Here is a 72,089-nt window from a genome sequence, read left to right as displayed (position 1 = left end):
AATCGGAAATTTCTATTTTTCCTTGTTTATAGAGAAAGATGGAAACAAAAATGAAGTCTCATCGTATTTAAAGGGTGGCGAATCAGAATCTGAATGATGCAAGTCTTGTATAATTATTCTTGACGATTTTGAGGTATTCAAGATGGCCGCCAAAAATTGAAATTCCAATACATTTCCCTTTATCATGTATGGTGTAAATGTGAAAAATTTAATGATTTTATCTCATTTCGGTCGTCGGTGCTGAATCCGAATCTGGATGAAGCAGCTTTTGCATCACTTTCGTGTTTTTAGGAAGGTCTATCCAAATGATCTTCAAAACTTGAAATTCAGTAATGTAATTTCTTACAAAATGTTAATGAATTGGAAAAAGTTAATAGTGTTAACCTATTTCGAGGGTGCCGAATCCGAATCTCGTTGATGCAACTCTTGCATCGAGGTTTTTGAGACATTCAAGATTGCTGCCAAAATGGTCATTAAAAATTTTAAATATAAGTAGCACCCTTGAAATAGGGAAAAATATCATTGATTGATAAATATCAGGCGGAAGATAAAACAAGGTTAGGCCCAAAATCTGACTTTGGCACCAAGACTATTAGTAAACTTTGAGTATTGAAACTTTTCGAAATATTCAACCAAGAGTGTATACCAGATTCTAGATGTGCAAAAGCTCCCGCATGTGCAGGGAATCGAGATACCACCTCTCACCCCTAGTCCACCGCCATAGACTTGTTACAAACTGAAGATTACCAGATATTCCGCCAGAAATGTGCACCAGTTCGCTTAAATTCAATTCTAAAAACGCGGAAGCTCCCCCATGTGGGACAGGGATGCCTCCTTTCTTTTTCAGCTCACCTCCATAGACGTATAGAACATGTGGGAGGATTGAAAAGTTTCAAATACGCCACAAAAATGTATAATGTTCCCGAGTATTCAATTTCACGTTCAAAATAATATCGTGCAAAAGCTTCCTCGTTTCAGAATTGAAATCCCACGATTTGGTTCACCTTTTGGTGGAGTTTGGACAGATTTTCAGTTTTAAAAAGGGAAAAAAGTAAGGAAACCAACATTCAGGGAAAATGTGGAAGGGTAAACCGTGGTGTGCGTCACATTTTGTTCCGCTTGTGTGCCTTCACTATATACTAAAATGGAGGTGGACCGAGCGGGGTGGCAGGGGTGGGAAAGGGAGGGTATGGTACCCCACCCCACTCCTTCCCACAATAAGGAGCTGTAGTATTTTAGATATTCAACGATCTGGTGCACAGATATTGTAGCACATAATCATTGACATTTTTCAGTCCCCAGATTGTAAGCCTCCTAAAATCTATGGAATTGGACTGAGCGGGGATGGGGTGTGATGGGAGAGGGAGCCTTTGCATTTTTAGAATTGAAATTCAGCGATTAGGTGAACACTATTGGTGGAATATTTGGAAAATTATTGATCCTCCAAGTTATCGCAATTGTATAGTAATATTCAATGTACTTCAATAACCCATGTTGCATTTTTTTTAAAGTGTAAAACACACACACACACACACACACACACACACAAACACAAACAGACTTATATTGGACGTATCGATTTCATGCGAGAAATAACTTCCATCTAATGAACTGTCAATAAAGAATGGGAGAAATAACCTCGACAAGTCAAAAAATTAGAGACAAACTTACTCTTGATCTGCCTTTGCAGGTAACGTTCCTGCTAAATGCCATGCCAGAGATGTTCCTTATGAAGAAATTGATGACAATCAGAGACTATTCCAAGCACTTCTTGATCGTAGGTGTTAAACAAATTGTACTTTGTGAATGCTGTTCGATTTTTATTCTGGACAGTAGCAAAACTAAAAGAGGAATATGTCACTGAAACAATCGCTTCACAAGGGTCCGTGTTCAAATTTGCTGAATTTATATGCTTCTCCAACTGTCTAGATGATAACTTACTCCACTGAAAAGCATAATGCACACATCATTCACTTGTGTGAGCCAGTTTCGTTTCACAAGTGGCTGATAAGTACTTTAGTCGGGTTGAATTATAAATGATTGCTAATCTAGCAAGAGGTAGGGTGGCGCTTTCCTTCGTGTGCTGCCATCTCGTATATAGGGCTCGTTGACGTCTGACTGGAGTGAAGTTTTCCAGGTGTGTTTATTTCATATCTTCCATTATTAGCTAAAAAGGTGTGTATGTGTATACGTATGCGATGTGTATGTGTGTGTGTGTGTTCGCGCGCGCACACGCATGCTTGTGGGAATGTGCGTGTGCGTAGTGTGGTTTTGTATGTTGGCGTGTAAAATGTCAGGAGCAGGCCTATTGGCGCACGATCCTGACGTTTGAGGCCTACGTCTTAAAACGAGGTATTTCTATAAGAGGATTTTTTTTAAAGGGAAAATGCCTTTTAGGGTTTTGACAGCTTTTTAAAATTGGTTCCCTGATGCTTCCAGACTAGACTACTGTATATTCCAAGACTTCAGCAGTGGTAGTAATTCATCAAATTTCCCATTTCATTTCATCCAACTCAAATGACCGAGATGCAAACCATGTTTGAAACAATAGAAAAAATATAAGGAAAGTAGTGGTATTTTGAGGAGTTGACCTTGACCTTTGACCCCGACCTTTGAACCATGACCCCCAACTTCCCTAGATAATCACTGCCCATTGGAACAAGCATTATACTAAGTTCCTTGAACCATTTGCGAGATATGGAGAAAAACATGAATTTTCAACCTTTTTTTCACAAAATAACCTGTGACCTTTGACCCCGTGACCCTAAAATCCAAACAAAGTATTATCCCCGCAGGATATACCCTCATCCCAAGTTTGATGTAAAACCACCACACGGTTCTTGAGATATCGACAAAAACAAAACGGGACGGACGTACGTACGGACGTACGGACGGACGGACGGACGGACGACCCGAAAACATAATGCCTCCGGCCACTTCGTTGGCGGAGGCATGAAAATAGAAATGACGTGTACATGGATGTGCTTGAAAATGGGCATTGATAGAGAGTGCAGGTTTTCCTTATTTTTAGTCAGCATGAATTATGGCACATACAACGAAACTGATGGTAAAACACTCTTTCTTACGGCACACTTCGATTTATTTTTGATAATATTAGTTTATAAGAACACATAAAAACGTACAAAATATGTAAAAGAAAATATTGTACAATGACTTATATTTGGACTGTTGGAAAAAATCTGTACACTCTAGTAACTTGTTCGATTGAAAATTCCCCAGACTACCACTCATTATAGGCATTTCCCCTACTATACTATGATACTTTATTTTCTACATTCCAGTGACCTTCATTTCTGTCATTTTGATTGGTCATTAATTATTTAGATTGGAAGTCTTTGCTGTCGCTGGAAAGGCCCGATAAGCAAAAGGCAATAACCAATATCATTACGCCGAACAGACATCGTTCCACACAATCTATTTTGACGCTTTACCGGGGGTCAATGCTTAATAATTTTCTTCGAATCAACTCCATAACGACATACACGTTGTACTATTTTTTGGATTGCTACGCCCACTACTACTTGACGTTATTGTATTATCATTATAACAAAAGACATTAGTAACGTAGGATCCCGTTTATCTGGAAGTATTGTTGAACAATTGTTATTCTAATCATTGTAATTGATCTTGCATTGACGTTTGTCCCCGCTCGGCCAGTTTGAAGGCAGCGAAGCGAGTAAGTGTAAAGTCACGAACAATTTCATTTTCCGAGAGGTAACGTATTGGAGTATTCAGAAACGCATCATTAAATTCCTGGATATGACAATGGGGTTTACCCCTTAAGAATCCCATCTCCTTCATTTTTTTATCTATCTATTATCTTTTATTTATTTAGTATTATAATTATATATATATATATATATATATATATATATATATATATATATATATATATATCTTTCAAGAATGAGTAGTAGACAGCTCCTGTAGTGCGCAATGCGATAATTACACAATGAAATAGAAGGTATCTCACACACGCACACACACGCGGTTGTATGCACACATACACACATTCATTTAGTGAAATACCCAACATGATTATGTACACTCCTGGCCACAGACAAAAACAAAAAAGTGCACACTACACATTTAACGAACTGCACAACTTCAAATTTAAAGGTTAATAATACTCTTTACTGTATATGTTTTCATCAATGTTGATTTCTACAACACTTCTATACAATTTGACAGAACTTTATAGCAAGCTAAATGAAAAAGGCAGAAGTAGTCAATATGATAAATACATACGTGATGATGATGCCCTTGCACCACTTACATGTACTCGATTTTACATTCGAAAAAAAAAGGAAAATCATCCTTTGCGTCAACTATGAGCGTCAGCAACTGATTCTTCCAACTGCAGAAAATTTTAATGTGAAGGATATCATTTTTCTTGTGGTCACATGAATGGGGGATTTGCAAAGCTGTGTCACTAGAAATCATATACATACAGCACGACATTGGAGGCTTTACATATTATACTGTTCCTGGAAGAGATGTGAGAGTAAAATTCCATAACTCTCTTATTCCTCGTCAGACTGAGACAAAACTTTATCTGTCTTTTCTGATTTTCCTGTACATAATCATTTCAGTCAAACTGAAGCGTCATGCACTCTCAACAGAAACAAACAAACAAACAAAACTCTAGCTCAGAAAGTTATGTCATTCTGATTTTCAGTGTGCTACAAGTCCCTGATGGAGACAAAATGTCATATTTTCTCAAAATTGAAATGTTTTTGTATTATTTCTAAGCATGTCAGTTGAAGTTCAAAATTCCTTGAAGGAAAAAAAATGGCATGATGTAAATTTAAGTAAATAACTAGGGACCCATTTGCACAAATGTGATGTATAGTGTTACATGTGGGATAATCACAAAATCTCATCTATTCAATGGAACACCAGTAATATTTGATAGATATGTGGATATTGTTTTCTAAACACTGCATACATATCTGCATAAATGTAAATGTAACTGATTTCTTCTGACCAGTTCAAAGACTTATTAGTATGGTCTTTCCGAACACCAAACAAATAAACGACAGAATGTTCCACATGTAACACGACATATCTGTTTTTTAAACGTAATTTTTAAACGTCTAATCAGAGTTCTCTGCCTGATGACATGAAACTTACCTCTGATAATCTTCAGTGTTGTCACTTTATCACACTGAGTTACATGTTGCTAATTAAAAATTTCAGAATATTTCCAACCAGAAAAAAAAAATCAATTAAAAAAAAAGGTCCAGTGTTTAACAGTATTTTCTCTTCTAAAATATAATCAGTCATTTATCAATATTTTTTAAATGATTATTCTTCTTCTGATATCAATTATAACTTATCATGATAACGTTCAACGTAATCAAAGTCTCTTACACTATTTTTCAGGTCATAAAAGCTTCTGAGATGTTCCATGCATAACACACATGATATCTAGGACTTGCCCTTTAATGAAAAAGTAAACATTCGCATTCAATTGCCAACAGGTCATTTGGAAAAGTTACTGTTTTGTAATATGTTGATAGCAATGAAGTTATAGTTAGGTAATTTCTTCTGTGTGTCCCATACTTTTACATCCAAAAACACTACTGCCCACTGATACCAAGATATTGCTCATGTGGAAATTTTAAAGAGCTTCACAATTTTTAACATCTTGTCATCTGCCTCCAACAATATCTACTGTCTTCTTTTACAATACATTGTTTCTGGTTCTAACTGATGATTTGATAGAATGTCTGTCACCAAGCTTCTCATTATTTATCAGAGAGGGGCATACAATGTTACCTCATGTGTATGTAGTCCTTGAAGGACTACATGTATACTTATCCAATTCATTCTTTATACTACATCTCTATAGCTTTTCCTCAGTCGTTTTCACGACTCTCCACTTCTTTCTGTTATCCTATAGTCTAACTTCTCTTTGACTGACAGTACGTTGTACTTATTTCCTTCCTCTTTCTATATTTCCTCCTTTCTCTACAATCCAACAATCCTTTACAAGACCACTTCAGGGACTTATTTCTCAAATTTTTTCTCTCTCTTTCAGCATTATATTTCACTATCTTCTTCCACAGGAATCACTGTCAGGATTCTATTTCTTTTTCCCACAGGAGTCCTTCATAGGATCCACTCTATCTTCCTCCCCTTCTCACTTTTCATAGTTTTGATTCCATGTTCCACAGTTTGCATTGCATTATACTGAATTCCATTCTCTCTCACTTCATTTCATAATAAATCATTCAGAATTTCACACCTTCATTTCTCTCTCTTATCTCCATGATATTCCAATCTTCTTCTCCTCTCTGCTTTCTGGTTCACCTGTTTCCTCCCACCGACTTCTGAACTTATTACCTGTTTCTCACTCTTTACTTTCTTACAACTGTCCATCTCCTAACCTCCTGTCTCCACTAGGGGAACTTCAACTTCCAGCTCACTGCTGCCTCTCAGTTATCACTATTTGCTTTCCTTACACTCTCCCTATGTCACTTCCCTCCTCCATTCTCATCTTTCTAGGGTCTTCTTTCACCCAACAACAGTCTTTTCAATGACTGAATACAAATGGTGTCACTGTAAACCTCTATTCCCAAGAGCAAATTTAGTATTGCACTGTCCCAGGTGGTGATGGCATACAGGTACCTGTGATCTCCATGACAGGGAAAGCCATCCACTCCTGGAGAAAAATCATCAGCTGCTCAAGGTTTTATTATGGGTTGCCTAGTTTGCACAAACAGTTGTACTACAAATTATTTTACCCAAGTGATTACTCAAGTACAGCACAATCAACAGTTCCATTATTTGTGGATTTAGCATACAGAATATGAACTTGATGGGCTGACAAAAGCACTGACATGCACATATTACACTTGCAGTGTTAGCAGAAGACAAAATGTATGAATGTAACATACCACAAATTAATGTGAAAAGATAACCAGCAAACTGTTCTCTTTACTTGATCTCCCTGGAGAGATGAGTGTCAAAACTAGCATGACAAGCAATGGGTTACATTCTGTCACAGGATGCATTAATTCTTATGCATTCTTGATTGATGACTTGCAAAATCAAGGATCAGTACACAAACAGATCCTACAACAACTCAACATGGAAATAAGGAATGACATGCACTTCACTTGTGTGTTTGTTTATTTGAATGTTAAAGACATCACATTGCTAACTTTTTGGTCTCTGGAAGATATTTCATCTGAAAAATAGCTACTGTATTTCAATGTACCATATGATGCGAGACTGAGAGACAGGTCCAGTGGCCTACGGATCTGCAACATGAACTATCATCTTGCCAATATTTCCTCCTTTCATCATGGACACAAAGGCTGCCCCAGTGTTCTCCAGCCCTTCAACCACTGTCTCCTTTACCTACAAGGAAAGAAAAGTGACAAAGAAAAAGAAAGGGGCAATCAACATCTCACATCATTACTGTCACTCTTGTTGAGACTTCCTTTCACTGCAACTATAAAAAGACCGAGTTTTCAAATCTGCCTGTCCATCTCCTTGTCTTTTTTCCTCTTTTGAGTATTCCCCCTGCAATCTTTGTCTGCTACATGGCTTTCTTTTCTTATCACCAATATCTGCCCCTTATGAAATATGAAAGAGCATGTAATTTAAAGAAGGATTCAACATTTATTTGATGAAAATCGGTTTTCAAATGGCTGAGATATCCCAAAAAGTGATAATGATAAAAGGCGACAGGCCACGCCCTTTATTAGGATCTCTTTGTTTTACCTTGTTTCTGGATATCTCATTCATTTCAAAACCGATTTTCATCAAATACTCTTCTGATACCCCTTAGAAATGCATGCTCTTTGACATCTCATAGAGTGGTTTCTGAATATCTCGCAAAACATTAAAAGCTAAATCCTCACCTCAACCAGAACTGTACACACCCTTTAATTTTCACGAATATTGCGAAGCACAATTGGACTGCGAATTTAACAACATGCGAAAATGATGTCACCATGCGCTAGGGTAATAGCACATTTATAATAGCCTCAATGTCAATTCGCGAAAACAACATCGCCTGAAAATGTCCGTCACCTAATCATTCGCAAAAATATCTGTACGCGAAAATAATGTTCAGCTTACACAGTATATTATATGCATACAATGTATGTACTAATTTCAGAATTTCTTGAGCCATTTCCATGATATGGAGAAAAAATGAAGTTTCATTATTTTTCCTTGACCCTTGACCTCTGACCCCATGGCAGAAAACTTTCCCCGAGAATTTTTATCTGGTACAGGTATACAGTAAGTTTTAAGAAAATACCTTTGGGCATTGCATGGATATGGGGGTAATATTGAAATTTTGAGAATTTGACCTTGACCTTTGACCTTGACCAGGTGTAGACAGTAGGCAGTAAACAGGCACAACTTTCCCCATTCATACATTTATATACTAAGTTTCATTAGGATACCTCAAGTAGTTTTAAGTTATGCTGTCCACAAAATTGATTACAGATGGAAGGACGGACATGTGTACAACTTGAAAACATAATGCTTCCAGTGCAACACTTCATGGCAGCGGCATAAAAATGAGTTCTGGGGGAATTTTGCTGATAACACGAAACAAATAAGGGAAAACTCATGAACCATGTACAAGTAAACTGGAGAGCATCAAAACTTTGGACCTCTAGATAACTTTTATCACCAACTGGGTGAGTGAATGTTCTAAGTACGGCTGTGTGTTTGGTCTATTGTGTACTTTGGTAGCTCACAAGTGTTCTTGCCCTTTGAATTAGTCCGTTTTCAGGTAAATGCCGAATCTATTGGTTTTTCAATGCAAAATCAGATTGATGGACTGTGAGTGCAGCATGGGAACCTTATTAGGGAATGCAAGGTATTGATGGTCATTTTTTGATGGTGGTGCTGAAAGGGCAATAATGGATAAATTATATGAACACACCCATTATCATTATAATTTCAGAAAGTGCAGCGGTTGGGTAATAGGGTGATTGTCGCACAGGAGCCTCCGTACTGAAGCTGCCTCTGAATAACACATATTCAAGAGTACAAGAACATCACAGGCGTGGAATATTTGTTACTTTCAGAGTATGTGATGTGCTTCTGTACCTAGGTCTAGTGACTGAATGATCTTTCAAAGCGTTTTTGTTGTCTAATGGTAGTGTAATCAGCTTGTCTCTAGAGCACGGTGAATGTACTTTCAGTTTTGCCAATTGCCCTCATGTGAACTATACAGATAAAGGACCTGTTTTCATTGCAGAAAAGATAGTGGTCTTACAACTTTGTTGTAAACAAATTCTTCTATGCACTTCTAAAGATAATGATTTTATCAACATAACATGGGAAAGAAAGCATGTAAAATCACAATCATTACAATGGACCACTGGTTAACAAGAATTATCATCACAACATGAACATTTTCCTCACAATACATCTCAACACATACATGCTCAAAGGCATACATAAATAACTCTTTGTTTGGTGCAAGTAACAATATCCACAGAATCAAAATTGCTGTGAAACATTTCACTGCAATACTTTCTGCCTGTAAAGAAGATCCAAGTATAGGGAGGTTAATATTTCCTTATCCTGCCAATAGGGTGTGACAAGAGACAGACTTTAAAGAATGTTTGATTTGGATCACACTGATTTGAAGCAGCCCTAACATACTAAATCAAAGGGTGAAGGTACACATACTCAGAAAATGACATAGAAACAATTTTAAACCAAACTGAAATGAGTCTTTTAGAAGGGGTTGTTAGTGAAGATTACTCAAACTCTTGAACGTTCCATACCTTGAGTTTGCCTTCCTTGACCCAAGTCGCCAACTGGTACATGCCTTCAGGAAACTCCTTGGCATACGTCAGGACGACAAAACGTTCTCTAGCAATACCCATTTTTTTCACCCTTTCTGCAATGTCATCAGGTAGAAGGGGAGGGTATTCCTTGTCTAGGTTGTTATACATAGAGATCTGTCCACAAAGCACTATATGGGAATCTTTGTTCATCTGAAGGCAGAAGGACAATAAACATTTATTTCAACATAATACGCCAAATTTCCTATCTTCCATTTAAGGTTTGTACATTCAATTTCTCATATTACGATTACAGTCAAATGATCTAGATTGGAATATGATTACAGCAGTGGACTCCTGTTATAAAGAAGTCCTTGGGACTGGCAGTTGTCTTTCATTATTTCAAAATGTCATTATAGCTGAATAAATAAACAATAAAAGTCATAGAGTAATATAACTGTGTTGGTTACAACGTGAGTGTGCTGTAATACAGAATACATTATTGACACCTTCAATAATTAAAATAAACATTTGACAACCATTATCATGTGATTTACAATACCTGTAGTGTCACACAACCACCTGTCAACCAGTCCATGGGATTGAATCATTTGAATTGCAATTTTTTTTCTGAAATTTGTAATTTGCACTGCAAATTAATGAAAGTGTCATACCAAAAAAAAAAAAAAAATCAATGTCAGAGTAAATTACATTTCAACAAATGTATCCAAATGTTAAAAATTGTCAGCTCACAAATTTCTGTCTGCAAGAAAAGACATACAGTCAATAAATATCTACATACTATGACTTCATCATCAATGACCTCGTAAGTATGAAGTGTTATTGAAGTTGAACACTGAACTACTTTGCCCTTTATCGTATCTAACTACGTAAGAACAAGTGTCACAAAATCCTTTTAACTACCATCTATTTCTGAAATTCTACAGTCTTCATGTTTGACTATGGTCTTCATAGCAATGGAACACAGTCCGACCTCTCCTATCTGGACATGTCGGGACTGGTGCTCATCCGGATAAGGGATTTGGCCAGATGTGGGAGACTCAATGTTTCATACACCCAGCTGCCCACATGTTCCCAATGGTAGCTATATATACATGTATCAATTTTGCATGAACATGTCACATCCTCTTCAGCTGGTCTGCGTTCAGAATTCTCAGATAATTGGCTCGATGAACGGTCGCCTGTACCTCGTCCTGATCTATTGAAAAGTTTTCTGTCCATATTCTTGCGGTGATTTGGGGGTTAGTGGATGTCTGAATGCATGTTATTTAGATTAAAATTTGATGTGAATGTATGTTCCTTATGTTGGGAATAATATGTAATTCATGTGAGTTTGTGTAGGAATTTTGTTTGAGTTGGAAATCCTCCTTTTCCCCGAAAATATTAGATTGGAAGAAAAAAAAATCATGCCAGGATCGCGTCAGGATAATAGAGAGATCCGGATAAAGGGAGGCTGGATAGGAGAGGTCGGACTGTACTTCAATCACTAAATTGAATTGATTTATTCTCTATGAAACTAAGGTGAATACATTTTGTACATTACATTTTGATAATAACTGGTGGAGCTCTTGAATACCAAAAGGCTTATCATAAATGGGGCAGAACACACAAACATACAAAGCTGAAATAAAAACTAATTAGGGCTTATGTTGCAATGCAATACTTCTAATATTAATTTGAGTTAATGGAATACTTCTATAGACTTGCCTGTGCTATGACACAGTTGCTGATATCACCCCCGACGTTATCAAAGTACACATCAACCCCTGCAGGGCATGCTGTTTTCAGGGCCTCCGCCACATTTTCTGTCTTGTAATTGATTGCAGAGTCAAATCCCAGCTGCTCTGTCAGAAACTGACACTTCTCATTGGTGCCACAGATCCCTACAACCCTGCTGCACCCTTCGATCCTGGCAATCTGGGGTTAACAGTAAATATTGTTGGAAACTTTACCAAAGGCATCGAATCATCCACATTCATGGCAACACACTCTCATTTGACATTGTGTAAGACATGATAGGTGCACGAACCATTCATACGAGTTCAGCTTTTCAGGATTATGGTAGCACCAGTAAGAATTTTAAAATTGATCTATTTAACCCTTACGTTCTTCACATAAACTTTAAATGGGTTTTACTATTTTATGAGGAATTAAAAAAAAAAACACCCATCCCCATCATTTTCAAATGCAGCAATTTGACTGCTTAAAACATGCCATTGTCTTTTCGACCAATGTGGCTCATTGTTTCAATTAGTTGAAAGTTCACTTATCATGACCTCTGACCTTGAGTATCAACCTTCTACTTCTTTGCAAAAAGGGAGTATCTCATTCTTTGTTTTTCCCCTTCCTCCTAAATCACATTCCCACTAAACATTCTTTAGTACGTTGTATTATGGCTGCAAAATGACCAACGTTCAGTGACCTTTAACTGTTCAGGGATTTCCCCTAATACCATGTCAGTGCATCCACAGCTCACGTTGCACACCAGCACCTGTGCCTACAATCAACAAAATCAACTAATGAGATTTTCTTTAGTTTGCCGTTACAAAATCTGGGTCAGATGGACTGACGGAAGGACAACATGAAAACCTAATGCCTCTGGCACTCTTCTGGGTGAAGGGATTAAAATTGATTTCCAAACCTTCATAAAGACTACGCCACATATACTGGGCAGCCATTTTTAAAAGCTGCAACAGTTTTTTAATGTACAAGTACGTTTATCAATCCTTGTCAATGACTTCTAAAATTGATGTCCTAATCATGCAGTGCCTTTACCTGTCCTGCAATAGAGCCACATGCCCCAGCAGCACCACTAATGACCATCGTCTGATTGGCTCCTGGCTTCACATGACCCTTATGTCTGATTCCGAAGAGTGAGGTGAGACCAGGCATGCCAACTGCTCCCATTGCCAGAGAGAAATGCTCCCCAACAAGAGCCTTATCTACCTATAGACCACAGAAAATCAGGTCATTTCGTTAAAATGGGGCAGGCAGTTACAATTCCCATGCTATTGGGCATTGTCATCGGATTTGAGAGATACCAAAAAAAAAAAAATATATATATATATATATAATATATACTGGTGACAAAAGAAAATCACTGAGTGAACCAAAAAAGAAAGAAGAAAAACTGACAGAAAAAAATCATTTAGAGTATAAACACAGGTAAACAACACATTTGCATGCCTACTTTTTTCTACAAGACCCTGATGTCTTTGACCAGTGTGATACCAAGAATTAAAACCCTTGTAGATTGCTATTTGTTTAAATCATACCTAGTGACATAAAGCATAACACATTAAAGGAGACTGTCCCACTACACAAATAAAGGACTGGTCAAATTTGAAATATCAAGAAGCCCTTGCATACTGATATTTGTTCAATCATATTTATTTACACATGCATCACACATTAAAGCAGACTGCCCTCTCAACACCGACACATGATTAGTCAAACCTGAGATATCAGAAACTTTCTCATGAAGTGCATGTTGTACAGTAACCTTCTCATACCCTCAATGGATTAAAAAGAGTGGATGACACAGCAATTTTGACTACACTTACAACATGTATGTAAATTGATGATCAAGTGAAAAAATCATTTCTCTATTAGTTTTCCTAAAGACAGAAAGAGTAATTTTTTTTTTCTCAAAATAAATGTGATGTACTCATGAATGTAACCCTGTGATGCACTGATATGATCAAACAAGATGGAGCATATTGCAGCTGTGTGTGAATATTTTTGCATGGCGTCCTAAAAAATATCATGCAAGAATTCTCAGCATTATGCCGAGACATGACCAGCTGAAAATTAAATGCATTTACTGATGAGGCTTCCACAGATGACCTACTTTAGTTCAAAACTAAAAGAACACTGAACAGCTGAGAAATTATCAAAATACAATTTCTTGTTTTCCTGGTACTCTGTCACTCGATAGAATTAAAAAAAAAGGCAACTTTGTGATTTAAATGACAAGTTGGCTCTCTTACACAACCAGAGCAACCAATAGTATCATTGCATACAAGACAGATAAAGTGGTTTTTTTTAACATGCATCACAAGGCATGTACGTAAACCAGTATTACCTTGTACAGATAGGGACTAGGACCTATGTGACTGTACAGCTGCCACGGAAGACCAAAAGTTTGAATAATGTCGCCTGCTTGGTACTGGTCATTTTTACTTTCAATGACAATGGCAACTCCTCCTCCATCCACAGTCTCCCCAATCCTCCATGGCATCATGTACTGTGCTCTCGTCTTCTGGTTCATCCTGCTCCGCTGAAAGATTTGATTATTCAAGTGTCGATCGAGTCTCATTAGTGTTCAAAATCAACTCCATGTCAGCAATTACACAGATCACAACAGTGTACTTTGGTATAAACCTATCTTCATTCCTTTCAAATGCAAACTGTAGTTTATAGATCCTCTAGGTCTAAAACTGTCTTTATCCTTTATTTATTTATTTATCTATTTATTTATTCCATTTAATCTATACATGGTGGCCCCATCAGTAATCAAGTACTGTTTTCCAGAGGGCCCTGTAAACAAATACATACAAGATAACAATTATAGCAAATAGGATAAACATAACTCAATAAATCAGACTGGAACAGTATTTGTTGAAAATAAGAAAGTGAGGAATGACTCTAAAAATAACATTTTCAAACTTTCAAATGCAAATTGTAGTCCATACCCAGGTCAAGAACCTCTTACTGCTCGAGAATACCCAAAGTCCCACTCTTACCATCCTGCACATTCTTTGATTCCATTCAATTTATTAGACTTGAAATCATTGCTTTCACCAGCTCAATTCATTACATTAGTAATAGTATAGTCATTCATAATTATGAGAGCTTAGAAAGAGCAGCACTGAATATCACTAGAATTTCCGGAATCCATCATAAATCAGTGTTGTAGATTGCATTTATAATAGGTTGACCATATTAGCCCAACTTTGAATGATCAAAAGTTGGGAGTTGAATGAATCATGATTCCCAGATCTTGCAGGATCTTCTTACCATGTAGGGATCCACAGACAGACACAGAGTTTTAACTAGCATCTGGTCATCTGCCAGGTTGGTAGGAAAAGGACAATCTTCAGCTGCAAAGTTATCATCTTCAGGAACTCCAGTGTCCCCTATGGCACAGACATAAAGAACCTTGAATATAGGGAGAGTCTCATTCCAGCAACCATCACAACTATTAGTATTAGTATTATACAAGTCCTGCGACATCACAACATTCTAATAGTACTGTAGATTAATGTTACCACATAAAATTTACTTGTATTAGGCTATCTATCATACGGACTTTCCCGTGCGTAATAAATCATATGTTATTTCGAAAATGATTTCCTCATCTAATACAAGCATTATAAAGTAAAAAGAGTAACTCTGACAGGGAGCAAAGACAAAATATAGAACTTCTAATCAAAATGTCATTATAACCCAAACATTGATCTCAGAGATGCCAAGTTCAAAAAACTTTTATGAGTGAGATCTTTATGACTCGGCGTCTCGGCGCTAGCGCGCATGCGCAAGCGAACGAGGAGGGTGTCTCCCTCCCATGGTAGAGAGCTTTTTTAAATTATTAGCTCTTAATGATGCGATCTGGTGCATACTTAAGTGACTATTTTTTGCTAATTTTGAAAGGCAAAAGGGAAATATACCTTCAATTGCAACTATCACTCTAATCCTTCATGAGCTATGCTCCGTATTATTGGCCCAAATTGCAGACTTCACCAGATGCGTGAGAAAAATGGGTGCCATGCGTGAGATCGTGAGACAGACCCTAAATGCTTGAGTCTCACGCAGAATGCGTGAGACTTGGTAGCTCTGTGATCTTTGTGCACTGCTGTACAAATTTGGAGAAAAAATAACAAACTTGCTCTAACGTTAATCAATACTAGTATAGTGTAGATCTATACTACAACTAGCACTAGTTACCGGTACATCGAGGTAAACATGCGCTGCTGTCTATGTTAATGATATTAAGTGTTAGCTTGCAGTTGCACAAAACTCTTTATTTAATGCATGCACAGGGATGCCAAGTTCAAAAAAATTGTATGAGTGAGATTTTCATGACTCGGCATCTCGGCGAGCGAATGTGCCCACGGGCGAGGGTGTGGGAGGGGTTTTTCCCCTGTTGCCAGGTACGGTAGGGCGCTTTTTCAATTTTTAGCTCTTAATGGTGCGATCAGGTGCATACTTAAGTGACTATTTTTTACTTATTTTGAAAGACAAAACTAAAAAGGAAAATATACCTTCAATTGCAACTATAAATACTTTAATCTTTTGAGCTATGCTCCTTATTATAGGCCCAAGTTGCAGACTTTGCCCGATGCGTGAGAAAAATGGGTGCCATGCGTGAGATCGTGAGACAGACCCTAAATGCTTGAGTCTCACTCAGAATGCGTGAGACTTGGTAGCTCTGCATGCATTATTACCGATTAAATAGGCTCTATGCATGCACACGTAAAAATCAAACATTTGATTTAGAATAAATAGATTAATCAATACAGCCTTGACAGTACAGGAGTGCAGTGTTAATACGGGTGCTTCGATTATGCCAGTAAAAACGGGTTAGACTGGATCCTGGCAAAAATCACTGTACAGTGTCAGTGATTATGAGAAGGCACCTTTTCCAGAGACGAAGGCACCTTCTCCAGAGACGAGTGATCTTTTCCAGAGAAGAGTGATCTAAACTCTAGGCCTAGGACTCACGAGTATACTGGTACTGGTACTGGTACTACTTGGTAGTAGACCCTACACTGGTAAGTTTACTAGTGGTAGCGTATTAGATTCTAAATGAAAGTGGACAACAAATACCTGGACGGCATCGAAGGATTACACGTTTATTACTGGGAACCATGTTTTAAGATTCGTTTCACTCGGGTCCTGAGGATTAGGTTGCAGGAGTCAGGAGGATCCCGACCGAGTTGTTATGGAATGGGGTGCAAAGAGAAAACGTGCTGATTGGACTCTAGCCCAGGGTCAGGTATCACACCGCACCGGTCGCAAAAACCAGCAAAGCATCCCCTATCCTCTGCTCGGGCCCGCCCAGCAGGCGCGGCGGGGGAAGGGATTTGCGTGCGCCGCGCCGCTGCTCTTCGAAAAATAGGACTTTGTGTTCTTATGGTGAAAAGATTATGGAAAGCCAAACCACTACTAGTATTGTTATTTTATTTATTTATCACAGTCATGTATACTGTAATCAATGTTATGGATTAATACCGGTACATTGTACATGTCATATGTGTACATTGTACACGTTTGTACTTGCATTTCGCATTGATCATCATTGTACGGCATGGGCATAAATCCAGGGGGGGGGGGGGGGGGGGGCATGGGGATGCATCCCCCCCCCCCCCCCCCGAAATGGAGGAGGGGAGATGGCCTGTACAATCACCCCCCCCCCCCCCCCCCCCCCTCCCCAAGACTGCTCCGGTCCGTCCGGTTATGTTCGACTATCGTGGTGATGGTGACTAGGCTGGATATCGCCATCTCCATGATATCGCCGATCATCCCCTGTAGAGCCTAGCCCGCACTAAATGTCAAAATCGACCGCTGATCATAGCAACCACTAATGTCATAATACGTCGACGGCAAATGTCATAATGACTACTAATGTCATAACACGTCGACGACAAAATGTCAAAATCGGATTAACCACTACAACTTAGTATTGTCATAACACGTCGACGACAATAAATGTTAAAATTTCCATTTTTACTGCAAATGTCATAAAACGTCGACCACAAATGTCAAAATTTCAAAATCTACTGCAAATGTCATTACGCGTCACAGGGGCGGATCCAGGAATTCCGTAAAAAGAGGGGGCTTTACAAAATCAAAGGCTGGCGCGACCCCCCCCCCCCCATTTTCTTCTTTTTATCTCTCCTGTTTTAATAAAATAGAGAGGGGGCACCAGAGGGGGATGCGCACCCTCTCGATCCGCGATTGCGTCAACCACAAATGCCAAATGTCATAACACGTCGACCACAAAATAAAAATGTCAAAATTTCCAAATTTACTGCAAACGTCATAACGCGTCACAGGGGTGGATTCAGTACTTCCTTAAGAGGCGCCTTTACAAAATCAAAGGCTGGCGAGACCCTCGATCCCCCCTTGTTTTTCTTTTGTTTTAACTCCAAAGTAGAGACAGGGGAGGGGGCGCCGCGCCCCCTCTAGATTCGCAAGTGCGTCAACCACAAGTTAATGTCAAAACCCATTGCTTGCATTACAGGGGCGGATCTAGGAATTCCGTAACACCCCCCCCCCCTCATTTTTTTTCTTTTATTTCTGTTCTTTAAAAAACAATTAATAGAAGTGAGGGGGCACCAGAGGGGGATGCGCCCCCCTCTCGATCCGCGATTGCGTAAACTACAAATGCCAAAATCCATTGCTTGTCTTGCAGGGGCAGATCCAGGAATTCCTTAAAGGGGAGGCGCCTTTTCAAAATTACAAGCTGGCGCAACACCCCCCCCCCCCCTCAATTTTTTCTTTTTATTTCCGTTGTTTTAACGCAAAATAGAGAGGGGGCACAAGAGGGGAGTGCACCCCCCTCTCGATCCATGATTGCGTCAACCACAAATATCAAAACTAAACAGGGGAGGATCCAGGAATTCCGTAAAGGGTAGGCGACTTTACCAAATCAAAGGCAGCCGCAACCCCTATTTTTTCTTTTTATTTCTGTTGTTTTAACAAAATAATAAAGAAATAAAGAGGGGGGCATCAGAGGGGGATGCGCCTCTCTCTAGATCCGCGATTGCGTCAACCACAAATCTCAAAACCCATTGCTTGCATTACAGGGGCGGATCCAGGAATTCCGTGAAAGGGAGGCGCATTTACAAAATTAAAGCTGCCGCACCCCCACATTTTTTCATGTTATTTCTGTTATTTTAACAAAATTAAAAAAAATAGAAAGGGGGGCATCAGAGGGGGATGCGCCTCCCTCTCGACCCGCGATTGCGTCAACTACGAATGTCAAAACTGATTGCTTGTATTACAGGGGCGGATCCAGAAATTTCGTAAAGGGGGGTCACCTTTCCAAAATTAAAGCTTGGCGCATCCCCCTTTTTTCTTTTTATCTTTTGTTTTAACACAAAATAGAGAGGGGGCACCAGAGGGGAGTGCGCCCCTCTCGATCGATGATTGCGTCAACCACAGTGCTTGCATTACAGGGACGGACCCAGGAATTCCGTACTGAAAGGGGAGGCGACTTTACCAAATCAAAGGCTGCCGCACCCCCCATTTTCCCCTTTTTTTCTGTTGTTTTGACAAAAAAAAAATGAAAGGGGGGCACCAGAGAGGGATGCGCCCCCTTTCGATCCATTATTGCGTCAACCACAAAATAATGTCAAAAAATCATTGCTTGCATTACAGGGGTGGATCCAGGAATTCCTTAAAAGGAGGCACTTTTACAAAATCAAAGCTGCCGCCCCCCCCCACCATTTTTTTTTCATTTACATCTTTTGTTTAAACAAAAAAAAAGAATAGAGAGGGGGCACCAGAGGGGGGAGTGCGCCCCTAACGTATCCGCGACTACGTCAACCATAAAATAATATCAAACCTCATTGCTTGTCTTACAGGAACGGATCCAAGAATTCCGTAAAGGGGAGGCCCCTCACAAAAATAAAGGCTGGTGCATCCCCCCCCCCCCCCGCCACCAATTTTTTTTTCTTTATATTTTTTGTTAAAAAAAATAGAAAGGGGGCACCAGAGAGGGATGCGCCCCCTTTCGATCCGTGATTGCGTCAACCACAAATGTCAAAACTCATTGCTTGCATTACAGCGGCGGGTCCAGGAATTCCGTAAAGGGGAGGCGCCTTTTCAAAATGAAAGGCTGGCACAGCCCCCCTCCCCCTTATTTTTTATTTCTTTTGTTTAAACGAAACAGGAAAAAAGGAGAAAAAATAGGGGGTGCGGCAGTCTTTTATTTTGTAAAGTCGCCTCCCCTTTACAGCGAAGTCCTGGATCCGCCCCTGTAATGCAAGCAGTGGGTTTTGACATTAACTTGTGGTTGACGCAGTCGCAAATCTAGAGGGGGATCGGCGCCCCCTCCCCTTCTCTATTTTTGTCAAAACAAAAGAAATAAAATAAAAAAGGGGAGGAGGTTGCGCAAGCCTTTGATTTTGTAAAGGCGCCTCCCCTTTACGGAATTCCTGGATCCGCCCCTGTGACGCGTTATGACATTTGCAGTAAATTTGAAAATTTTAACATTTGTGGACGACGTATGACATTTAGTGTTAATCCGATTTTAACATTAGTGGGTGATGCAATCGCGGATCGAGAGGGGGCGCATTCGCCTCTGGTGCCCCCCCCCCCTCTTTTTTGTTAAAAGAACATGAATAAAATGAACAAAAAAAAAATGGGGGGGGGGTAGATTTAATTTTTGTAAAGGCGCATCCAATTCCTGGATCCGCCCATATGATGCAAGCAATGAGTTTTGACACTTGCGGTTGACGCAATCGCGGATCGGGGGGGGGGGGGGTGGGGGTGCACCCCCTCTAGTGCCCCCTCTCTATTTTTGTTAAAACAACAGATTTTTTTTTTTTTTTAATGGGGTAGGGTTGCTGCAGCTTTAATTTTGTAAAGGCGCCTCCCCTTTTCGGAATTCCTGGATCCGCCCCTATAATGCAAACAATGAGTTTTGACATTATTGTGGTTGACGCAATCATGGATCGAAAGGGGACACATTCCTCTCTGGTGACCCCCCCCCCCTTTTTTTTGTGTGTTAAAACAAGAGAAATAAAAAGAAAAATGGGGGTATGTTAGCCTTTGCTTTTGTAAAGGCCCCTCTTTACGGAATTCCTGGATCCGCCCCTGTGACGCGTTATGGCATTTGCAGTAAACTTTGAAATTTTGACATTGGTGGTCGACGTGTTATGACATTTGTAGTTAATCCGATTTGACATTTTGTCGTCGACTTGTTATGATATAGTGGTCATTATGACATTTGTCGTTGACGTGTTATGACCTTATTGGTCGTTATGACATTTGTCGTCGACGTGTTATGACATTAGTGGTCGTCATGACATTTTTTGTCGTCGACGTGTAATGACATTAGTGGTTGTTATGACATTAGTGGTCGATTTTGACATTAGTGGGCTCTATCCCCCCCCCCCCACTCCTCAGTACGGATTTACGCCGTTGTAGTATAATATGGAGGTACATGTATATCTTATCATGGAAATTGGATTAGAGAGAAAGTGCAAAACCTTCAAATAAAAGTCGTATGTTGTATACCTGTAACACCGCAAATACTGACATGACATGACAACGCTTTATTCTGTCCAGTTCTGCTTCAATGAGTATGATCACTCGAAGCCCATTAACTAGTTCTCTGATACGCATTTATATACACAAGTTGGGAACAATCCGAAACATTGGAATGTTCTAAGGAGGCCTGGATAACTTTACAAACTTTCAACTATTTTATGCACATTATTAATTGTTTCATTTCTTGGTGATGGGTCCCTGATTAACAGCAAGATTCAGAGGGCCACCACCAGATTCAAGTCGTTATAAAGTTTTGGTCATACGTATACTAACGCCCGGTGAAAAGCATAAATTTGGCATAGGCCTATAGGCAAAATATAAGACTGACACGTGATACATGTAGCGCTAAGCCAATCATTGTGATCACGATCACCATTTCATAAATCTTGTTAGACTGGACACACACAAACAGCACAAAAAATGTATTAGGGCCTTAAAATGATAAAGAAATACCTGTTATACGTATATAGGGCCTTATAGGCCTAGATATTATACATTATTCTGAAATCAGACTCAGGTATATAGAAAAGAAACAGAAACCATTGGATGTTTCATATCATAATGAACACATAAGAAAAAGAAATACTCTTTCGTTACTCAGGGAATAGAATATAAACACCGTAAAGTCGAATATACCCCTGATCAACACCGTTCAACAGACAAATAAAATAACAGCGAGCCAAAATTAAAGCATGCAAACAGTCTATGCATCGTAGTTATGAGTATTATAGTTTCAGTTTTCACATTAATTACTGGTATCTTTAGATTTCTGAGTTTGGTAACTTTCCTAATTGTTGTTATTTCCCGACTGACTGCATGCCATGTGGTTCATGATCTTCACGTAACACAGGATCATGATATCAATGCACGCAACAATGTTCAAAGTGAGGCAGGGGTCGTAAAGGCCCGACGTGAAGAGCTGTTTAGATGATTTTAATCCACGATAATCTAATAATACCTTTGAAGCGTTAAAGAGATCGTATAGTTTTGGTTGAGACCTAACTTCAGGTTTCTAACATTGTTTGGTGAGATAATGAAAAACCTCTTGTGAAATATGAGAGAGCATGTAATTTCAAGAGGGATTCAACGTTTATTTGATGAAAACTGGTTTTGAAATGGCCGAGATATAAAAACAAAAAACAAAAACAAAAACATGAGCAATCCTAATGATACGGGTGGGACCCACCTTTATATAAGGATCTCTTTATTTTACTTTGTTTTTGGATGTCTCAGCCATTCTGAAACAGATTTTCATCTAATTAACTCTTTGAATTCCTCTTAGAATTGTATGCTCTGTATTTTTTCATAAGTGGCTTCTTGGTATCTTGCAGAAGTTAAAAGCCCTCTCCTCATCTACACCAATACTAAATGCAAACACAAGAAAGTGGTTATAGGCCTGTAGGTGATAGATGGAGGGCATATCCCAACGCTCTTCACAACAATAATGCCTTATTTGCATTGTAAAAAGGGTCAAATCGCGTTTTCACATTAACAATAGTACACACAGCAGTAGTACACATCGGTACAGGACAAGAAGGGCGGGCACCCATGGTCTTGTTTTGCCCAGAGTCACCTCTGAGAGTGGGAAAAGGGCCTTTTCTTTCTCTGGAGCTATGATTTGGAATGCACTTCCTGCAATTATACGCAGTTCTCCTTCAAAAGCTATACCTTTTGCTGTAATTATTTGAAACATTTCGCCTCATAACCTGGGTTATTTGTTATCTGATATAATTATGTAGATCTTGTTAGATCCATTTTCTGTAATCTCTGTTGTATATTATGTCTGTAGTGTTATTTGTCTGTTTCGTTTGACTTTTATGAATGAGTTTGTGACACAGGGCATCTAGGGAGAACAGTGCATTGACTACTGATAGGGCCACCCTGTATAAATATGACTAAATAAATAAAAAAATAAATAAATAAAAAACAATCATTAACATACTGACTTTGCTTAATAATGATATTGACGCAAATTATACTGCAAGGAAAAACTGAGCTTCCATCGTGAGAGTATATCAATGGCACGAATATTATACACGCATTGTTATAGCGCGTTGAACTCTTGAATATTGCAGTTTCTGGGTTCTAATCCAGGACAGGAAAGATGTATCGGAGATGTCTGCTATTACTTGTCCTCAACCATACACGTTGATAGGACTATTATCTATACGTATCAATAATTGGTTGGGTACATGACAATATTACAATATTATGTAATACATTTTGTATATAGATATTGATATCGCAGGGCCGTCTGGAAGCTAGAGCATTGTTGTGATGACACTGAATAAACTACCACTCTATAGGTCATAATCATTATTATTTCATTGCTATTAGCATCGTAATAATATCAACAACAACAACAGTATCACTAACGTGTTAGTTATTATTACAATGTTTCAGAGAAATTTAGTGAATTCTTGGCAAGGGCTATTTTATTATAACAAGACAGGAAAGTCAAGTCATTTACATGATGTGCCACGTGACATTATAGGCCTATAGTGCACAGTATAATATTGTCAATTGTCAAAGTGATTATTTCAATGTCCGTTGAGATCGAACGCCGGTTGAAATCGAATACGGTGTTTGCTCAATTGGTAATATGAATTAGTGAATCCGACCTTGTTAGGTATTCTTGGAACTGACCCCATCAGTCGAGAGGCTTCTCAATTTCAACCGCTGTTTCCAACGCTTTTAAATTATCAGCGAAGCGTATTACAGGCAATGCCTATATTTTACTTTCACAGTACAAACCAATCATGCTCATTAAGCAAGCTGGACCAACCAATTCAATTAAGATGTTTATTTCATCGATTTGGCTATCTAACCAATATCTATCTTTCATTTTGTCTATCTATAGCTAATGAGCTAATAACATAGCCAGCAATTAAGCTCGGTGTATCCTTTCTGTATAATGTTTGTGATCTTCCGATTGATGGTGGTTGTATCATTTACTGATTTTAATCGCTTTCACTTCATTTCTGCGATGAAGGTATGACTATTTATGTAACAAATAGTTTGCTAGATATAGCATAATGAACAAAATCACATAGAAAATAGTGTGAGGAAGAAGGGGGGAACAGACAGTGATGTTCTACGCATGAAGAAGAACTTTTACATGTAGGGTGATGACGTTACGGTTATGTGAATAATACCTGGTATAATATTTACACTTATTTTGGCTTTTTATGCCTCCGCCACGAATTGGTGCCCGAGGCATTATATTTTCGGGTTGTCCGTCCGTCCGTCCGTCCTTCCGTCCGTATCATTTTTGTGGACAGCACAACTAAAAAACGGTTTGAGGTATCCTTGTATGAAACTTGGCATGAATATGTACGAGTAGGCAAAGTTGTGCCTATCAACTTATAGGTGCACATGCTCAAGGTCAAAGGTCAAAAGGTCAAGGTTAAATGCTCAAAATTTCACTATTTCCCCCATATCCATGCAATGCCTGAAGGCATTTTCTTGAAACTTAGTGTAATGTACTACCAAATAATGACTCTCCAGAAAGAGTTTCGGGTCATGAGGTCAAAGGTCAAGTCAAAATGTTGAAATTCCATTTTTTTTTTCTCTATATGTTTCGCAAATGGTTCAAGATATCTCCGTGGAACTTATGCATGCACTGACTGGCAGTGATTATCTAGAGAATTTGTCATGGGTCAAAGGTCAAGGTCACTTCCTCAAAATGTCACTACTTCCCTCATTTGTGCAATGCCTGCAGGGTTTTTCTGAAACTTGATATATACATGTGTATAATATATTACCCAATAAAGATCCCGTTGGAAATTTCTTGCCAAAAGGTCAAAGGTCAAAAAGGCAAATGTCAAGTGAAAATGCTAAATTTCACTTCTTCCTATAATCCCGAAAGTGACTTAAGGTATCATTATGAAACTTAGTACATATTTATGCATGTTCATACCTGACAGTGATTCTCTTGGGAACTTTAGAGTTATAAGATCAAAGGTCAATGGTCAACTTAGACAATTAGCCATTCATCCAATCAAACCTAGTTCAAGGAAAGTGAATATTCAGCACATTTGCCACAAATCTTTAATTTTAATATTTTGCCAAATATGTGAAACCGTAGGTCATCACACATTGTCAATTAAGGCATTGTACGGCAATAATAGACCTATTAGGATAACCATGTATTACGGCGGAGGCATACCAGTCGCCATATAGCGACATTTTTTAATCATGCTAATGTGTTTCTCTGACATCGCCGGTTCGCGCTCTACTCAATGTTTTTCGTCTCTATTCTGAACTTTCTCTGCTTTGAGATAAATTCTTTCTAGCAAGACCCAATGCAGTTATATAGGAATATGCCTGTCAATGCACAATAGAAAAGAAAATACAAGTCTCAGCCTATCAAGTATAAAGTACGCCTATTACAGTTTTAAAATTTGTCTTTGTCAGTAAGAATATGGGTTTTGGAGTAAGGTGTTGTTATTTTGGTCAAATTAATTTGAGCCATTATTATACATTGTCAGATATGCATGCTCATTATTCATTAGTTTCATTTAGTTTAGAAAAAATAATGAAGATTTGTGTGTTAGGTCAATAAGAAACTTCAAGTCATCGAGAAACTGGAGGGAGCGATATCAATAGCATCACACCTCATCTAATTTTCGTATAGCCTATATTATTGATTGCGCCAATATCTCCGTTTATAGAGTAAATTAATTATTATCAAACTCATCAGTTCGAGAACTTCCTTTTTTCTTTTTGTACATGCATGGTATGTAGAGTGAAGCTTTACCATGTACGCGACTGTCTGTATGTTTCAGTTAACAAAGGGTGCTTTTTCACTTTAGCTGAATACCACGAAGGTATAAAAACTTCCATGAATATTTTTTTTCTTCTTTTTTACATCTTCTCTCTTCTCTCTGCCATCTCTTCTCATAATCTAGTCTTTATTCTTCACCCCTCAATTTGTCTCACGCAAAGATTTTAGAATGATCCCAAGGTCACTCCATAATAAGTGAAAAACGTATTTTCACTCGAAGTTCACTACGATTTCACTCTCAATTCATTCAATTTTGTTATTCACTCCTTCGTGAGTGAACGTTTTCACTCTTTTTTTTTCTTTTTTAGACAGAGAGAGAGAGTATCAATTCTTGAATTCCCCTGTAATCCTGTTTCATTTTCATTTTCTCTGATATTCAGCTCAAAGAATAAAATATGAATATTTTATTGGTATATTGGTGCTGTCGTTGTTTTCATTCCAGTGTTCCACGTCCAACAAGCTTGGCTTTTTAGTGGAACACTCTTTTCCGTTGTTATGATTATAACTTGCTTTTTTGTTACCGTATCAAAGTGTGCATTGTTTCTTCTTTTTTATCATACAATTCGTGCTTATATTTTGTATTGTATTCAACGAACTGTCCTTATCAGATGAATGAAAGTCAAATTGACAACCTGTACGGCTTTGAATCATGTTTTCTTTTTCTTCTTTGATGAAAATAAATGAACTATTGAATTGAATTGAATAAAGTAGGTTCCTCTTTTGGATGAACACCCTGGGATAGAGCTCCGCTATCTATGATATATACATGATCTGTATTGGGTGCTTTGTATACAAGGCAGTTAGTGCTGAGAGAGAGGGAGGGGAGAAAAGCTTGGAGAGGAGAGAGGGGGAACGAGATAGAATATTTAATTCTTGTATATTGTAGCCATTAATTTGATTTGCATGCAAGGATGATTGGACGTCAATAAATTGCCATTCTATACTGATGACAGCACTTATCATCGATCACTTAATGTGATGAGAAAGAAAACAGGTTGTGTTATCAATGCTGTAAACCCAGTGGTGACTGACATGTTGGTATACGCACTAAATGTAATGTTACTAGTATCATTATCTCTGAGCACGTGTATTTCGCGGTATGCGACGGTTTTAAATGATTCATTGTTGTATTTCGATATCCGTTGACGAATTCGGGGATAGGTGAGAAAAATGAGTCAACAGAAATAATAACTCGACCTAGTTATTATTCAGTATAGGAGTCATACTTAGCCTAGATATATACTGCACTTTTTTTCAATAACTCATGAAAGAGAGTAGGCCTATACATACTCTTATTGTTACTCAGTATTCGTGACGCATGTGACGTGTGAAGTCGAATATGCAAATTGTAATGCACATTAACAGAGAGGGCGTTAGTGAGAATCATCCACTGAGGATAAGGGCCTATGGATGGTTTACTAACATTCTGTACCACTTGTTATGGCCATTGGTTTAGTTATTTTAAACAGGTGATGCAATTTAAATTCCGCATCAGCCATCTTCGCAAGATTCCAAGACAAGCATCTTGCAGCTCCGAGCTTACTGAACAACACATATTAGTTTATTGCAATACATAATTTGCAGTACACAAGTAATAGTGCAGTCAAACGGTCGTTATAGTATCATGTACCTGTCTGTGTTAATTTGTACGGAATATTAACAGTCGATGAATTGAATTGAAGTGAAGTGAAGTGAAGTTTATAGACACAACGACCCTCATGGGATATGGGACTATAAAACTACTATAGTAATAATCATGTACAAACATAATATTTCAAATAAGATTTTAGCATATTGTACATAATAAGTATTATATAGTCGTGACGCAGACGTTGCAGTAGTTCACTAATTGCCTTTTATTGTTAATGGCAATTTAATTGTGTGTGTTATGTGTGTATATATATATATATATATATATATGTATATATACATATGAAGAGTTTGTTTGCAAAAACCGATAAGTCCATATTTGCCAAATGGAGATATTTGCGATTAAAGGTCAAGAAAAATAGAGAGAATAATAAGAAAATTGTTGCTTCTTTTGACCATAACTTCAAAAATATACCTTTCTATGTAGTGACCAATATATCATTTAAAAGGTATTATTTCGTACTAGTCGGGTAAATCTACAACAAAAAATAGCCTTACCCCAAAAAAATTGATACAAAAGGTTTTTTAACGGTTTTTGGTAGGGTTTGACCTCCAAAATAACATACTAAAAATCTACTCAAATCCACCTACCGGAAAGGGCCTATTTTCAAGATGGCGTCCAAAATGGCCGCCGTGGGCTGAAATTGCCATAGAATGGGCACTAGTTGGCCTATATTTGGGATTTTTGTGTCAATTTCTATGTTTCGGAGGTCAACAAATCTATTGAAATCATTTTCAAAGTTGATCAGCGATGGGAAAGCCTTAAATCCAAGATGGCGTCCAAAATGGCCCCCAAAATGGCGGCCATAGGCATAAAATTGCTATTAAATTGTCAATAAATGCCGAACATGTGTGATGTATGTGCCGATTTCTATATTTTGGAGGTGGACAAATCCACTGATATCATTTTCAAAGTTGATTAGTGATGGGCAAGCCTTCAATCCAAGATGGTGTCCAAAATGGCCCCCAAAATGGCGGCCATGGGCATAAAATTGCTATTAAATTGTCAGTAAATGCCGTGTATTTGTGATATGTTTGTGTCAGTTTCTACATTTTGGAGGTCAACAAATCAACTAAAACTATTTTGTCACGCTGCTTAGTGAAGGGAAAGTCTCTAAAACCAGGAATGGCATCTAAGATGACATCCAAAATGGCCACCATGGGGTTAAAATTTCTATAAAACAGCCAATAATTCGTTATACTCAAAATACCCAATACGTATCTGATACTTCCAATGTTTGGATTGGATTTAATCCGTTATTGTGGAGGTCAGCTGTATAATCCAGGCCAAAATCATTTCTTGCCAAGTGCTAGTGTAACAAAACTTGAAATTCTGATATGGAATCCCACTTATGTGCATTTTCCTTACTTACTTTATAATTACTAACTCGGCTATTGATTATACATTTCAGTTTCAAATTGTGCGATCTTTTGTCGTATAACAACATGTTATTTGTCCCTGTGTTCATTGTTGCTTCAAAAGCTTGCACCAATAGTCTATTTGACACCTTGATAATATGTGCAAAATTCAGATGGTTTGTTTTTTAATTTCACGACAACACAAGATTATGAAATTAAATTTTAAACAAAATGTCAATTTTGAGTTGGGTCATTGTTGTCTTATTATTTCACACTGTTGGTGTGAGCATCAATATTTTGTGGGAGCTATCCTTCAGTTTCCGAAAGGCTACCCCAAACTGGCAAGGAATGATGTGCTCGCTTTATCAAGGGTATGAATACCCTGGTCAGTCTTCAATGATGTTTTCGCCAATGATAGACATGTTTTCAAGGAATAAGACTTGCGTTCTATCGACTTTGGAGTTCCTTACCAACATGGCAATGAAGCACAATTTCTCACCCATCATGACATTTGATCAACCACTCTACTGGAAAGCTGCTGAAATCATCTAAGATGCACTGCAAGACAGTCCCTTGGAAAGGGTTGTATTACTGCTTGGCTATTTTCATTTGTTCATGAACTTGCTCGGTGCCATAGGAACACTCATGCAAGGAACAGGGCTCAGCAAGGTTCTAGAGGTCGTGTATGGTGAGAATGCAGTGGTGCATATGATGACTGGAAAGGCAGTTCAAAGAGCGTTCAGAGGACATTTGCTGGTAGACAAGTGCCTTAATCGAATGGTTGTATCCGAAATGATGAATGAGAATACTGAGTTTGCATCACTTGTGGCTCAGTCAGATGATATGTACTCTAAGGTGTTGGATGGTGAGACAACGCTTGAGAATGTCGTGACATCTGAAGCAATGGTTACAATCAGAAAACAAATGGAAAAACGGAAGATGGAATTTTGAACAAGATCCAAGACAAGTCAGTTGTGGTTAAATTATCAGACAATGTTAGGGGTTGCAAGAAAGTTGATCATGGCAGATCGAAAAGGATCTTGGCCAATGCACCTACATGCTGTAACTGAATGTCTGCCAATATTTGCTGCAGCTGGCCATTCCAACTACCTGAAATCTTCTTACTTGTATCTTCAAGAAATGACAGAGCTAGAACAGAATCATCCAGATGTCTTCTGCAAGTTTGCAGATGGATTCCATGTCATCCGACGAAGTAATAAGTTATGGGCGGGTCTAAGCCCTGATCTTGTCATCGAACAGACCTTCATGAGATCCCTGAGGAGCACTGGTGGCCTAACACGCGGAAGTGGGATGGGTGAAGAACAACGGTCTCTATGGACAATGTCAATGCCGGTCACGTCGGAATATAACAGTGCGATGCAGGAATTCACTGATCTTTTGTACACGACTAGTGAACAACACAAGGAATCAAGTGGCGCAAGGATGGAAAGAGATGCTTCTGACCTGGCCAAAAGCAGTTCAAAACTCAGTGAATGCTCTCCATTTTCTCCAGATCCCTCACTAAGAAATATTGTGACTGGAGTGATGGCCGCGTTGGATGTGAATGTCCACGAGCATAAGTCTGTTGGAGAGAAGATTATGGAAAGTATGGTCAATAAACCTGCTTTCACATCTTTCTTCAATCGAACAGACAGAGCCAAAACACTTGGAGATGTATCTTCAGTCAAACTTGGTCCAGACAGAGCAATTGACCCTGCTCTACTCTTTCAAAGATTTCTTGTCGTGTCAAAAATAGGAGACAGCATGGGCTATGAGCTGAGCCCATTTCCCGCTGCCCTGTTTGAGGGTATAGGTATTTTCAGAAAGGCTGACAAACCTCAATTAGTTCAAGCTATCAGAGACCATTCTGCCAAAGTGTCAAATGATACCTTGTCCGACTCTGTTCCCCAAACTGAGCACTATGTTCTTGATGGTGGCTCCTTGCTGCCTCATTTGTCATGGACAGCCGGGGACAGTTTCAATGTGATAGCCAAGTCGTATGCTGACTTCACTATTCATCACTATGGAAAAGCAACAGTCGTTTTTGATGGTTATGATGATGGACCATCTATTAAGGACAATACACACAAGGGCCGTGGCCATATTGTTCATCCCAAAGTCAGCTTCACACCTGGAACAGAATTCTCTGGCAAAAAGGATGAGTTCCTGTCCAGGAGCTCCAACAAGCAACAGCTCATCAACCTCATCAGTGAGGAAATGAAGAAAATTGGCTTGAACGTAATTCATGCACCAGGGGATGCCGATGTAGACATAGTAAAAACGGAAGTGACATCGTCATACCAACAATCAACTACCCTGATTGGAAAAGATACAGATCTGTTGGTGCTATTACACTGTATGGCATTACGCTAGCGTCGACAGAAAGAACTGTATTTTCGTTCTGACAATTCATCCAGGAACTGGAAGGTGCACAATATCAACCAGCTGAAAGTATCATTGGGTGAAGAGCTATGCCCACATCTTCTCTTCCTTCATGCCTTCACTGGGTGTGACTCGACATCTCGAGTATTTGAAATTGGAAAAAAGTCAGCATTTCAGAAACTGGCAAAGGGGGATTCAGCAATCAAGACTTGTGCAAACACTTTCCTTGTCCCCAACCAAACAAGAGACATGGTCGTGGAAAACGGCAACAATGCCATGAAAGTATTATTTGGAGGACATCACTGTGATTCCCTCGCCAAGTTGCGATATAATGTCTTTGTGAAGAAACTGACTTCAGCTTAGTCGTTTGTCACCCCAGAACGTTTGCCACCAACAGCGTCTTCAATAAGGTTTCACTCTCTGAGAGTATACCATGAGATTATGGTCTGGATGGGGAGGAACGGAAACTTGAAGGCAACAGACTGGGGCTGGAAACTGGAGGACAATAAACTAGTTCCAGTCACGTCAAACAAGGACGCTGCTCCAGAAAAGTTGTTGAAGAAGATCCGATGCAACTGCACAACAGGCTGTAGAACAAGTCGCTGTAGCTGTAGGGGATACGGTCTGCCATGCCAACAGCGTCTGCGGACCCTGCCAACTTGATACCTGCGAAAATCCTTCCAACAAGACAGTATCGGAGGACGAAGAGGAAGCATAGTTTATCTATGGTAAATGCTACTTCAATGAACGAACTTTCGTTGATGTTTTCGATTTACCCTAACTTCACGGCATTTTGATTGAAAGTACGTTCTAGAGGAGATGGTGATCATTGTGAGAATGCCGATTGATTTATTACTTTCTAAATTACCAAAGCATATTTTTATTTATGTTATGCACAAAATGGTTAATCAATTCTGATCACTACACACGGGACAACTTTTCAGGTAGACACTATTTGAAGGATTGGGCATGACCTCCAAAACATAGGAATAAACACAAACACTACAAATGTAGTCCATTTATTGCCTGTTTTAAAACAAGTACACGCCCATGGTGGCCATTTGGGGGGGGGGGGGGCATTTTGGACGCCATCTTGGATTTAAGGCCATACCATCACTAGTCAACTCTGAAAATGATATCAGGTGATTTGTTGACCTTCAAAACATAGAAATCGACACATACATCACACAAGCACAGCATTTATTGACAATTTAGTAGCAAATTTAAGCCCATGGCGACCATTTTGAGGGGTCATTTTGGACGCCATCTTGAATTTAAGGCTTTTCCATGACTGATCAACTTTGAAAATGATATCAGTGGATTTGTTGACCACCAACACATAGAAATCGACACATATATCACACATGGACGGTATTTATTGACAATTTAGTAGCAATTTTATGCCCATGGCGGCCATTTTGGGGCCATTTTGGACGCCATTTTAGATTTAAGGTTTTTCCCCATCATTGATCAGCTTTGAAAATGGTTTCATTGGATTTTTTGACCCCCAAAACATAGAAATTGACACAAAAATCACAAATGTAGGCCAGCTATTGCACATTCTATGGAAATTTAAGCGCACGGCGGCCATTTTGGACGCCATCTTGGAAATAGGCCCTTTCCGGTAGGTGGATTTGAGTAGATTTTTAGTATGTTATTTTGGAGGTCAAAACCTACCCAAAACCGTTGAAAAACCTTTTGTATCAATTTTTTTGGGGTCAAACCTCAAATTTACTCTACTATACATTATGACAGAAATTGTACTTCAAAATCTTCAAAAATGGACTTATCGGTTTTTGCAAACAAACCCTTCATATATATATATATTGAATAAACTCATACTTTATTGGCCAAAAATGCATTACCAGTTTGTTTCTTCATTTCTTCGTGGAGCCAATACGTATAATCAATATACATATATATATATATATATATATATATATATACACTTGGTGATTCTATCCTTCTATGAAGAGTGCTCGATATCCTCAAAGGAAGAGCTTTAGACAGAAGTATTGGAACAAGTTCACGCGGTTGACTGCAGGTTCATCCGTATTTATTGCTACTCGGAGTTACATGATATGCATGAAATATATCATATAGCATATATATATCATATATATATCATATATCATATATAATATATCATATATCATGTTCCATGATATATGAGTAAACTCATTCTTAATTGCCTGATGATTGCGCCTCATGGAGGTTGCATGAAACTCCAAGTAGCAATAAATACGGATGAACCTGCAGTCAACCACGTGAACTTGTTTCAATACTTATATATATATATATATATATATATATATATATATATATTGTATATATATCTACATATATATATATATATATATATATATATATATATACATATATATATATATATAATGTGTTGAGAATTCACGTATTGGCTCCACGAAGAAATGAAGAAATAAACTGATGGTGCATTTTTGCCAATAAAGAATGAGTTTATTCGACTCAAATTTTCAGCGGCCTCCGCCTTCTTCAGGAGTCTTGTCAAGACTCCTGGGTAGAAGGCGGAGGCCGCTGAAAATTTGAGTCGTGTAAACTCATTCTTTATTGGCAAAAATGCATTACCAGTTTATTTCTTCATTTCTTTATATATATAGATATATATAATATGTAACACGTACAAGACATCACTCCGACTTTCCATAAAAGCATATCATGAATAATTGTACAAATATCAATATCTCTTTCTTGGTGGAATTAAACAATAATGTTTTAGGGTATTTCCAGTATACTTCTTGAAAAATATTTTGCGCTTCATCTTAGAGAAAGGACATACAAGCAAAATTAATGAGAATTCATCACCAATATCATTTTTAGAACAATGAGTAGGCCTACATAGACGTTCAATTCTGGGAATGTCTTAGTAACGCCAAGACGCTATTAGAAGCTTTTGATTGAGGCAGCGAAAATGTGATAGAAAAACCAAATGTGACAATCACTAATGGGAATTCGGAACATGACCTTAATTACCGCAATTTGTTGATATAGTTTCGCTTTTCTCCTCTTCCTCCACGTCCTTCTCCTCCTCCTTCTCGTCTTCTTCAGGTCACACAATTTTATGCAAAACTGATAATGATACACTTTGTGCGTATACTTCATCACATTTTATTAAGAATGTGATATGAATGAAAGTATGCAAAGTCAGCTGAAAGAGCCCAGACCCCAATCAACCAACAGTTTAACACCAATCAGTATATATGACCTTCAACAACACAAACCCTACAAAAACATGAACCATATATTCGGTCAAACAATTTCTGATACTTTTATCACCGGTCTATTCAAAATACATTAAAATTGTCAAACGTCGACCCACGGATCATCCAGTTTCTAAATAGGGCCCTTTGACTGTATTTCCATGATTTCCATGCGTTCTATAAAATCACATTAACAGAATGATCGAAATTTCACTCAAATCAGGCATAAAATAGATACCAAATGTTTTCATTGTCTCTCAAGTCTACAGGTTCACACTTTATACCCTTTACACATATTCTCACTATTAGTTTCTTTTTCTTTTTGTTTTCGCTTTTGTTTGTTTATCCTTTGTTCGGACTTCTAGTTATAACGAAAAAGAAAGGCCTAATAACCCAAGTAGACCTATATGACTAAAAGTATTAGTGTTTATAAATAGAGGTTGCTACATGTTTTTAAGCTTCTGGCATAGATTACACACACTACTGAGACCATTCGCAAGATTTATCTACCCGATAGTAAATTTGGAACTATCTGAAACATATGCGATACGAGGCGAAGCCGAGATTGTTCCAAAGTTACCATTATAGAGTGGATAATACTTGATAACGCCGGTAAAACATGTGCGTCATTTGTCTTATAAATGATGACACGGATCCTTGTAGTTTGATACTACAACTTAATTATATAATCATATCCATGCATTGTGCAGTAGACCGAAGATAGTTTGGACCGAAAATCATAAACCTCTGCCGGTCCGTATAGCCGACAGTCTGTTGGCTAATCATTTTTGGTGGACTTGCCAAGGCTTTCGTATGAACGACAAGCCAACTGATGAATATTAGGTACTTATATGAGCAGTAATATCTCTACGAGGTCGTTAGCATACGGTTACCAGTCATTATAGTATAGAGCATTAAAAGAAAAAAAAACTTAAGCCCCCTGGGAATGTTGGGCAAAGTGGAGAACTGACCACTGACCAGGGAGGTGTGAGAGACCTCCCTGCACTGACCATGCTATTACTTTCAGCCGATCATTTTGATTATGAGCCATATGTATCACCCAGGCTTAAATCTAACTCGAAGAGGATGTGCACGCATGAGCTAATGTGAGCGTCTCAATGAAAGTGGACTGCGCTTTTGTTTTAGATTTTCGTTGATTTGTTTAATCATGAATTTATTCAAGTTTACTGTGAATGGAACGGATGCATGGTCCATCGTTTCATGCAAAACGAACAGCGGGTCAAAACACGTAGGCCCTAACATCTGTTGAAAGTTACATCACCACAATACTGGAGTATATTATTACGTACAACACAAAATAAACATAACTTTCCATATGGATACAGAAAAAATAATTTACACTGTTATACATACGTATAAGAAGCCTATAATAAATTGTAATATTGACGTTATCATTACTGATCAATATTCTTTGAATCCACTCTCTATGCATTGATTATGGTTGGGATAGAAAAAAAAAAGAATAACAGCGCCATCTGCTGACCTGTCATTATAGTTCTGTGGGGTACCCGTGTGAAGGAAACTTGAACATGTTTCAATGCGTTTTGCACTGCACAGTACAGTCGCTGCACTCGAATCAGCTCTGTGTGTGTTCTTATATACACGGTTAGAGCATAGCAGTTTACGTACAGAGGGAGGAAAACTGTGTACACTCTGGAGTCTGGGTAAAAACAAGTAGAATCTAGATTTATCTAACGTCAGGTCGTCACATTTCTTCTGAGGAAGTAAGTATATATATATATATAAGTGATTGAAAGGCTTTATTTGATACTTTCGCACCAGTCCATTTGCTTTGTTAGCTCTAGACTATCTCACAGAGATGAGATGCGATGTCGTCATTCATTGAACTGTCTATGGGGTATGAAACCTTTCTCTATAACGGTTCGCATTCGTGTTAGAGAGCTTAGACTCTATGCTGTGCTGGGTGTTTATGAGGAATCTGTGCGGTGTGGTGTCATTGTAGAAATCTAGGCCCTTTATTATTATCATGCTTATAAATAAATTTGTGTAATTAGAGATCTACTCAAGCGCATTAGATAGGGTTCATCTTAACTTGGGCTTGGCATAACTGCGACCAGCCCCAACACGCAGTGCTCCTAGGCTACAGTACCACGGTGTATAAGGAGCGTCCCGGGGTTAGGCTTGGCATGACTGCAGCAGTGAGGTCTACGTTACTGTTTAATAGTTAGGTCTCAAGTCAATGACAATGTATGTCGTGATAGCCAAATAGATTCTAACGTTAGATGGAGGTCGTATACACTCGTAAACCAAGGAGTCTAAACTAAGTACTAGTATAACTTTGAAAAGTTGAGATGCCTGTGTCAGGTAGAAACTAACCATTAGGCGTTGGTATTGTCACAAGGAAGATTGAGTCCTATTGACCGAAACTCAATCGCAGATCGGTCTGTATCTTGTCGACGGGGATATGTTCTGTGCCGTGGAGACTTAACCTCACCAGCGACCTTATTTAAACAGCAACACATTCACAGCGACCTGCGCCAGGGTTAGTGGAGATTATATTTTGGATCAAAAATTTATCCTCTGATGATTGGTTGAAAGAGCTGCACGTGATTAAAGGTGTTTTCAGCTATTTCAGAAAGTTGACAGTCCATAAAGTACTATTTGCAAAATGACGTCACTTCTGTGACGACATTTTGCAAATAGTATACTATTTGCAAAATGATGTCACAAAGCAATTCTGAAATTATGTTCAGCTTTGAACCATCAGTCTGTGAAATGTAACAATTTCTAATGAAACAATTGTGATGCCACAAAGCAATTTTGACATTGTGCGCTGCTCGTACCGTCACTCTGAAAATGTATCAATTTCCATGCGCACTGCTCGTACAGTCACTCCGGAAATGTACCAATTCCTAACAAAGCGATTGTGACATCATAAAAACAATTCTGACATTGCGCAAATTGCTTCGTACCGTACCGTGCATCGCGTCGCGCTCGTCAAAATGTAACATTTTTAACAACATTACAAAGCAGTTCTACATCGTACGCTGCTAGCTAGCTGCATGCTTAAAGGAAACCAAAGTCCAAAGAGAAATGTGGATTGAGTGAAAGCAGCAACAATAGTAGAACACATCAGTGAAAGTTTGACGAAAATCGGACAATCGATGCAAAAGTTATGAATTTTTAAAGTTTTTATGTTGGAACCGCTGGATGAGGAGACTACTCGAGGTTATGACGTCATGTGTGGACAACAATATAAAGACTAGAGAAGCACTCTGAGAGTGCAGACCTCCGCCAAGCATACTGCTCATTTCCCACCACTAATCTTGTTCTTCCATTAGAGATATTAGTGATTTCCACCCATACGTACTTTTGTGCTGAGAGTCACCCGATTTCCCAACATAGAAGCCTGTGTTACGTCATAAACCCTCAGCTGCACTGCGCGCCTCGCCCCAGCAGAAACTAGAGCACGCACTTTAGTGCGCGCAGGCAAACCTCAAATATGCGCGGCCGGAACTCCCAAGTTCATTGACCCTACCCGCCAAAACATCAAAAATCCTTCATAAATTCCCCAAAAATTCTCGAATCATTACCAAAAGTTAATCGTTTGTTACTTGTGTCATTCTCAACCTTTCCTGCAAGTTTCATCCCAATCTGTTAACTACTTTTTGAGTTATTTTGCACACGGACAAACTAACTAACGAACGAACGAACACACAAACCAATGGTAACGAAAACATAACCTCCTCCCTTGGCGGAGGTAAAAATATGAAGGGAATTCCACAAAACTTCACTTTTCTAGCATAATGAAAGAGCACTTGACCAACCACTTTCAGAAAGCAGGGGGAATAATTGCTACCCTTAACATATATGTCAGTACCAAGTTGATAGAATGTGTAATTTTCACGAAAAATGAATTTTGGTGGAATTCCCTTAATACTTTCTTTATATTGTTGTCCACACATGATGTCATAACTGCCAGTGCAGTAGTCTCCTCATCCAGCGGTTCCAACACCAAAACTTTAAAAATTCATAACTTTTACATCCATTGTCCAATTTTCCTCAAACTTTCACTGATGTGTTCTACTAATGTTGCTGCTTTCACTCAATCCACATTTATCTTTGGGTTTTGGTTTCCTTTAATGGTCAGTGTAGGATCCCTTCAAAACATCGCATCCACGTTTATGACTTCTGGCTTTGCATTTCCCTCATTTTCCTTTTTTTTTTTGAATTTTTGAATTTTTGATCCAAAATATAAAACAAATATACTTTGCCTAATTTCGAGTTTCTTGTTAAAACTACAGGCCTCGGCGCCTCCAAAAGAACTATTCACTTCGGGGCTGCGCCCCTCAGTGAATAGTTCTTCTGGAGTAAGAAACTCTGACGGCCAAGTATATTTGTATACTATGTCTGGCTTCACAGAATCCCCTCCTAAACAGACCGAAGGCTGCCCTCTTGGCTCCTGCTCCTGTAATGTAGGCTGCTCTGCTCTGCCTGCTGTCGCGCGCGAACCAAACGTTACAATAACCACAGGCATTTTTATACTCGGAGGAGAGCCGTAAATGTCAAAAAATGATTGGGTATAAAAAACTCCTGACAGATGGATTTTTCTGTAGAAAGCGTTGGTATCGACTGCAAGATCAGTCTGTATCTTGTCGTCGGGGATACCTTCCGCAGAGTCTGGCTTCTTACGGAGGAGAGCCATATTAAAAAGTAAAAAGAAGCACAAAAACAATGATAGAAAAAAACTCCGGAGGATGGACTGATTTTTCTGTCTTGGGTTGATTTTGCTTTACATATTCCCTTATGGGCTTCCGCTTTAACATGTTTGTCATTCATGCTGATGGCCTGTTTGACATCAGTACACCCACAATGAGAATTGTACAGTGCACGGTTATAACGAAATTCCGGTAACAACGAAGTAAAAATTCCAGTCGCAACATTATCCACTCTATGTATTTTTCTTGTTTATTTGTTCGTTTGTAATGAAATTTCAATATAACGAGAGAAAACTGCCATTCCTGAGCACTTTGTTACAATTGTATAACAGGAGTCCACTGTAATTGTAGATTTAGATGGTTTTGACGGATGAACGTACCTACTTTGTACCTACAAATAACATGTGCTATGATGATGCCCAATCAGTCAAAGACTTGTAGAGCAACAATGAACAGATCCAATCCTGAGCCTAAAATGTTCAATGTGATATCCAGGCATTTTATAGGGTGTACAGTTTACAACCTCATATGCAATGTACGATGTACGCTGTAATGTCTGTAATGAGAGTGCAATCCTCAAAACTAAACAGCTAGATAATATTTCCTGAAAGAAATTAAATGCATATAGTTCTATTCAATGTGAAGAAAGAAAAAAAAACCAAACATTTGGCCTTCAGAAAAAAAGACATTGAATTACGTACTAGTCTTATGTTATACATGTAGTTGCTGTGATGGACACCAAGTACTGTAGACATTAACTACCACAGGATTGCATGCTAATGCAAAACAATCAAACTTCAGGCTGTCTAAACTTGTCCTGTTACACAGAGCACCCTAACAGACATGAAATATTTTCAGTTTACGCAGGGTGTCATCTGAATTTACTTTTTAAAAGAAGTTAATACTGTATAATGCCATCCCGTTAGAACTGTATCTACATGTAGCGAGTCTACTTTTTTGCAAATCTGGATTTCCAGACAATTATGTATAAAAGTGGGGCCCACAATCGTGGACTACAGGATTGAATGGAAAAATGTATGGGTACAGGTCACATTCATGTCTGCATTTCATCACAGTAAATTTTTTGGTATGTCTTTGAATTTGCAAATAGCCCCCAACTCGCAAAATTTGTGAAGAAATAGACCTCAAATATTGGGCGTATACAGTTGTTCAGAACTAAATGCACATGTACATATGTATGTCATACTTTGGTACACTATCTATACTGTACTTCTGTACAAGTACGTACCAGGTACTAATTACCTGAATGAACTCTCTCAGCTGGATGTATTCTGCATGGCTTGTGTCATGTGCTTTAAAGGTATCATTTACCATTGGGAGCATTGATTTTAAAATGTTTTAGTTAAATCACATTTGATGCATGACACTGTACGTTGTATGTCAGTATACACGTATAACAAAACATCCCACCATATAAAAAATTTTTGCAGTAAAGCCTGAAATATTAGGAGATATTCCTGTTTTTCTCAATAAACCATAACTGTAGATGGTTATTCTAGGAACAATTTCATCATTTATAACTATTATTCACATTTTGTCTGTTTTAACAATACCTAACATTGATTATACTGATTAACTTTTTTACATTGGTTGTTTCTATCCCTAACTCACTTTTAAGAATTATTTTGAAGCACTAAAGCTGAGCTATTGTCTCAGCTGCATGGGAGGCTGCCATTCTTGCATTTGGTAAACCTTGCCAAGGCAACTCTATGTCCTGTGCATGTATATCTTCAGTTTTGGTGTCATGCTTATCACATGGAACACTAATCATTTAATCAGAGTTACACTCTGATTGTGTTCATGTTTTTTTTTTCTTTTATTGAAGGAGTTAAAGGGCATCTGTACAATGTGATTAGCATTTGCCCACAACCAAATTGTTTTCAAGGTTCACTGTATACTGACTTTGTGTATTTCAGGTTAAATAATAGTAGACCCCAATTGCTTGTGTTACAGAATTTTATTTTTCTTCTTCTTCGTAGTTTGGCAATTATAGAAATATTCCTAGTTTCAGTACAGTTGTATGGATATATCTGTACGGAAACTGAATTTGTTTAGCAATGTCAGACTCTTCTACAATGTGCCAAAGCCTTCAAAATCTTTGTTAAAAAACCACCAAAAGGACCAACAAAAGGACCCAAACACTAGCTACATTGTAGTAGGGATCTGAATGGTTTTTGCTGTGTTAGTATGAACTGAAATTACTATTTTTACAGTGCACTGAAGTACAGTACATTTGACAGTGCCCAACAAGTGTACATCTAAATGTCATTTTTTTTTTTTATTTCACCCCTGCATTTTCTCAGAGATCTCATAGAACTAGACAGGTATGGTGTAAGCAGTTCAAACTGAAGATTACATGTAGAACGTTCTATGATGAGAATGAGGCTTTCACAAGTTCTTGTAAGCTATACCCAGCACTCAACATTATCAGTAGGCAGATGTCTCAGGGCCATTAAAAAGTGATGCTGGGCCTCCAAATCTCCAAAAAGGTTATCTTTTGGTGGCCCGATCAGGCAGTTAAGATTGGAAATATATTGCTACAGATGTACGTTGTATGTTTCCTTTATCTTGGTCTACCAGAGTTTCAAATTTAAGGATTTTAGTGCCCTAAATGGGCCACTGAGAAAAAAAAGTTAATGTCGAGCCCTGCTATACCATTGATTATTGATGAGTCCAAAATGGCTGCAAATTTGTAGATAGTGGTGTCAAAATCGTAATATTAAAATCTGAATTGAATTGTTTACCACATCTGGCACATTCTGCTTACAATTGAGTGATCTTAGTTGAGAATACTGTATTTGCTGACAATGTAGAATTTCTTTCGTAGTTCATTTAGTACCAGTTGTTTCACCGGAACTGTCCCAGAACTGATGGTTGACCCCTTAATGGAATTCAGACTTTTATTTGTGTAGGTTTATGTTAGATAATGATTGAGTGTGGAAAGATGCAAATTGTAGCAGTGTTTATATTACGGTTTAACATGTACATTGTACGTAAGTCTACATCAGATAAGACATCATGGCACCTGTGTTTTGTTTATTTAATATGCTGCTGAATTGCAGGAAGTTCAACAACAAGGGCTTGTCTAATCAAATGCAGAGAATTACATAATCGTCTGCTCCCTGTTCAATGTTATACAAGTGATATTACCAGGTACACGTCAATGTGTAGTACAGTCATCAATGTGTATGGAGCATTAACTTAAGACTGAAACTTTTAGTAAATGAGTTGTATGCAGTGGACAAGCAAAATTTTCAGCCAAAAGACAAAGTACTAGTAAGAAGTTCCTGCATACAATTATTTGATATCAGTGTAGTACCATTCATTGTCATAGTTCAGGCCATTTTAAGTTGCCTCACAATGATGATAATTGTAAATTGTATGTGTAAACCCTATATGCTAAGCAATCTGTGGAGAATGTATTGTACAATTGTATTCCTCTGTGTGTGTGATCTGTGGCAGTTTATAGTTTGGTGGAACAGATGTTAAAGGGACTGTACAGTACTGGTTGAGGTGAGGATTCAGCTTGTAACATTTGCGAGATATTTGTTAGAAACCACTCTATGAAAATGTTAAAGAGCATACAATTTTAAGGGGAATCAAAAATTTATTTGATGAAAATGGGTTTTGAAATGACTGAGATATCTAAAAACAAGGAAAAACAACTTTAGAGATCCTAATAAAAGTTATAACCTGTCAATTTTATTAGAATCGCTTGTTTGGATATCAATCTCAGCCATTTCAAGGCCAAATTTCATCAAATAAACGTTGACTCCTCCTTGAAACTACATGCTCTTTCATATTTCATTTAAGAGGTTTCTCATTATATCACAAACAAGCAAAAAAATCATAAATCTGAATCCTCACCTTAACCAGTACTGCACAGTCCCTTTAATGTTAGGTTTGCAAATACTACAAAAATTGCTGTTGTTCCTGAAGGTTCTGCATCACATTGGTTTTTGGTGGTAATGGCCACAGTAGTTTTTTAATGATAGCTGACTTGGGCAATCAGATTTCTCAGGAGTGATGATGGTAGCTACTATAATCTGAAATAGGATAAAATAGATTTAATCAAGTTACATAATTTATAAGTTATGTATGTCCACATGGTCAATATTTACGTTATAGACAGTAGTTACCAGTTGCAGTATTTTCATGCAGCAGTACAAACTGTAGGTGTCATAACAACACTTATTAACAGATGTTGCCTAATTTGACCTTCAGTGCTTCAATCACGTCACTAACAGTGATTTCCTGAGTGCCTTCTTGCTGTAAAATATGGATGGAATACTAATTTGGAATAGCCCAAATGGAAGTGGTATACCGGTGGTATTAAAACGAACAGAGTATTACCAAAGTGCTGTCACCTATGTGCTTAGCCATGGTTGATTTATGTGATGTCCCATTCATATTTCGTGGCAAATATGATTTAAAAATGTGTTAGAGGGCATATATACTGGTGTACTATCTGAAAATGATATGTCGTGGAATTGAAAACTGACTGCTGGTTTAATAATCAACACATATTATGCATGGTGCATGTTGCGGAGGAGCTATCGGAGCTGAGTGGTATGCTGTGCGAATATAAGATAACAGGTTCTATGCATAGATGAGGTAACGGGTTTGATTCCCAGTTCGGTGGTACAGTTGTATTGCCTTTTGTCTTTTGCACTATGTACATGTAAGGTGTGGCAGAATTTACCATGTGATTTGACAGGGTTGTTATTTATTGCATCATAGATTTTACTGGACTTGTATTGAATAGATAGCATACCACATCAATGAAAATGAGCCCTATGAAGACAACCATTTTCACACTGGGTTTTATTTAGCACATTAATGTAACACTGCATTGACTTTGGAAATTTTTAAGAATTCAGAATGAATTTTTGTTTGCTTAAAAATGGAAGGAGCAATTATTTGTGGTCTGTGAAGATCTAGCTGTGAACTTTCAGAGGATATGATATTGTTGTTTAGTTGATGAATTTTGCACAATCCTAATCAACCCAGTGTACACTATGTATTTAAGGTGAACAAATGTTTCACAGTTGTCACCACCCCAATACCAGTATCAATGTTTGTAGTATAATATACACATTTTCTGAAACATGATGCACTGCAGTGTAGTGGCTACCGCCGCTACATGTAGCTCCAGCACCAAAATAATTTCCACTTTTTGGCAACCCAGGGTACAACCTTTTTAAAAAAATAAATAATTCAACAAAATGGCAGATTTTCATTTTGTACCCCGGGATACAATTTACATGTATGTCATCATGTGGAGGGGTGCCAGTATATCCGATTCTGAAAATTGATTGTTTGGTGTAGGCTACATTGTACCATAAGGTGATCATGATTTTGCTTTCTCTCTCTCCCCCCCCCCCCCCCCCTTCTCTCTCTCTCTCTTTTATAAAATCGGTCACTGTGCAGGGTAATTACAACAGAATAGGGCACCAAAATATTGACCATGCACTAGAGAGTTTGATTAAATGGACTTGGGGAGATAGCAGATTTTGGCATGTTGGTGGGAGCAGTGCACCTTAAAGGGCCCTGAAATCCAAATGCATGTTGATTTGTGTTGATTTATGATACCCTCAACATAATTTTTGCGATGAAACGAATATCTAGAAACATTCCATATATTTTTAAAGATTTTTTCTTCTATTTTTCTTCAGATTACTTGGGAACGCCCACAAAAAATCCTCCCAAACCAATATTCCTCAGATGACCTCATCTGTCAATCATTGCTAAAGTACTGAAATGTGTAAAAAAAGACATTGGAATGCACCTTCCCTCAATTCAGCATAACTTGCATATTTCTGTGATATTAATGTGACTAACAAAAGACAGGGCGAGGGAACATGCAAGTTATGCCGAGTGGAGGGGAAGGTGCATTCCAATGTCTTTTGTTAAACATTTCAGTGCTTTGCCAATGATTGATTTGGGCATTCCCAAGTAATCTGAAGAAAAATAGAAGAAAAAATCATTTAAAATATATGGAATGTTTCTAGATAATCGTTTAACCGCAAAAGTGATGTTGAGGGTATCATAAATCAACAAGAATCAACATGCATTTGGATTTCAGGGGCCCTTTAATCAATGCATCATGCTGAACCATAGTGAACATGCACCTTCTACCAGTGTGCATGTGCACACTTAATATGTGTGGTTGTCAAAGTCAAGGTGACTGTAGAAGAGCTACAAAATTGTAGTGTTCATCTGATGTATGATGCCCTGATAATGCATGCTGATTGTTAATGGGGATGCAGATGGTTGATTACAACTACGCCGGTAGTATGGAATTTTTTGGGAAGCCCAATGCAACAGTTGTTGAGCTCACACAGGGAGCTGCTGTGATGGTGCGCTGCATTTGATATTCAGCGATGGTGTGCTCTTGCCTGTGTGTTGTATTGCTAACACTGAGATTTAAATGCCTGTTGGTAATGTGAAGGGGTGTGCCATTTGTATGTTGTGGTGTGTGTGACACATGCATAGTGTAGCTGATCATCATTTTAAAGAGAGATGTTGCATAGAAAATTTGCTAGTCTTTCTTGAGTTGTGTAGTATACTGTACGTATGTCTTTTAGTTCACTCTGAGTGAAGATAACAATACAGCTGTCATTAACAGAGGCACCTGGTAACCAAGTTAAAGAAGCCCTTTACCCTTGAAATAATATAACAGAAAAGCAGGGCTGAACATTAGCGGTGGCCCAGGGCAACTAAAGATTTGTGTTTGGCCACCAAATTTATCTTTAAGTGGCCCAATCAGGCAACTGAGAACCAAAATGGATTGTTACATTAGCTTTTGTTTCATGCTCAATCTTTTTCAGGCGACTGACATTTCAGATTTAAAGATTTTAGTGGCCCAAAAGGGCCACCAGACAAAAAAGTTTGTGTTGAGACCTGCAATAGGTGATTCTCCAAATAAGTTAAGTTTCCTATCGATCCCCATGGATACATACAAGAGCTGTAAATTCAAACACTTGCATTTTGTTTGAAATGATCAGGCATTATAAGAAAAGGCTATCCATTGCATCTTTAGTAGTACAATGTTAATTGTCATCAATAATAGTCTTACAGAACTTTTCATTTCCCCCAGTTTGTGTGTCCAGGGGGAAATCTCAACATTAGAGGTATGATTTAACACTAAATAGACTTACTGTGTATACAGACATTGTGTGATTTAAAATCACTTTTAGAAAGAATTTTGGCTATGAAATTGCATGCATCTAATTCCCATTCAATATGAGCCAAATGAAAACTACATGTATTTCTCACTGGCAAATTTGCTATGAGTATGAGCTCATGATGATAAAGCCTACTTTTCAAGCGCAACAAATATTTTTTAGTGTATGGGCAAATAAACATTTTGTGCCTGCACCTCCAATGTCTTAGAGACTCATGTAGTGATCGTCTACCTTTAGAAGCAAGTGAGGAGAACATGACTTGTCAAATGCTCTACCACCTGGTCGTAATCCATCAAAACATCCCCTATGATGGAGCGATGCACATTTTATGCTATCCGATAGCAAGCAGCTTGTAGTCAGTGCTGTGACAATATGAGTTGATAACCTGATACGTCAAAGATATTCCCTTCAGAGTGCTTTGTCCACAAGTATATGAACTCTAATTCCCTCTGATTAGAGGAGCATTCCCCACAGGTACAGATAAAGGTTGCTCAATATCTTGATGATCACATCTGACAGCTTAAAGTACTGTCAAGCAAGACCAGTGCTGCTCGCCCAAAGTTCACACAAAACGTCACATGCTAGTGCTGGTGCAGAAATCAGTTGAAGTTGTGAATAGTGCTGGTATATAGTAATGGTAGATGAGACCATTGGTTCAGGTTATATATGGACTCATTTGTCAATTATCTCTGCAGATGTTTGTTTCATAAAGCTCTTAAAGCTTGCATTGATGTTTTCATGACATACTAGGTACAGTATGGGCTGTGTCAGCTGGTGAAAGAGTTACAAATCCAATGGTGTTAAGCCAAGATGGCTCCCTCAGGACCATCTTTGCCTAACACTGTTTCTACTATACAGTATGTCCCCCCAAAAAATTACAATAGATTTTCGAATTGATAACACCCAATATGATTGACCTGTCTAAATGCTACTTCAGGGTCTTAAAATATAACATCTTAGCTCTATTTTGCAGAAAACCCCATTCAATTTGGTTGAGTGGTCACAGAGAAATGTAGATTGTTGTAAATCATATCATGAGTCTGATTCTTCCAATTTTAGCACTTCTCTTGTGTGTGAATACAATAGACAGAACTTGGAGGGAAGAGATTCCTGACATCCTCTACAAAATTCCTCATTTCTTTTTGACTACTGAAGCAAATCGAATGGGGTCTTCTGTAAGATATGGGCAATGAGTTATAGTTTCATACCCTGAATTTGTATTTAGATTGATTCACTATTTTTAAAGATATCATTGCGGAAGGTCCCGTTGTAATTTTTGGGGGACATACGGTATAGGGGCCTACACACTATACCTTCACCTGCCCACATTATTCGATCCTTTTTTGTTGATACAGTATGGTATTTTTAAAAAATGTATGGAAACAGCAAATATTCATTTTGTGCGTGTATGCAAGTCGAGCACGACACTGATTTCAACTTTGAAGAATCTTAAATTTTAGACTTACCCAGGTTGTTTTGGCCTTCGTTTATAATGTTAAAAAGATATTATGGATGATATGAACATTGTCATGTGTCTAAAAATTATAGAGCAATTAGGTGCGTAGGATCTTTTCAAAGAATATGAAGAACACTTACATTGTTACTAATGTTTTCATCCATTTATGCCTTTCCCCCAAAGACAAGTATTTGTCAGGGTGGCTAATCCCTTTCTCTCTTATTTCTTTCTGGAGAAGTATTAGAATTTTATAGCCTGTGTGTAGATTTCACAAAAATCAAATTCATGAAATAGGACAATTCTGGTATTCTAAGTTGCTATTACATGTGATGTTATCTGCAATGTGAATTAGTGTAATGTACATGTACTTTGTGCATGAAAGTGTATACTGTGCAAATTGTATTTATAAGCTATGATTGTCAAATTTCGCAAATTAGTGTTGGACCGTGAATTTAACAACACACAAAAATATCTCGGACTGACAGGTATTAGTGCACTTACGATAGCCTTGGTGTAAAAATCGCAAAAACAACATCTCGCGAAAGTATCTGTGACCTCATTTGCAAAAAATATCTGTACGTGAAAATAATTGCTTATGCTAGTACTGTATTTATCATGTTTTGGTCAATAATCAAGCAAGTGCAACCCCACCCACCCCCCCCCCCCTTTCCTTTAAAATTCATAATTGCTGCAGTTTTAGGTTCATAAAACAATACATTTATATCCAATAATTTGTTGTAAATGAAGCAATCTCTTCATTGGTGTAAATTTCATTTTTTTTAAAATAACTTTGAGTGAAGACTTTTGCACTGGTCAGTGAAGACTTGTGAGGTGATAGAAATTATCCCTCCTCTGATTTGAATTTGCGACTAATATCACTGCTTCACAGAAGCATGTGATTTTCTAATTCCATTACTCCACTTTTTACACTATATCTGAATAAAAAGATGGTTGATTATCTTGAGTCAGTCATCATCTTTGCCGTGATGAGTAAGAATAAATTTAATGCAATGTGACGTTAGAAGGAATGCATGAAGCGCTGATCTGGCATTGGCATGACCTTGTGATATTGGAGTACATTGTACAATGGTCCCATGTGAGAGCCAGTGGTCTATCCAAGAGAGTCTCATGAAATGAATTGATTGATGAATTGAAGTAGGTAGTGAGCTGGTAAAGGTCCATCAAGGATTGTTGCTAAGGGTCAAAGTTTGGTACATGTAATGCTACACTGCAATATCTTTAGCATATGATGGGTTCATTGCTGTGACAGAAGATGCTTTGATATGTACTGTTTTTATTTGCATCTTCCATTCATCCAAGAAATCAATCTTAAATCATTGTAATGCTTTTGATCAATCCATGTAGTTGAATTTTATTATCTGTGAAGCTCTGAGCCATTGTCATTTGCAGTGCCTTCTAACTTCTACCCCTAGATAGCAAACCTCTTCTCAAGGTCAATTATCCTCAAGGCCAATTCCTTTGGGACAATTTCCCATGTGACAATTTCCCAAAGGGCAATCCCCCCCCCCCCCCCCCCCCCCACCTCCAGACTACATTGTAGTTCTCATACTAAGTTGTGCTTGGAAAAAAAGTTATGGAGTAACCATACTATTTCTTTTTAGCCTCATATTTGTAGGATAGGAACTATTATTTTACTCTGCATGCAATCATACAATTGCTCAGTCATGGAAAAATGACACAAAACTCAATCACAGACTGTAATACTATCATGTAGGATGGTATCTTTGTCATTGTGACAAAAGTGTTCTTAACTTGGTAGCCCATTTTAGGGAATTGCACTGCTATTCTTTTATTTGGACTTATTGATCAAAGACAAGTATTTCGATAGCATGAATGTGAACAAGACATTACATATTCAGAGGAGACATACAGTATGATGCACAAAGATCAGAGTACAATAATCTAAAACAAACTAATCATGTTAATTCCTATTCAAATCAAGAAGAAGTTCTAAGATCCTTTAAGACAATGTTGACTACTAAGAAGCCTCACACAGTATTTCTCTTGCTTGTATAGTATGCCTTCTCATGTCCAACTCTCTCTCTCTCTCTCTCTTTCATTGTGATTGACTTCAGACATCATGCCCCCTATACCAGAGGCTCTCCAGTTTGGGGAGCCAGTGCAGATCATCACAACCACTGACGACCATTCCTTTGAGCTGAACCAAGAGGCATTGGAGGCTCTTTTACTGGATGAGAGTGTGCGGGACAAGAAGGTCTGTGTGGTCTCAGTGGCCGGGGCCTTTCGCAAGGGAAAGTCCTTTCTCCTGGATTTCCTGCTGAGATACCTCAGGAAACAGGTAGGAAGATCCTACATTCAGTGCTATCCACATGGTTCTTGAGGCAGAGATAAAGCTGTTTCCTGTCTCATATCAAGTCACTTGAGTTAAAAACTCACATGAGCTATAGTGATCATTCATCAGCTGGCATCTTGGATTGCTTTTAAAAACTGTTTACATTTACACACACTGGTTTTTGCCTTTTGATCTTCTTTTTGAAAACACATGGTTAATTGTGCTTCAAACTTGGCAGGCATTATTGCTGGTGTGGTAGAATATATACAAATGGACTCCATGCCCCCCAAGAGGCCCCCCAAAGCCCCCCACCTTGCCTCCTCCCCCCCCCCCCCCCAAGTTTGCTATGTTCTTTTTCTGTAATAGTCTGCAAAAATGCATTGAAGGCGAACTTGTGTTACTCAGGTGAGCGGTAAACCCACCGAGTCTCTTGTTTTGTTTAGGAGTGCATGATTTCAAGCTTGCTGTTCTCTTTAATTGTAGAGATGATACAACAAAGTATGTATTACATAGTTTATTATGCTATCAAGTACAAACACTCGTGTTCACAGTGGGTGAAATCATGGGTAGTGTTTAAACTAAGCGATACGTCCTTACTACTGTATGTGTATTCTTCCTAATAATTCTTACTTTTAATACCTGTGCAAACATGGCTTGAATTAATCCAAAGCAGCTAAAACCATACTCTTATTCCCCTCTGGTTGGTGGCAATCAACCTCTCTACACTGATCCACGTTCAGACAGTTTGATGCCCATTTAAAACTTCTTATTCAAAATGACAAAAAAAGAAAGAAAAAAAAGAACTGTCTTCCAGAAAAAAAAAAACACCAGCCATACATTATTGAACGATTTGTAACTTCAAGCTGTGCAATCCTGATCTACTCCCCCCCCCCCCCCCCCCATAAAAAGAATAAAGAAGAACCTGGAAGCTAATTATGCCAATATCTTTACAGCCTGGAATGAATGTGTCAAGTGCTTGTGGTTTGTGTTTCTTTTTGTGTGTGGTCTCATGTAAGATTGAATTAAGCAGGCTCTGTAAAATTTGTCATGGTCATGGTCATGTTCACTTGAAAATTAAATTGTTGTAATTTCTCTTTACTGTGTTTGGTAATGATATTTGTTTAGGTACATGTACACCAGCCTGTATATTATTACATCAACCATGCACTGGTTAATTTTTGCAAATACAGCTATGACCCATTTTGCTGCTTGCTTCTTGAGAGAATGACCTGAATTTTTTGTATGAATGTGGTACATTCTGTTATGCTGTAAACCTTCCTAGGGTGCAACTGATTGGTTGGGTCAAGATGACCAGCCTCTGACAGGCTTCAGCTGGCGGGGCGGGTCAGAGAGGGAGACTACCGGCATCTGGGCATGGAGCAAGGTCTTCCTCTGCCCAGGCCCCAATGGGGAGGAGGTGAGATCTGTAGCATGCTTGTTTTCTCTCTTTTAGCTGTCAAACACTAGTGATAAATTCTAGTGACATTGAATCGTTTAAAGCACCATTGTGATGGTCGAGTGTGTTCATTTTTGACAAGTTACAAAGCACTAAATGACATTTTGTTGAATGTCAAAGGCAATATTAGTGAAACAAAAGATCAGCCTATGAACAGGAAAACAACACTTCTGTTTATATCATAGTAACAAACTTCAAACCTTGTCATTTTCAGACAAGTGTAAGAATTATGGTAAGAAAAAGAAAAAACATATTACTGATGTATATCAGTGTTTCAAATTGAATGATGCTGCCATAGTATGTCTATTTTATGAGTAGGGAAATGTGAAACGAAACAAATATTACAGGTAAAGTTTGTAGTCAGTTTCATGCATGAGTATTAAAGGGACTGTACAGTACTGGTTGAGGCAAGGATTCATGTTTTGAACATTCCTAAGTGAGATAATGAAAAGCCTCTTATGAAATATGAAAGAGCATGTAATTTTAAGAAGGATTCAACGTTTATTTGATGAAAATTGGTTTTTAAATGGCTGAGATATCCAAAAAAGTGCTAATAATAAAAGGCGACATGCCCCAACTTTATTAGTATCTCTTTGTTTCACCTTGTTTTTGGATATCTCGGCCATTTCAAAACCGATTTTCATCGAATAAACTTATGATACCCCTTAGAACTGCATGCTCTTTCACATCTCATAGAGTGGTTTTTGAATATCTCACAAAACGTTAAAAGCTAAATCTTCACCCCGACCAGAACTGTACACACCCTTTAAAGGAAGCTTTTTCTGTCCAGTTCAGTACAATCTATTAAAGAGCCATCCTACAGCTGATATTTTGAAGAAATTGAGAGCCATTGAAAAAAAAAGAGAAAAAAAAGAAGGAGACTGCCTCATAGTACACTTCTACTTCATGTCTACTTCATTTTGACCTTCAGGTGGCAGTGGTCCTAATGGACACACAAGGTGCCTTTGACTCAGAGTCCACTGTCAGAGACTGTGCCACTGTATTTGCACTCAGCACGATGACAAGCTCTGTACAGGTATGTCTTAAACTTCTGTATATTGTGAATCTGTGCCGTCTCCAAGAGTCCATTTTATATATAAGTGTTAATGCTCTGCATAATGACCTGATAAGGGATTAGCAAAATTTTTATATGGTTCTAGTGAAAATAAAGACGTGTTTTACTGCATATCCTCATACTCTTGGTTTAACAATGTAATGTTATTGATATAAAAACAAGTGTACAATATAACTTTTCACAATATTGTGGCTGTGAATGAATCAAGAAAATACCTTCTGGTCTAGATTGAAGATTAAACGATAAAAAATCTTGATCTATTCCATATCATTTTTCTGTGATCTTATCTGTGTGCCTTCTTGCTATGATCTCCACCAGACCTATAATTTAAGTCAGAACATTCAGGAGGATGACCTTCAGCACTTACAGCTCTTCACAGAGTATGGCAGACTAGCTATGGAGTCGGGCAGTGGGGCTACACCATTCCAGGTAAGATAAACTGAACAATTACATTTTCCTATGGCCCAAATGATGGCAGCATTTTTCACACTGTATCAATTTTTTTTCTGGTTTATTAAGATAGCATATTCCTTTTTCAGTTGCATTATAACTTGCAATGTTATACTCCATCTACGAAGTCCTTAAACTACAGGATTTTGTCTACAGCCCATCAGGTAGAAATATGTATGTCATTTGCATCATTTTCTCAAATTTTGCAGTTTATGACAGGATAATACTGCAGCAAAGGAACTTTCTGTGTCATTGTTTGGAAATTTTGAGAAAAGTAAACCTGAGTTAGGTTTGATGTGCATGATTGAAATGAACTGAATTCTGAATACTTGCAATTATGCCCATGTAGGTTCCATGAATTTTCAAAATTTTCAGGAGTAAGAGCTATTTAAAATATTTTGTGCTCTCAGTTTCACTGACAGTGTATGTATAGTAATGGGACCAAAAAAGAAAAAGAAAGGGAGGGCACTGCCAATAAATGCATCTTGTTTTTTTACACAGCTATCTCTTAGCTTGACTTCACAAGAAGAAGGTAATGATAAAAATGTGCTAACTTTCCTGTGGGGCTATTACTATGGCAGTCTGATTTCATTCTTGGTATGGTGTTGTTCTCTGAAACTCCAGTAGTCTCCCTGTAATGGTACTCTCATGTTAACTGTAGAGAGGTCTATAAATATAATGACTTCTTAATTACAAACTCTGCTTAAGTAAAATATGTGACCGGCGACAACGGTTTCAGGCAAAAGTCAGGAATTTTGAAAATTTTTTCACTGAATCACATTGCCCATTTCCTAAGCTTTGCATTGATATAAAACACTTGTATTCTTCGGAACCATAAGTGGGCATAGAAAGAGAAATAAAAGACACTTTTTAAGTTGTTAGCCTGACAAAATTGCGAGAAAATAGGCTTTGAAGATTCACTTCTTTCTCAAAGACAATGTCCGAGCGGCGATGCGAGGGGAGAATCACCCATCCGTACGATGGTGCCAATTGATGTTAAGCTCTGCCTCTAGCAACCACATTGCCTTCTGATTGGCTCACTGAGAGAGTCAAATTTCCCGGGCACCTTCCTCGGAGCTCAGCGTATGGAGCCGAAAAACAATGCGTTTCGCTCGGGTTTGTTTACCAGTACGTCTTTCAAGATGGCGAATACGATAATTACACGTATGGCGTACATATACATGTGTATGGTGAACGCATTGCTCAATGGCATCCACACGCCATGACCGTGTGCATGCAAACAAGAGCGGTGGCGAATCCACACATTTACAAATCGCGTTTTCATTGTACAGTAGTTGATTTGTCTTTATCATTTGCGACCCTTTTGAAGGCAAAAAATTGCTAGTGCTGGCAAGGGTCACGCTACCTGTTTGTTTTGCTTTTACAAGACATGCATATGTTGCTTTGTTCGGTGGTGCTAATTAAATTAAAACAAACAAACAAACAAACACGACTCGTTAGTTTGGTGCGAACTTGACGTGTAGTACTTGAATATAATTGGTCACATGTGACCGCTCCTTTCCTCTCATCTACCTTCCATTGAGTCAGTCTGCTGTCATAATTTTTACAACCTGTACAAGTAGACAAATTTGAGAATATTCAGTTTTCTTTTCACACGATTATGTTATGCTACATGATTTTTGTTTCACTTCCGTTGTCGAACATTGTGGTAGAATAGTTTGGATAGAAAGCCAAACGAAGAGCACGCACTACAGAGCGAGCGTATATAAACCACTATACCAAGAACAATGGAGCATGTAATCGTGCACGTGTGGACAAAGCATTCCCCAAACGCTGCAACTGGTGTCTCCGAAAGCCGGATTATGTAAATGTGTGCGACACACCAGCCAATCGCGTGCGAGACCCTGCGCCGTAGCAACGCTGGGGATATTGGCGCGGCGTTCGAAAGAAGCTCGAAACTGACGAGTGCGATCCAACATAGGGTGCTTAAAAATCCATTTTCGATAGAAAAAACTTAGTCTTATGCAATGAAATTTAGTGTAGATGTAGAAAACATATCAAGGATTCGATTTCTGCGAAAAACCTAAATCGACAAAAATAATGGTCAAAATCTTTGTACCCCGCCTAGGAGGGAATTTGCTCTTGCGACTTTTGCCTGAAACCGTTGTCGCGGGTCACATATGTTCTCCATAACCCTGTGCAGTTGATGGGAGAGTACTGTATATATGTGTTAATGTTTCCATGTTTCCAACCAATATACCAGTGCATGTACCCCACTTTACTTACCTTTGTCATTTATCCATATCTAAAACTATAATCTGTCTTCTCTTGACCAACCTAAACTTTAGTCCTTGATGTTCCTGGTCAGAGACTGGAGCTACCCTTATGAATATGGCTTTGGGGAAGATGGAGGTTCAAAACTCCTGGACAAAAAACTACATGTGAGTACAGTTGGTGTCAACAAAGTTACCTACACCTGATCCAGGTTAAAAGAGATAATTGAATACACTGAGTCTTTTAGACATTGGATGCAGGTGAACAGTCTGTACTGTCAGGATATATTCCAGTGATCTTAAGAGTGTAAGGGTTGTGTGAAATAAAGACATTTGTGTCTTGGCATTGATTCCCTGTTACAATGTAACTTTAAAGTCATTCATTTATTTATGTGACTTGTTTTTTTTTTAAGGCAGCATATTATATGTCAATATCAGTGAAATTACAAATTTGGTGATTTGTTCTGAAGCAAAATATTGTATTGTTGATTAAAGTTTTTAACCCTTTTTTTTAAAAGACATTTTACTTACTAAGTTACAGTAAACATATTTGTAGTGATTGTGTACATCAACAAGATATGGGCCATGATGATTGATTTGCTAACAAAATCTTTGGAAGAAAGGTATTGTAGCTTATGTGTATTAGAGAATATCTAAAACGTTCAAAGTGAGGTGTTTAACCATGTAATTTTAACTAATAAATGAGCCAGATGATCGATATGCAATGTTTGTTATTTTGTCACCCCAACGGCCTTCAGCAATCGGGCAACAGGCACAAGGAGCTGCAAGACGTGAGGCGACACATCTCAAGCTGTTTCAAGAGGCTGGGCTGTTTCCTCATGCCCCACCCTGGTCTGGCTGTAGCCACCAACCCCAAGTTTGATGGGCGATTAGCAGGTAAACTTCTCCTCTCTTCTAGTCATGTTACTTACTATAACCTGTGTGTATATTGTGATCTGCAACTTGCTGTCATAGTCAAAATTGGGTATATGTGGTTTTGTTTTTATGGTTTTTTTTTTTCATTTCAGGATTGACTTTTCTTATTTTGTAAGTCATATCTGTAATTTCAATTTCTTGTTTGTTTGTTTGTTTGTTTGTTTGTTTGTTTTTTTCAATTCAGAAGTGATTCTGGGTGTACATTTTTGTAAAGGTCATTGCAAGCTAGGGTTTTTTCCCCCTGCACTTGAAGGGGGAATCTGATTAGTTAAATAATTCATAAACTTTATACACAGATTCAGGGAAGAAAAGTGAATGAAATGAGCTATTCCATTTTCTTTCAACAACTTGTTTAATACATTGAAATCTTCATGCCATTGTGAACAATCATTCTTCAGAAGCGATGAGCTGTCAGCCAAATTACCATGTCTCCCTTCATTGACCTTTGTGAAACGATATGTGCTTATTCTTTGCCCTGAGTCTGTGTTGGTAATGCACAGAGGTCTTTTCCCGAGATTAGATATCAACTTTTTGGGCTCAGTGAGAATATGATGTACAGTCAACCTTGCTTAAGTTGACCTGGCATAAGTCAAGTAATCGCCTAAGGCGAAGGTCTGTTCAAGTCCTCTTCTCTTTTTACTTATTGATTTTAAATCCCTCATAAGTCAGATTTTCTCTTCAAGTCCAAGCTATTTCTTCAGTCTTAGGCAAGGTTGACTGTATGTCTACTGCCTTCGTGTTACCACTTATATATTGATTGGCAAAGTGCCATGAAAACAGTGAGAAAGGCCCTGGAGGAAAGGTATCTTAACCTTAACCAGGCCGGGCTTTTTGGCCTGTTCTGTGGCAGGCGGAAGGTTGATTCAACCCTCCCAAGATCTCGTCAGCCATCGATGGCGCAATCGCCCTGAAAATCGGCACATACATTACTTGTCGCATAATCTATAAAACTATAAAAGAAAGAAATGAATTTTTCATTTCTTATATTTTATTTTGATTAATATATGTGTGAAATCATAAATTTTGCTCTAATTCAGAAAATAAAGCTAATGGCATCCTAATTTTTGGCGACATTATTCCTTGTAGCATTCCTAACATTGTGCTTGAAAAAAAAATCTGGTATCGAAGTCAATTTCTTATGTATTCTATTGTTTTATGAATTTCTTATGTATTTCTTTGTTTTTGCAAACTTTTTCGTTTTTTCCACAAAATTTATTACAGAACTCATTTGAAGCATAATTATGCTAAAACTAATTGATTTCAGCTATTGTAAGTGAAAATAATCATATCTTTTTGAATAAGGTGAGAAAACTCTATTTGCATAGACTTTGTATACAAAATCACGTTTTTGAGCCATTTTCGGTCTGACAAGCATGTATAAAAGGTCGTGCAGCATCGTAACAGTATGTCCGATTTTCGTGAAAATGGTGTCGAAAGATGTGCGAGACTTGAAAGTAAAAAGTCAGCGAGCGGTGCGATCAAAAAGATTTGCACGGCAAAATGGTCGCGGAAAATGTCGAGGAGGGGTTTGATTCAACCCTCTGGCCCTTGTAGGTTTGATGTGATTTTTCTTTTAATTACTTCATGATATCAAATGTATTCCTTCCTCTTTCAGATATCAGTCCAGAATTCAAGGAACAACTGCATGGACTTGCTCCCCTCCTTCTCTCCCCTGAAAATCTCATCGTCAAGGAGATTAATGGTACTAAGGTAACCTGCCGGGCACTCGTAGAATACTTCAAGGTGAGACACTACTCTTTCATCATAAAATGATACGATGTACAATGTTGTACAGACAAAGCCATCTTACCAACAACAAAAAAAGCCCCCCAAAAAACAGAACAAAACAAAGGAAAGAAAAATCATCAAACATAGAATGTAGCTTCTATATTCCCCCAGCTCTTGTGGGAGCACTTTGGTGAAGTGTATGAGGCTGTGGAATTGCAGCTAGGTGGTCTGGGGTTCAAATCTAGCCAGATGTGTTCGTCTTTGGACAAAGTGTTTGGCCCAAACTGTCCCTCTTTATCCAGATGTATAGAGGGGTTCATGGCAAGGTAGGGGTACCCCTGTAATGATAATGTCAGAGCCACGTTCACGAGGCTACCCTGGGTATATAAGACCTATTGCTATTTGATAAACAGCCTAGCATTTCTCTCAGATCATGCCTTTGCATGAAGGAACAAGAATACAAAAAGAGATGATAAAAAGACCAATAGAAGTGTCTTGCATTGTTAAAGGGAAGCAGTCCTGAGATTTTCACTGTACTGATAATTAAGAAGAGTAAAAAATATAACCTTTCACCAATTTATACGCGTGGACATCAAAAATTGTCTCTGTACGCGATTTATAAAAAATAATTCCTGCAAGCGATCGTGTAAGAGCCTGCCAAAAGGTGCAACGTCATTGATGCCCTACTCTCAAGTTGACAGCCGTGCATCAGAAAACCAATTTAAGTGTTGAAAATGATCATATCTGATTTTTTCATAAAATGTGACAATATGTGGTTTTATTATTTCAAACAAAATATTTCAAGCTTATTTATATATACAATTGATACAAAAATAAATAGTAAACATGTATTTATAAATAACTAGGGATGACGAGCAGAACACCGCTGGAAAGAGTTGTGCATCGATGACGTATGACTCTCCGCCAAGACTTGCTCATTTGCAGAGTCACACTTTTTTAACCAAAATGTACGAGCATATGTGGTGATTTGAAAGTTTGTTTTTGATGAAAGTAGTTCATTGGAGGTACCAACAACAACATATTTTTTTTTAATTTCGTGAGGACTGCGTCCCTTTAAGAGAAAATTGTTGTGTGGCCTTGAAAAAAAAAACATAAACAAATATGGTAATACAATGGCAGAAGCAGTGTGAAATGGTCGCTGAATCGGTATGCAATTCTTTACTTTTCTAAAGTTATGTATATTAAGCTTAAATAATTGTATTTTGTTGTAATAAACCATGATGACGGTTTAATTTTACCACTCATTGCCATTCTTTAGAGATTAGCAAATGAGTCAAGTTATGTCATGTGTTTCATGTAAATGAAACTTTGTGTGTAGAATTTTTCTTGTTTTTGATGGGTTGACATTTAGGAGATATCTAACACTGTATTACTTATCTTCTTGATCCTTCAAGTCTTACATCAACATCTACAAAGGTGATGAACTTCCTGAGCCTAAAACCATGCTGCAGGTAACTCAAGGTTCTCTAGTGTCTGATTGGCAAAATAAATGAATCAATATTTTAATAATGTGACCTCCATTTTGTGGGGCTTCAGATGTTTGTGTAAAAGAGCTTAGCAAATTACTTTAGGCATTAATGGCATCAAGGACAATGTGATTAGGAATATTTTTAGAAATTACCCAAGCAGAATATCCATTATAATTACCAGTATTGTTATGCATTTTTTAACATGTTTATATAGAGTAAAACGGTAAAATTCTTTGATGATAAGTGTGAAAGCTATAATTGATAAAATATCAGTAGCCTGTTGTAGTGACATTATAGATCTATGATTTGCTTTTTTTTTAAATTAGCTCAAAACTGTATATAACCTTATTTCTGATATGCAGAATAATTGTGATGATTCACAAGCAAGAATGCTATAAGCACAACTCGCAACCTTCTTAAACAACCTGCCATGAAACTAGGACTGGATCATAAGACTTTTGCCTTTCTCCATATGTGACCCGCTACAACAAAAGGATCCTAAAGTCGCTGACGGGTGAGCCGAGCATGACCCGGAAAAATGCTATTTTCAGGCCTTTCCTTTGATCATTTAGCTGCGAAATTTCGGCAGATGATAGAAGATACATTAGACTACAAAATTATGTTAAAAACAGAAATCGGAACGTTTTGACAGACTTTGGTGAGCTCACTTCAAACTCGATTTTCTCAGCTCACCCGTCAGCGACTTTAGGATCCTTTTGTTATAGCGGGTCACATATGTTATCTCACTGTTCAGAGAGTCCCCCTGTGTATGAAATAGGTTAACACCATGTGTGTGATGATATCCCAGCAAGCATTGTCTGTCTCTCTGTCTATCTGTCTGTCTGTCTGTCTGTGAGTGACTGAAATATGTGTCAAGTCCAAAGTCTCCAATGTTTTTATCATCTCAATCCACGTTTCTCTCCCAGGCAACAGCAGAAGCCAACAATCTGGCTGCCGTGGCAAGTGCCAAGGACAAATACATCAAGGACATGGAACAGGTGAGTGCCATATAGAGCCTGAGTGATTGCTGTCTCTCATTCTTGTCAGCTGCTGTTTGCTGCTTACTTCAATAGTTGGCCTTCGGTGCAGAAACACTCTTTGACTCTCTTCTCTCGTGAGAAGACTATTGATGGTCTCAGAGATGTTTGCATGTGTTAGAAGTTTTTGTCCCCGCCGAACGAGTTCGAGCAGGGGACTATCAAACGGGCTCCGTACGTGTGTGTGTCCGTCCGTGTGTCCGTCCGTCCGTCCGTGTGTCCGTCCGTCCGTCCGTGTGTCCGTCCGTGTGTGCGTCCGTGTGTGATCAAAATGTTCAAAATGCTACTCCTTCGCCATTTCTAACCCGATTTTGATTCTGTTTGCTTTATATGATAGCACTACATGGGAGCTTTGAAACTTCTGTACAGAATTTCAATTGTGACCTTTGACCTTGACCTTTGACCTATATTGTACATTTTGCTTCAAAATGCTACTCCTTCGCCATTTCTAACCCGATTTTGATTCCGTTTGCTTTATATGATGGCACTAGGTGAGGGCTTCAAAACTTCTACACAGAATTTTGACCTTTGACTTCTTTGACCTTTGACCTTGATTTTTGACCTATATTGTACATTTTGCTACAAAATGCTACTCCTTCACCATTTGTAACCCGATTTCAATTCCGTTTGCTTTAAGTGATGGCACTAGGTGAGGGCTTCAAAACTTCTACGCAGAATTTTGACCTTTGACTTCTTTGACCTTTGACCTTGATTTTTGACCTATATTGTACATTGCCTATAAAATGCTACTCCGCCATTTCTAACCTGATTTTGATTCCGTTTGCTTTATGTGATGGCACTAGGTGAGGGCTTCAAAACTTCTACACAGAATTTTGACCTTTGACTTCTTTGACCTTTGACCTTGATTTTTGACCTATATTGTACATTTTGCTACAAAATGCTACTCCTTTGCCATTTGTAACCCGATTTCAATTCCGTTTGCTTTAAGTGATGGCACTAGGTGAGGGCTTCAAAACTTGTACACAGAATATTGACCTTTGACTTCTTTGACCTTTGACCTTGATTTTTTTACCTATATTGTACATTGGCTACAAAATGCTACTCCTTCGCCATTTCTAACCCGATTTCGATTCCGTTTGCTTTATGTGATGGCACTAGGTGAGGGCTTCAAAACTTCTACATAGAATTTTGACCTTTGACCTTCATCTTTTTACCTATATTGTACATTTTGCTACTAAATGCTACTTCCGGCGGGGACATATATTACGCACCGCGTAATTTCTACTTTTTTTACAAAAGCAATGTGAACTTGCTTTAGTGCCTCTACAACATCAATGTATTGAAGCTTGAAGGCATTACTGAACATCATGTAAATTAGACATGTTAACATTTGCTCTCTTTTAAGTGGGGCCATACCTAAGTTTATCTGCACTAGGAAGGTATGCAAGGAGCTCATCATGAAGTATCAATGTATGCCTTGTATTTGTTTCCTTTCTGTTGGGTAGAAATGGAAGCATAATTGAATTGAACTGAATTGAATTGAACTGAATTGAAAGTTGTGTATATTTTCTCTAGTTGTCTTTTTTTAGGAGGGGGAGAGGATTTGGCCTCAGATGACTTAGTAAGGCAAATTCCAGGAAGAAAGTTATGAGATGGGGTTAGTTTAGAAAGAGATAGAATGTGAAATGTATGTAAAAGTATGTAAATGTCTCATGATATGGTTGCTTTGCTCTCTGCAACCCTTCATCTGATTTGCATTCTCTTTCCTATACAGATATGTGGGGGTGACAAGCCATACGTAGGCCCTGACGAGCTTGAGAAGCGACACATGCAGGTCCGGGAGGCAGCCCTCTCCCAGTTCAAGGAGGTGCGCAAGATGGGTGGCAGCGAGTACAGCCAGAGCTATGAGGACCAGCTGCTGGCTGAGCTGGAGGAGTCCTATGAGCAGTACATCAAACACAATGACAGTAAGAATCTCTTCAACGTGGCCCGTACCCCCATCACCCTGGTAACCACCATACTCACCATGTACATCCTGTCTGGTATCTTTGGTCTGGTTGGCGTCTACTCCCTCTCCAACTTTGCCAACATGATGCTGGGGCTGGCCATTGTGCTCCTCTGTGTCTGGAGCTACGTGCGCTACAGCGGCAAGTGGGTGGAGGTCGGCACGTGGATAGACACCGGTACAGAGTTCATCTGGATTCATGTGAGTGTCTCATGTTTGACAGTCTGTATGAGTACATCTTTGTTCTGAATAGCTTTGTCTTTTTGTACTGAAATCAACAGAGTGTGTGTTTAAAACTCCCACGTGCAATGAATCCCACCTTCAAAAAATAAGGAAGGGGAATTAAGGGTTAGTGCCTTACTATCCATCCATCATGACATGACACTCAGCCCCTTCATTCCCAGTGCAAGTGTTTTAGTGATGTCCACTATCTGTACTCAAGACTTTTCTCTGAAAGGATGGTGTAGATGTGTGTATATGGTCATCACTTTGTTAATGAAAGCAGCTATCACAAGCATCAGTGAAATTATCTGCATCTTACACTAAAAGGAGCACTTGCATCAGTTTGTGAGAAGTGATCCTATATGCATGGTCTGCAGCCTCAATTCACTTTCTTGGGTGACAAAATTATTTTGTGTACTACCAATTCTCGGTATCGCAATGCGCAGAAATCTTCTGTGCATGCTAAAAAACCCTGTCACAGATGCACTGTAAGATTCGTCGGTGCCAGTGTTGCATCCAGTTGTCTCACGCATGTCTTAGTTTCCATGCAGTTCAATGCAATTTTTGTCTGCTCTTCTTTCGTTGCTACTTTTTTCTTCGCGAAGAATTCAACTAAAAAAGAGTTTAAGATGTCAGAACTTTACTGATTTGCGGTCACTTGAGTCATGGCTCACTACTGCAAGGCTTCAATGTGCTGGTCACATGGTGGTATTGGCGATACCGAGAATTGTTTGTCCATCAACTGTGTCATGCTTCACAGAGAGGTGACGTTTTCTTCCCTTTCTTCTTGTTTCTCCCAGGTGTATGGACCCATGTACAAATCCATCACCAAGGGTCCGTCGGAGAGGAGACAGGATGGCAAGAAAGAGAAATAACTGTTGTTCTTGATCAATGATGTACCCAGTTTGCGCTAAGGACAATGATTAAGAGACACGCTTTTCATCTTGGGATAGTGTTGATGACGGTGGAATGAATGACCCTGAACACCAGCTGAATGAGACCATCAAAATAATGACTGGATTCAGAATTAAGCTCGCATTTGAAGAAATGGACTTGCTGTTTTCTAATCACTGAAAAATTTGATGGCCTATCATTGTGGTTGGTATAGAGTCGATAAAACTAGAAGAAATGATTTATTTGACTCTTGATGGACAGTGAAAATATGTATTTAGTACCAAGACTTGGCATGTATAAAAAGTATGTGTGCAAGAACATTTTATCAGCCAATAAGATTTGTTTTGTGATGCCAGTTATTATCACAGGAACTTTCTGGTGTACCCAGGGGGTTATAAATGAGTTTGTCTTTTCTTTGTTAATGTGTATTTTGTGTTTTGTATTGTTGATTTTTTTTCTGAATTGCAATATACATTATTGTCTGTGTGAGGAGAAAGGGAGAGAAGCACAATTTTATCAGCACTGCAAACACTGAAATCGGCAATGTGGCTGTCTGTTGCTTTGTATGTGAAGTACTGCAGTGTATTTTCACTGGTTTGTGACCCTTTTTCTGCTCCATTCGTTCAGTTGATTTTATTCAGTGTTGATTCACATAGCTTATATTCTTTGCTTCTTTTTGTTTTGCTTTTGTTTTTCAATACACAAAGTACAGGTAGTAATGTGCCTTCCCTGTCTGTTATTTTTCTGGTCAGAGATATTTCCTTTAAATGCAGAGTATTTTGAATGCTATCCCCTATAAACTTTACAGCTCCTAGATATTTCTCTGTGATCTTATATGTCATGTCATAATTAAGCTTTGGTGAAAAGGTTCATATATGTTTATTAGGAAAATATCTCTTCACAATCGGGATACTGTTGGATGTAGCATTTAAGTGTCATGGAGCAAATCCTCATGCATGCACATCATATTGCCTTTTGTTAAGAGTGTTGACGAATTAGTTCACACATGCAGAGTATATGTAGCCACAAATGTATAATCATGTTATACTAATTTTGGATCTCATGTTAGTGGTGATTGAAGTACTGTGGGGAAGTCATAACTCTAGAACACTTCTAACTGCACACACAGCCTCTTGGTCATAAAAATTTTCGGTTATCATTGAATAGACTAATAAAGAGTCAATTGCTTTATTCAGCCTTGATGTAATGTACAGTGAAGTGTATGTAACGTTCTGTGATTTGAGAGGAATGAATAGTGAAGTTTGGTTTCCCTGTTTGTGTCAGGGTAAAATGGAATGAAAATTGTAACTACTTGTCCAATGATGAAGACAATCTTTCATCCATTTTCATGTTCTCTCTCTTTCTTGCTCCTCTTAACAAAATGTGCAATAATTTTATGAGGGCATGAAGTAACCAGCTTGTGGCTGTTTGACATGTGCATTTTTAAGGGCTATTCTCTTTAATATCACTCTTCTATCACCCGAGTATCCACTAAATTTATTTGCAGATACATCAAGGGGGGTGGGGGAATGGTGAGATATATTCACTCAGACTGCCCTCATAGTTGTCTTAGAGAAAGTTGGATTCTTTTTTTTGTTTATCATCTCTTGATTGTTGTGAGTCGATCTGTCATCGTCTTGGAGCTAATAGGTCCACCATATTAGGAAAGATAATAGGTCCACCATATTAGGAAAGTGGCAAGTCTCGACTATGCTGTGCATGTAGTAGTATGCCTTACACTGATAATGACCAGTGTAATACATTTTGCTTTTGTTTTGTTTTTTTTCAATTATTATCTCTTGAGAACTTCCATGGGGTTTTGCAGTAGAGGCTGCTGTCTGTTATGATACGAACACTTTACATCAAGTGCTGTTAAAAGAATGAAAATATTGTATTTTCTTTGTTGCAGACTAAGGTCTGAATGTGACATAGCATTACACAAGTGAATTGTCACAGTAGCAATGGAGTGTCACTATCTCTGAAGACATTTTGCATAAAAATATGTCCTGGAGAGTTGGTCATATGTGCTAATTTCATTCCGATAACATTGTCTAAAATTTTGTGTCTAGGCTTGCTGTCATCTTTGAAGGACTGGTGAGCTTCACACACTCTGGTTGAATTAGGCTTGGTAAAGTTGTGTGGTTGAAATGGTACCTGTGCTAACACTTCTTCACTGCAGGTCTTTAAATCGAGTTTAAGAAATAACGGCCAATCTTGGGCTGTAGAGACGAATGTCACAGTCTCTTGTGTTTGCTCTGCCTCTAGAACTGCAACTTACAGCAAGATGAAGTCACTCGGATATTTTACTGCCTGTTGGATTAGTACATGTTCCATTCAACCTTTGTAGCGACACTTCTGACAAGAATCTTTGGTTTGTATCAAACAACTATATGGACTCATTGAAAGATTCTACCCGTACTCCATAATTTGCTTGTCAATCATATACTTATGTTTGTTGCATATCCAATGAGGCCACATATTACTCAAGAGACAACCCATTATTCATGTACTGATTTTACTGTATATCATTTTGTATAGGTGAAAGCTTGGAGCCATTCTCTTGTGGGGTTTAGGCTGTTGTTGCGCCATGGAAAATGAAAGCTTTATGCTACTATGTATGTACATACATGCAAATGTATGCCACAGTGTGAATGTTGGTATGTCATTGTTTGATATTCTGAATATGCTGCATGTATTCAGTGTGTGTAAAGTGTTGAATGCTCTAGTAATATATGGATTAGACAACTCCACTCAGGTTACTTGATATGTTGCATCATCATCATGAAAAAAAAAGAAAAAATAATCTCTTAATTCTTGTAATTTAGTCTGCTGATTGAATGGTGAGGTTCTGGCTAATTTCCATTTTCTGTACACACCATAAATGTCACTAATTTGTAGTCTTAACCTTCCAGACCTCTAGCTAGTGTTCATCACAGCAATGAATACTCCTTGTCCATGTGCAGACCATCTAAACTCAACCCTGCATTTTTCAGGAGGCAGTCAAAGGTGTGATTTTAAATTGTGGTGCTGTGATGCCCCTATGTTCAGATTATTATCCTTTAAATATGCTCGTTATAACAGTAGAAAATTTTTGCTGAATTAATTTGTCACTGTTGGTCGAGTAAGATTCATTTTGCATACACGATGTACATGTATTTCATTTCACAACTGTCCACATAGAACCAGTGATGGTACAAATGCACATGGTCAGAATTAAGCAAAGAAACATTTGAGCGTGCCCATATGGCATCATAAGCAAAGGGGATGAAAATTTCAACACCACAAAATGAAAGTATGTTATGTTTTACTATGTTATCATGTGTATAATTATGTTCAACTGTACGGCAGACTATGGGGGGGGGGGGGGGGGGGGGGGTTGTAGGAAAATGTGCTACATCTGTATATTACAGTTGCACCCAATACCTCAGCCAAATCATGGGTGTAGTCTCCATCTGATGCTTTTTTTTTTAAGTAAACAGTTGATCCAGGCATTATGTCCCATTTGTCAGCCTACATGATGTAGCAAATGCTTTAAAGCATTACAGTACTGTTATCAAATTACAGTTGATTGTAATCACTAACAGACAAAAGGGATGATATGGCACACACACTGTACATACATTGCATGAAGTCACCTGTAACAGTGTTTGTGTGTGTTTGTGTGCATGTGCACCTGTATTCATAACATCAGTAGGCCACTTTCAATACCCAACTACTTGATTCTAATATTCTGTTGAGGACATCAAGGCATTCTAGAACAACATCTTAGGATTTGTTCCATTCTACAGTCCTCGCAGACAAACCTAGAATTGTGCAGTAGATGTTGCATACTAGTATTGTCACATGACAATGTGTTAGTCTATTTGAGTTGTTTATGGGTTGTTGTTTTGAGGCAGAAATCAGATTAACAAGCATTTTGACAGATAGGGATAGAGACTTCAGCAGCTTTCCTGGGCAGGCTTTGAGAGTTTGTATGTCTGTCTTACTGAATTAACTTGCCACTACTTCCTGCATGTTTGCTTGTTCATTTTTTTTTTTAAATCTGTGGTTTTTTTTCTTGCCCTGTCTTCTGGTTGTGTGTGATTATGCAGAGCTGTAAACCAGGAAGAGGATCATTTCATTGGTATTGAAATGGTGATGACAAGCTTAGGATGTAACATACAAAATAGTCCATTTGAAGGGTTTGAAATGCCATCTTGGGAAGTTAGCAGTCTCGAGATGAAATCCAGATACCTATAGACTCCCCAAAATAGCATTTAAGACCCCTAGAGTATTGAACATTTGATATGTGCCCAACAAGAGAAATTTCATGTGGTGGTATAAGGTTTTGTCAGAGTACTTTGACATCCTGTCCCTCAGACACCAGGAGACATCATTAATTCTTTGTATTGAAATCATCTGTGAAAGTTGACAATGTGTTTGTTTTTTTATGGCAGAAATCTGCCTATGCATATTTGCAGCTCAAAAGAATGGGTTGAATTTGACATTACTGGTATATTTAATGTATAGTATCATTCTTTGTCTTTGAAGTGCACATGAACTTTATTTCACAACGTCTAATCTAGATAGCTATCCGTATTCCCTTTTCACTTCTCCTGTCTTGCGTTCCTCAGAATTGCTGAGCCCCAATACAGAGAATGTATGAGGCATTGGTGTGGCTGACGTAAGATACTTTATGGTAATTGTTATTCAGTGGAAGATATTGAACATTAATACCAATTGATTTGAAGAAACATGTATGCTGAGAGCTAAGTTTGAAGTTTGCAGGTGCACATACATTTGTTGCTACTATTAAAAAAAGAATAGACACAAGCTTGCAAGTCCAAGTAAAACAGTGTGCTGATCAATTACTAGTAGTGAGTGTGCATTGTCTTTTGACAGATACATTTGTAATGAATCAATATGTATCTGATTTCCTGTCATGCCTGTTTACTATTCCTTTGAATTTTGACTTCGTAGAAGAATGTGGAATAAACCCTTGGTATGTTTCTTGCAAATAGAAATACTCATTGTTCAAAAACAACATTCCAAAGGGAACGGATTGTAGTATTTGTAAATAAATATCCTAATATCGAATGTTCATGAAATTTTTAGTATGACTGTAGCATGACTTTTCATAACCAACTTAAGGTTCCTGTATGATGGATTCTGACATAAAAGATGTCATTTTAGACACATAGAAGTGTCAGTTCTTTCCCAGTTCTCTGGCACTTCTTGACAAATTACCATACATCCAGAAAATACAAGCTTGTATTGACAGTCATGGCACCCAAGAAAGCTGAGTGTTTTCACAAGGAATGTTACGTCAGTTTGAAAATGATGATCCTGCCATAAAAGATGAAACAACGTTGTTTCTATAGTATTTTGATCGTATGACATGTTCTGAATATCCATGGTGTGGAGGTGCTTCAAAAGCTTCAGTGTCAGTGAATGAAAGCATTCTTTTAAAATACTTCAGTTAATGGCATATTCAGGTCCAGATGTTTCAGGTTTTCAAGGTTGTGTAGGCTCTCACTCCAGGTGGTTCAAGATGATGATGCAAAACTTCAACCAGTATAAGAATACAACTCTCCAGAGAGGACTTAGCAAGTGACAGCAAACTTCGAGATTAAAACAAAATATAAGAATCACTGAAAATCTCCAGAATCCAATGCCATTTTGTTTCTCTCAGTTCCTCCCCCCCCCCCCCCATGCATTGTTGTGTCATGCATTGAAGAGAAAAATGCTAAAAATACACTACATTCCCTTCACAAATTGAAAGTTAGGTATGGTGTTGATGGTGATCCCATCTTATTAATCGCTGCAGCAGTTTGATGTCTTGGTTGATGGTATCCTCCCCCCCCCCCTCTTTCTCCCCTCCTCAACCCCCTCTCCCCCTCCCCTCCCCTCCCCTCCCCCTCCTTCCCAATCTGTTACTATGCCATCATTACTTCCCTCTATCCTCAGCCATGTGCTATGTGATGTATGTCAACATGTGAGTGCATTCAAAAATTGTTTTTGTTATGCTTTCAGTATCAAGATTTAATACTATTAATAAATATGGAAATTATGACATCCTGGTGTGCTGTTTTGATTTGTTTACTTGTGTGTAGTATGTGTTGGTTGATGGTATCAACACATGTGTGAGCAACTTGTGGCGAACTGTTAATCTTTACTAGAAAGTGTAGTATGGTCTGTAATTCTGGGGCACTACTTTGTGTGTGTTGGTAACTGAATTGTTGTTGAAAGAATTGTCTGCCTCGTAATTTAACATCATACATGACTACACTCTGGAGACATTTGCAAGGAGCTACCGTATATGTAATGCCGGATTTGCAATTAGCGCGGGTACAGGTAGTACTTAGTAACGATGCCAAGTATTAGCTTGCACTTTCCGTCAAGGTATCTTAGCATGTAGAAATTAATGTCTACAGGGAGTTAAATCTGATTTCTTTTTTTTCCTCTCTCTCTCTTCCCCAAATCCACTTTTCAGACTTTGGGGCAATTTGAATGGATTGAAATGTTCATAGTTAATGTACCTCATATTTTTATTTTTTTGTTAGTTTCATATTTTCTTCGGCAAGAACTGTCTCACCCCTGTATCTACCATGATGGAAATACATTGTACACTCGGCAAAAAAAGGAAGTAAACACTTATTCAAGTTTAAATTTCTCATAGAATATTTGGCTAAAGTTAATGTATTTTATATATATATATATATATATATATATATATATATATATATATATATATATATATATATATATACATAAACCATATTAAAAGTAACGTGATTGGCTATCCACCTGGTAGGTCAATAAAAAAAGAAGACATTTTACGCATGAGTGAACATGAGTGAACTCTTCCAAAGAACAAAAGTAAAATTGCAAAAATGAACAAGTTGTCATTCATGCGTACGTGCTCTTCCATATAAGAATAAGAACAAAAGACAAATTTAGCACAATTAGAAACATGAAAGTTGCAATAATAAACCTATGATCTTTATAATATCTTTGAAGCCTGAAATATCAATAAAGGCTAAAAATAATGGAGAAAATGAAGAACCTTGTGTCAAATCCAAATTCATTAAAAAAAAATGAAAGAAGAAGCAATATGAAGAAAAATGGTAGAAATTTGATTGTGTTTTTTTCAAGTTTTTCAAATTAGGAAAATTCTAAATAACGTTTGGTTCTCAGATTTATCTATTGAATTCTTAAATTACTAAATAAAAAGAATGAAATAAAGAAATATTGTTTCTTTATTCATCTTTTTGCCCTTACTCTCTATGTCGTTTGAAGTTTGAGCTGACAGAATATTCTTATTTTCCCCCTTTAATTTCCTTCTTTGTTTTTGTTTGAGGTTATAAAGAGATAAAGAAGACCGAAAACTTGTTTTTGCTATTTCATTCATGTCTCTCATTGTGTTAAACTGTTGTTGTCATTCTTATCTTGAAGGGCATTGGCAAATGAAAGACAACATGCCAAATTTTGCAATTCTTACTTTTGTGCCTTGGAGGGTAAAAACAAATGTGTTCACTCTTGCGTAAAGTTTCCATTTGTGTTACCCTACTAGCTTGATAGCCAATTAAATTGCCTTTAATACGGTATAAAATACAGTGATTTTCATCAAAATCTTCTATGAAAAATAGGAACTCGAAAAAGTTTTTACTTTCTTTTTTGCTGAGTGTAATTTTATGCATGGTTATGTATGGTTTTGAGGTTTCTTGCATGTTTGTAAGTGATTCCACTTGTTCCAGTTGGTGACACGACATTTGCTCCTGCGACAATTGCTCCGGTCTTATTTTCTCTAAGGACTTGGGGTTAGGGTTAGGGTTGTGATAGGGTTTTAGGTTTAGTTTGATGTGAGAATTAGGATTAGGGTTAGGGTTATGTTTATGGGTTGAATTTATGTTTGGCTTAGCATGCAGATATATCATGGGAGTAATTGTCGCAGGAGCAAATGTAGTCATGGAACCGTTCCAGTTACGGAGGGATAGTGTTCTTAGAATAAACTAGCAGCAATATTTGATCTTATTCAAATTTCATGCATTTGAATAAATACGCAGTACCCGCTGCATGCTATAAGGATTAGAACCAACACTTGCTGTCGGGCGATAGCTCGGTGGTCTAGTGGAGATGACGCCTGGCCGGAGATCAGCAGGTCGTAGGCATGGTAGGTGCGAATCCTCCTCGAGTATGTACGCCCATGATTTTTTTATCATGGCTACTACTAAAACACTGATCAATTCAGTGCTTATTTACGTCGATGTAGGGCAATTTGTCAATCAGTTGCAATATTTGATCTCTTGACACAGATGTCAAGTTTGATCCTTCCAGTCAGTCAGATAACCTAGATTTGTTTTTCTTTTGTTTTTCTTTTTTCTTTTTTAAGGGAGGGGTTCAGAATTGGAATAGCCAGTCTTTCTATGAACCCCTTCCAGA

General features: G+C 38.1%; 2 protein-coding genes across 2 annotated transcripts; one reads left to right on the top strand and one right to left on the bottom strand.

Moving 5' to 3' along the window:
- Positions 1–4,283: 4,283 nt before the first annotated feature.
- Positions 4,284–16,811, bottom strand: LOC139732756 (prostaglandin reductase 2-like). The gene is made up of 7 exons (XM_071643602.1): positions 16,638–16,811; positions 14,829–14,947; positions 13,894–14,088; positions 12,585–12,755; positions 11,517–11,726; positions 9,789–10,001; positions 4,284–7,389 (listed from the first exon to the last, which is right to left on the bottom strand). The coding sequence occupies exons 1-7, from the start codon at positions 16,678–16,680 to the stop codon at positions 7,282–7,284; spliced, it is 1,059 nt and encodes a 352-aa protein (XP_071499703.1). The 5' UTR covers positions 16,681–16,811; the 3' UTR covers positions 4,284–7,281.
- Positions 16,812–36,149: 19,338 nt separating this feature from the next.
- LOC139732765 (atlastin-2-like) lies at positions 36,150–66,928 on the top strand. Its single transcript, XM_071643609.1, has 12 exons — positions 36,150–36,247; positions 49,963–50,186; positions 51,463–51,597; positions 52,568–52,672; positions 53,030–53,140; positions 55,471–55,563; positions 56,154–56,292; positions 57,947–58,074; positions 59,475–59,531; positions 60,476–60,547; positions 62,322–62,753; positions 63,575–66,928. Exons 2-12 carry the CDS (start codon positions 49,968–49,970, stop codon positions 63,647–63,649), a joined length of 1,566 nt encoding a protein of 521 aa, XP_071499710.1. The 5' UTR covers positions 36,150–36,247; positions 49,963–49,967; the 3' UTR covers positions 63,650–66,928.
- Positions 66,929–72,089: the final 5,161 nt, after the last annotated feature.

This window comes from Diadema antillarum, unplaced genomic scaffold (assembly GCF_040938485.1).
Source record: "Diadema antillarum isolate AM-2024a unplaced genomic scaffold, OU_Dant_1.0 seq00000446_RagTag, whole genome shotgun sequence".
Classification (NCBI taxonomy): domain Eukaryota; kingdom Metazoa; phylum Echinodermata; class Echinoidea; order Diadematoida; family Diadematidae; genus Diadema; species Diadema antillarum.
This window is presented reverse-complemented; position numbering and strand designations above follow the sequence as displayed.

Bases quoted from the DNA above. Each gene is read 5' to 3' on its own strand.
- LOC139732756 (XM_071643602.1), bottom strand. From the start codon at position 16,680: ATGGTTCCCAGTAATAAACGTGTAATCCTTCGATGCCGTCCAG. The intron at 14,089-14,828 runs GTAAGAAGATCC...CAAATCTTTCAG, and splicing joins TGTCTGTGGATCCCTACATG to CGGAGCAGGATGAACCAGAA. The intron at 7,390-9,788 runs GTATGGAACGTT...CTTTCCTTGTAG, and splicing joins TCAAGGAAGGCAAACTCAAG to GTAAAGGAGACAGTGGTTGA.
- LOC139732765 (XM_071643609.1), top strand. From the start codon at position 49,968: ATGCCCCCTATACCAGAGGCTCTCCAGTTTGGGGAGCCAGTGCAGATC. The intron at 50,187-51,462 runs GTAGGAAGATCC...AAACCTTCCTAG, and splicing joins TGAGATACCTCAGGAAACAG to GGTGCAACTGATTGGTTGGG. The intron at 51,598-52,567 runs GTGAGATCTGTA...TTTGACCTTCAG, and splicing joins CAGGCCCCAATGGGGAGGAG to GTGGCAGTGGTCCTAATGGA.